Source organism: Lemur catta, chromosome 13, assembly GCF_020740605.2.
Source record: "Lemur catta isolate mLemCat1 chromosome 13, mLemCat1.pri, whole genome shotgun sequence".
NCBI classification, from domain to species: Eukaryota; Metazoa; Chordata; class Mammalia; order Primates; family Lemuridae; genus Lemur; species Lemur catta.
Genome location: NC_059140.1, coordinates 59,721,350 through 59,793,438, shown reverse-complemented (window position 1 = coordinate 59,793,438; position 72,089 = coordinate 59,721,350). Strand labels below are relative to the sequence as shown.

Below are 72,089 nucleotides of genomic sequence, written 5' to 3'. Positions count from 1 at the left end.
TCTCAAAAAAAAAAAAAAAGTCACTTAAAGCAATTTTGAAAGCAAATATGAAATTGAATAGCCAGAACTCTGCTTAATCCAAAACTATTGCTAGCCTGTGGTGAATCAGGTTGTGTCCCTCAATTTAATATAAATATTTTTTTTCTGAATTATCCTGATGAGATTTGCCTTCAATGGCTTATCAACTTTCTGATAATCCTGACCCCAGGGTCACCTGACTTCACGTTTTAGCTAAATGTAGGCAGTGTTGCCTATGGTTACGGCCCTGGGCTTTGCAGTGAGATGCCTCAGATAATTTCTGTGTCACTCCTTGCCCACTGTGTGACCTTGAACGTGTTATCAGTCTGAAACATATGAGATATGAGATTGCCATATCCGTGGGTCAAAAATGGTCAAATGTTAGCAATTTCATGTGGTTCTACCTTAATTTCTCTAAAAATTTTAGTTTCTTCTCCTGGGAAAAGAGCCAAAGTAAAAGAATCTACTTTTTGGAGTTACTATGAAAATCGAATGAGCTAATACCTGTCAAGACAGTATCATGCTTGGCACAGGAAGGGTGTCGCTGTTTTTTATCATATCCGGTAGGGGCACCAATTAGGAGTCATGACTTTTGTTGTTCCTGACTTTAGCTGAGGCTGTTGAAACAGTCATTACAGTCAGATTTTGGTGTTCCAGTATATTGTGCTATTTTTCAATACCGAAATATTCATTCGTAATGTTTGTAACATGTTAAAAATCTGAAAACTGAATTATAAGCTGTACCTAGAGAGTTAAACATGGAGTTAAAATTTCAAATCAAACAAAGGTGCCATCCTTTAGAAAGTATTCTCACTACATTCCTCTCATTTAAAATCTTTCAAAAATAACTCATTGTTGGATTTTCCATTTATTGGGTTCTTGGTGAGGTTGAGAGCTTTTCCGTATTTTAATTGATCATTTGTATTTCAACCAGAACTGCTTGGGACCCAAATCTAGCTGCAGAAGGAGGGGAGGGTAGAGGGTCTCAGGCTCTTTCAGAAACATTCTGTCATGTTACCATCTCCCTCCCTCATGGTGACAATCCTTTTGCTCCTCTCCATTCTACCCTTCCCCTCTGCACCCCACCCCTCCATCTGATTTAGGCTCCTCACAGAGTCTAACTCCTTCCCTAGAATAATTTACTTTAACCAGGATCTTCCTCAATCAACATCATAGGTGAGACTCAAGCTGAGAGGACAAAGGAAACTTGAGCCTGAACCTTGATTCTTCTCAGGTAGCACAGCATTAGAGAACAAAAGCAAAAGACAATGGTGGCCATATCTCACTTTAAAAAATGCCAGCATTAAGCAAAATAAATACAAAAATACCGGTATTGTCATTTGGCTCCACTATGCGAATTAATGGATAGCCTTAGTCCTGTGAAGTTTACATCCTAAAACCAAAGCAAAAAGTTGATTCTGGTGCCCATCCACAAGTTTTTTCTCTAACCTGGAAAAAAAGAAAATCATTGCATCACCCCTTTTTCCTCTAGAAAATTCTTCCTTGCTGGTAATAATCATTGAGTTGCATGACATGTCAGCCATGGCCCCTAACATTGATTTCATATAATATAAATAGGCTAAACAAGTGACTGATCAAGTGCTAAATTATGCAGTATAAGCTTTAAGTACTATAAATGTTCAGAGAAAGAAGGGCTTCATAGAACAGCTGGGACTCAAATTCTCTCCACTGAGTGATCCGGAAGAATGTGTCTCTTCTCTGTTCTGCTTCTATTCTTGGCTCTATTCTATGACGTCTGGCCCTTTCTCAGAAATCTTTAGAAATTCTTGTCTTAAAGCAAATTAAAATTCTCAATCTGGAATTTCAGGACTCTAGACTCTATAATTTACCCTCCCTGGATACCAGATTGTCTTCATTCCCAGTGCTGGGCTCACGGCTCTAATCCAAGCAACCCTCATTGGCTTCACCCACTTCTAACCTCCTGTTCTTACCCCTGAGCCTCCCCACTAATCTCTGCTCCTTTGGTAAATGTTAATACTGTTAATGCTGCTTCTTCTACTTCTTCTCCTTCTTCTTTTTCTCAAAATCTCCATGTTTCCATCTAACGCCATTTAACTCTGGTCACCCAATCATTCAAACCAACTTGACACAGCTAGCTATGTAACCATGTCAGGAAAATGGTGGTGTTTGGGGATTTTGTTTTGGTGTGGTGGATTGGTTGCTTCTCTCATTTATTTTCTTACACAGTTTCATTTGTGCACTCCCAACCGCCCTAGTAAATTTAAAGCTCTTCAAGAGCAGAAGCTGTGCCTTTTCTTTGCTCTGATGAACTCCTTAGTGCTCAATGCTCTGCACACAGTGGGTGCCCCAGAGTTGTGCTGACTGATGGATGTAATGAAAGCTTCAACAGCCTCGTGAACCAATGGACCACAGAGTTGTGTAATCATGCTGCTGTTTGTCTCAACCTCCACACTCTGGGCAGAAAGCCAAAGCCCACCCAAGATGCTGTAATGATCTTATAATGACACAGTATTTGTTTACAAGCCTTCTTAAGAGAAAGTCAATTTGTAGCCTCTAAAGCCTTGAAGACATATTGTCTTATTAGCCCTCCTATTGTGGCTTAGGAGTGATAGAACCCTCTACGGAAGAGGAGCAGCCACAGACGGGAATGGGTCCTGCTTTGTATGTTTCCTAGTGATATTCATGAGACAATTGAGAGTGAAACCTCTGGTTCCCCTATTCCTTGACGACTTCTTTGGTTTCCTGGGCCAGTAGTGACCATTCCATTTTTTAAACTCCTGTAGTGTCTGTTGTCTGGAGTGGATAAACTGGTCTTTGGTATTTATAACAGTGAGTAAACAATGCTGGCCAATAAAAATCACAAATGATAGCCAAGAAGTAAGTAGGAGGTTCCTATTAGTTATCCCCGGTGCACAATTCACAGATACCTTTTCTTTTTCATCTTTGCCTAAAGTCGGATGATAATCAGAAAGCAATGATACCCATTCTTGGTCAGCAATAGACCACTGAGATGAAACAAGTGCACTTCCCTTCAAGTCTGTGCTGCCAGTTCTCCTCTCTTTTCCCCTGGAAATGGATATTAGCTAGACTGAAACGTGGGAAGTCTCAGCCATTGTGTGGTCATGATATTAAGGCACTTAACTTGTTTTTTTTCCAGATCCGATAGGTTTCCATGGAAATCGCAGTTGGAAGCCAGCAACTGAGAAGTAAGAATTCTGGTTTTCCCTCAGCTTCTGGCTGCTGACAGAGAGCCAGATTTTCAAACAAGCTGAAGAATCTTGGAATCTTTGATCTGGGACATGTACCATACTCCATTAAGAAAAATCCCCATAATTCATTTGTTTTTATGACCCTCTATTAATCTTTATGACTGTCAGCTAACATTAGGTCACCTCTAAGGATCTAGGAGTTGGCCCATGGTAGTAAAGGAAACAGCCATGGCCCATGTTCAGAATACCTGGCTTCAAATCTCACAAATGTCAGCAATGGAAATGTGGGCAAGTTATCTGGGCTCTCAGAGTCTCCATTTCTTCTTATATAAAAGGTAAATTATTATTTCCAGGCTGATTAAGAGCATTAAATAAAAGAAAGTATGAGAAGCATTTAGTGTAGGGTATACCATCGGTGATCAATAAATGTCTATTGGACCTTAAAGAAGAGACAGAAATGCAGAAAACTATCTATGTGTTTCTGCCTCTGCCCTATCCCTGATTCATCAACGTCCTCACCAGGACAAGAGGCAACACTCTTCATTAATAATAGAATTATTTTATTAATAATTAGGTTGTAATCCCTGACTCCGATGAACTTCATGACATGTATTATTAGTAGTTTTCTCTTGCTGCCATAACATGTTACCACAAATCTAGTAGCTTAAAACTACATGCATGTATTACCTCATTGTTTCTGTAGGTTAGGTGTCCAGCACCTGGGTGGCTGAATTCTCTGCTCAGGGTCTCACAAGGAGAAAATCAAGGTGTCAGTGGGAGCTTCAGCTCAAATTTGGGGTTCAGGGTCTCCTAACCAGCTCACAGGTTGCTGGTAGAATTCATTTCCTTCTCCCACTTTGTACATGGCCCCCTCCATCTTCGAGCCAGCAATAGCACATCAAATCCTCATGCTTGGAATTTATCTGATTTCCATGCATAACTGTGAGAAAACTCTTCTTGTGACTTCATTGGGTCCAGACAATAATTCAGGATAATTTCCCACCTTAAGGTCAACTGATGAGTAAGTTAGTTACATCTGCAATGTCTTGCCAGGTAGCACAGCACAGTCAAGGGCAAAAGACCAAGGCATGAAGGTCGTGGGAACCAAGATTTTACCAAGCACATGATATATCACATAGAATAAAAGTGTGTGTCACTCCTCTTTACCTGTTACAAACAGGGAATTGGAAAACAGTGAAGTAACTATGGTCACCCTGCTGTCCAGGAGCAGAATCAAAATAACCCAATTTTCCTCTAAATGTTGCTGATAAACTTGTGATCTCCACACCAAGCACTCTGCATAGTACCTCCTGAGTTTTACTCTTCAAGCATATTTTCAGCCTCAGCATCAGCCACCTGCTTTCTTATTGGCCACCTTTTAATTTGATTCAACAGCAAAAAAAATAAGGTCCAGAAAATAAAAGAAAAATTGCTATTTCCTTAAATTTGATTGTGCAGCATAAAAAAAAAATCTGAAAGTATAGTTACTTTCTCTTTAGAGAAATTCACAATGGAAACAGATTGATGTGACTGAGTCCATAGCAGGTGGGCTTCCCAAACCACTCTTCATGAAAACACCTTCAGAGAACCACATGTTCTCTGGAATATTTTCCAAAAGTCACGGGGCTAATGAAAAAGGAAAGATCTGGGCCAAACATGTGAAATCAAAGAGTCTCAGTATCTTGCCTAAACCTTGCTTAAAATAAGATGACATAGACATATATGTGCTGGGAGGTTTTCTGAAGTTTGGTCACATTTAACTATTTGTGAGGAAAAGAATGGCTCCTTTTCAACTCTATGCCTCTTAAGGATGATGGGGGGAAAATCTCAGAGATGTTATGAACAATGTTATAATCAAATGGAACCTTTCCCAGAAAAGTTCACCTGATTTTGAACTACCATGTTCTCTACGTAAGTCAGGAAACAAAATCTAAATTGAAAATATGACCTACTTCAGAGAAAATGGCCCCTAAGGTCCCAGCACTGAGCCCTGAATCCCGGCGTTGAACGCTGACGCTCTACGAGTGAGCTGTGTCGTTCCTTCAGGGAAGTGGTCTGAGTCTGTAAATCTGCTTCAATTGTGGCTTCCTGTGAAGGTGCATTTTACATATCACCACTCCCAGTGCAGCCCTGTGCAAGTGGGCAGATGGCCATTGTTCATTTTTCAGCAATACTTTTAGTCTCTTGGAAAACAAGCCTCCCCACACCCCCAAGAGCATTTGCATTTTGGGTTATAATGTGGCCACTGGGAAATGCTCTTCCTCACTTTACAAATATTGCTACGGACTCAGGAACATCTGCCTCTAGAGAAAGACTCCCTTACTCAGGGTATTGCCTGTGCTTCTCCAGGGTATTGTCGGTAAACCAAGTCACCAAGGCTAGAGACTGACTTGTCTAACATCAATTCCCCATGAGAGAGAGATTTCCAATGTGAAGCAAAGCATGGATTTACAAAAGCAGCCCTAGTGATAGTTCATGAATTTGGAGATTGTATGAGTCAGGGTAGACCAACTGCTGTAATAAACAAACCTCCAAATCAGTGGCATGTGAGAAGAAAAATTCTGTCTCATTCCTGCCATAGTCCAAAGCAGGAATTCCTTGTAAAGTAGTTCTCCGGGCTGCCTCTCCTTCCACAGAGACTCAGGGACGCAGCCACATCTTGTCTTCACCATCCTCTAAATTCTCAAAGATTTTTCATTCAAATGGCAATGGAGAAAAACTGTGCACCAAGATGCCTTGGAGCACAGGAGTATCACAAGATATTTAAAAATTTTTAGGGAAATCCAGCAATACTCCACATCTGCTGGATGTTGCATAAACTACTATCTCAAGGTAGTTCCTTATTTCATCTTTAAATCATACTACGTTAATTTTGATAATGCTATATCTTTTTGAATCTGGGTGTTCAGCGACTGCTGTAATAAAAAGCAAGTACTGCACTAAAATCAGTGTGCAATAGGAAATGAAGACAGTCCAATCTGATTTCTGGGTTGAAGGAGTTATGCAGTGCCTTCTTAACTGGCATACGCATCCCATTAGTAAGCAATTGTGGTTATCTAAGAATGAAATAAAAATATCATTTGGCTTCTAATTCACATGTACTATTTTTTTTAAATCATAAGCTTATTACGACATAAATGCTTATTAAGTTGTTTGGACATAACCACTTTATAACTGGAACTGTTTGGTATTTCTTTGGCCAAGGAGTACAATGAAAATCTTACTAAGTCCCTGAGAGCACCATGAATGAACTGAGAATAAGTCATTGAGTTGAAAAATACTTAAGGACCAACCCCAGAAGTATTAAATGGTATACATAACATCCATCCACTTTCTGCTGGCCAGAATTTACTCAGATAGCTACATCTAACAGCAAGGAAGGATGGGAAATGTAGTCTAGCAGTGTGTTTAGGATAAAAAGGGAAACAATTTGATGAAAAGCTTATCATTCTGTACTGCAGAAATGAACAAGCAGAGGCACAAAACTGTCCCACAGTGTGACTTGCACTGAAAAATGATGCAGCATATACTCTCAACATCCCAGAGCATCCTCACCATCCCTTCTATTCTATAGCTCTTAGCATCTGCAAAGCACACAAAAACCTTGGCTTCATTTACTCACAACCTCATGAACTGGGCAGAGCAAGGATTGTTCTCTCTCTTCACAGATTGAGAAATAAATTGCAGACACTGGATTATTTTAGTTCACCCAGATAATGTAACAGTGACAGAAGTCAGACCCAAATCCAAGTTTTACACCACTTCAAGGGCTCTTTCTACTACAGACAATGGCCAGACCAGGGGAAGTTCATTGGATAGGTGTGGGCTTGTGTTTAAAGACAGTAATATGATCTGTCTGGCAGAGGGCTAGGATAAGGAGGAATGGAAAAGAGTACTGTCACAAACAGCCCCTGTTCTACAAGCAGAGGATGATCGTGTCCTCAATGTGGCAGTTCTTGGGACATGAGGGACCATCATGTGCGGTGTAATCTTTAGCTCCTACTATACTGGGCAAGCACACAAAAGGTACCTGGACTCCCCATCTCCCCAGCTGCTGTGGTCTGAATGTGTTCCCCAAAGTTCATGTGCTGGAAACTTAATCCCCAATGCAACAGTGTTGAGAAGTGGAACCTTTAAGAGGCAATTAGGTCGTGAGGTCTCTGCCTTTATGAATGGATTAATGCTGTTATCACAGGAGTGGGTTAGTTATCAAGGGAGTTAGTTACTAATAATAGGATGAGTTCTGCTTCCCTCTCTCTCTCTCTCTCTCACCCTTCCATCTTCGGCCATGGGATGACCCAGCAGAAGGCTCTCGCCAGATATGGCCCTTCCATCTTGGATTTCCCAGCCCCTAGAACCATGAGCTAAATAAATTTCTGTTTGCTATAAACTACTCAGTTGGTGGTGGTCTGTTACAGCAGCACAAAACAGGCTAAGACACCAGCCTTGTAACTTACACAGGCTTTATGTGTTCAACTCTCAATTGCAGTGACAATTGATTGCGGAAAGGAATGTATCAGGAGAGAGAACTGCTACTGGATCTTATCTACAGCTGAATTGCCTGATTGTTTAAGCCAATTTAACTTGAGAACTATTTTCTAACGTAATTGAGTTATCTTAAAAGTAGTCTCCCTCTTCTTTAAGCTCATAACTATTAATAGAAAGAAAGGAGACTGGTCAGGAGTGGAGAAAGCCTTTCTGGGGTTGGAATTTACCATGATTACCCACAACATGAATAATCCTTACGTAGTCCGTATAAACATTGGTCTAACAGAGGCAGCTGCTCAGAGTTTTAAATTCTTTTCTGTCCCAGTAAACAAGAGGTTAAAAACCTGTAAGCATTGAACCTAAAGAAGTTTCAAGCTATTGTTTTACTGCTCTGAATGATGGGCATGTGGAGAGAGATGGCTGAACAATTGAAGGTAGTTGAGAAGGAATTCTCTTGCATGGCCAATCTTTATGTTATTGTATTTTCTGTTTACATTTATTTTCTTCTTCAAGCTTCAGATGAAAGTCATTAGAGTCAGAGCTTTCATCACTGGGTATAAGTCAGAGGCCAACTGACTTTCTGATATGTTCTCTTTTTTCAGCAGTCAGCTAAAATATGCTGGTTTGGGGGCATGTGTAAGAGATGATTTGAGGCCAGGCTTTGGGAAGAAAACTGTGCTCTCTCGTGTTCATCAATGATTTATAGCTGCTTGAACTAGAGCTAGCTTGCCTGCAAAGCTATACTTAGCGCCAAGCCAATTGAGTCTGACAAGGCAGAATCTCAAATTATTGATGAAAGGACTAAGGGCCACATTTGAGAAGTTTATTCTTTTGGTGTGGTTTCTAGATGTGCATGTAAGTGCCTCACCCAGCACTCTTACACCCTGCAGCTTTCTCTAATCCAAAACACACGCACTCCAGCAGCTCTGTGAAGTACAGCACAAAGAACTCCCAGTTTTCTTTCCTGCTACTACAGAGAAATCTTTAATTTAGTGATTTAAAGAAATCACTAAAGAGAATTTTTGTTTTTATAAGGTACCTTCACTGAGGCTCAAGATGTGTTACTAGGAATCCATTCCACTCACTGAAGTTCCTGGAGAGTCAGGGAAACAGCATGGTTCTTGTTTCTAAATGCAGAAAAGAAAAATCTAACATTTCAGTGATTTGTTTGAACTCAACTAGCTGGGAAGAGATAGTAACAAACTAAACCACTGAGTTTTTAAGGCCTTGAAGGAGCTCCCCAGTGCATTAGGGCTTTTTCTGTCTCAACCTCATCCGACTTCACTCACTCACCCACTCCGTGTTCAGTGTGTTACTCTGCCAGGGCTGCCATAACAAAATACCACAGCCCGGGTGGCTTAAGGACCTATTTTCTCACAGTTCTGAAGGCCAGAAGTCTAAGATCAAAGTTCCTTCAGGGTTGTCGTCTGGAAAGGTCTCTCTTCCCAGCTTGCAGGTGGCCACCTTCTCACTGTGTCCTCACGTGCTCTTTCCTCTCTGCCCACAACCCTGGTGTCTTTTCCTCGCCTTATAAGGACACCAGACCTATCAGATCAGGGCTCCATACTTAACGACTTTATTTAACCTTAATTACCTTCTTAAAGGCTTTGTCTAAAATTACAGTCATGTTTGAGGTTTAGGGCTTTAACATATGAATTGGGGTGGAGAGAGGCACGATTCAGTCTTCAACACTCAGTAATCAATGATTTTGAGAATCACCATTTACTATGTGCCGGGTAAGGCGCAAAGTGTTTTATATGCCAACGCTTTACCCAACAACACAAAAGTTTGGGTGAAGAAGGACTTAGTGTAGGAAGTGGTTGGAAGATAGGCAAACCTGAGCTGTTTGACTCCAAAATACATACTCCAAACCCTCATAAAGAACTGCTTACTTTGTTAGGCTAAAACAGTAATTTTCAATTTCTTAATGTGTTTTATATTTTCTCAAATAACAGAACTTTTAAAGAGATTTTAAGATTCAAAACCACATTAATTGTCAGCAATCATTTAGATATAATCAGTATTAAATTATTACACAGTGTCACGGATTCCAATAAAAATACCCACAGTTATCACACAGTTCACCTAGAGGCCCTTCAGCCTTAGGTCGCTGTTTAAACAGAACTGTTATTGCCCTGCCCAAGAGACCGAGTTTATACATATTCCACAAAGCACTGGATCTTCTTTGATGTTGCCTTGTTCTGTACTTTGTATCTCTCACCTGGAGTAAATTGTGGCCTGCACAACATATAGCTACACAACAGGTACAACAGCTTTCATTTTAAAAGAGCCTTCATCAAAGCAATGGCCTTACCAAGCAAATACAAAAAGCACAGGTTCAACATCTGAGTTTGTTTAGTGGAGGGGAGTGACATATTTTTGTATGATTTATGTCCTTTCTCCATATATAGGCTTATATCATGGGTATGTGTGGCTATGTTCATGGTATTCATACACCATGCTGACATGTATTTTAATGTGTTCTTTACATATGACTTCTATCTATAAAACCATCTTGTCAACTCATGGAGAAGGTAAGTGGTATCTTCATTTTTTTGGCGTTCTCCTTTTACCCCCTCTCCCCATCCAAGCCATGATTTATAATTCAATGAATTCTATGAGTTTCATAGTGTTATTGAAGATTGAATAATGTCTTCTAAGGCAGCACAGCATAGTGGGCGGGTGAAGGCTTAAAGACAATATAGTCCTTCAGATTATGACTTTGAAATTATTGGGATCTGGATGGTCTTGTGCAAGTTACTTGATATCTCTAAGTTTCAGGGTTTTTATGTTTAAAAAATAGAGGAAATAATGTCCACCTGGTGGGATCATTATAGAAACTAGAGTCAGTCAATGACTGTCAGTGGGGTAGTTCTCCAAGAGTATTGATTACTGAGCAAGTGGGTGAGTGTGACAAAGCTCTCAAGAATTGGGTAGTTCTCTGTTACTGTCTCTTCCCAATTAGGCGAGTTCAAGAAAATCACTGAAAACTTTGGGATATTTCTTTTCTACAGACAGAAACAAGACCATGCTGTTTTTCTGGCTCTCCAGAACTCTTTATGAGCAGAATGGATTGCTAGTCATACATATTGAGTTCCTATGAAGGTACCTAGCACAATACCTGACCGTAATGTTCCCAATTAATGGTAGCAATTCTATTTTTGTAATCAGAGGAAGGTTATTCTTAGGTGAGAACATGTCTGGGTTTAGAGTGGGGCTCAGGAAAAAAAAAATGTTAACTGGATAAAATATTCAGAGGAAAATCAGCAAACATTCAGGGTTATTTTCATATAAAGAAATGAGAAAGCACCAAGAACCCTTGGGTAGTCAGCAACATTACTGAATCCCTGATGTGTACTAAGGCTCTGGATTAAGGAGGAAAGAAATATAAAAGAAATAAAGATCATGATGACTTTAGAACAGTTACCAAACAATATAAAACATGCCTACATGGAGCTTAGGCAGGGCATGCCAAGGGCCCACTGGCTATTTATTCAATACATATTTGTTGAGCACCTACTATGTGTTGGGGGCTGTGCTACATGGCTGAGACACAGTGGTGACAATGCACACCTGATCACTGACCTCACTGAGCCCAGAGTCTAGTGCATGATACAGAGAGATGAATAGATATTTTCAGTCTAGGGCAATACATGCTATGCTAGGGGGTAGAATAGAATGTTGCAGGAGCCTATAGGGTACACACCTAACCTACTGGGAGATGGCAGGTGTCGGGATTAGCAAAGACTTCCCAGGGGAAGTGATTTCTCAGCTGCATCTGATAAGCGAATAGTAGTTTACCCAGGTAAACAAAGATGAAAACATGTTCTAGGATGTTAGGGCAGCATGTTTGGAGGCCCAGAGATAAGGGTCCCAACTAAGGGACATTTGGGGAATTAAAAGACATTCAGTGGTTGAAATATGCCTGCACAAAAACCTGCTCATGGATGTTTATAGCAACTTTATTCACAATTGCCAAAAACTAAAAGGAACCAAGATATCCTTCAATAGGGGGATGGATAAACACATTATAGTACATCCATATTGCAGACAATTTTGAAATCTCAATTAAAAAAACAAAAGCACAAGTTCATCAACAATCCCACCGCCAAAGAACAACCACAACTGAGGTTTGAGGGTTCTTCCTTCCTATTGGTTTTATTTTATAAGTATTTTTTAAGCAAAATTGGAATCTTTGAATATAATTTTATAGCCTGTTTTTTTTTAGCTAACATTATATTATAAGCAATTTTCCCATGTCATTAGATATTCTCTGAAAATTTTTAATGTCAACATAATTTCTGTCATATGGATGGATGTACATAATGAAACCTCTACCTATTTTAGGACATTTTCATGTATTTAAATAAAACTGTAGTACAATATTCCCCCCCAAAAAATAAATAAATAAAAATAAATAAAAAAATGAGCTATGAAATCATGAATGAACATGGAGGAACCTTAAATGCATACTACTAAACAAAAGAAGCAATCTGAAAAGGCTACATATGTATGATTTCAACTATTTGACATTCTGCAAAAGCCAAAACTGTGGAAACCATAAAGAATCAGTAGTTACCAGGGGTTGGGGGAGGAGAGGGGGTGGAAGACATGAACAGGGGAGCACAGGTGGCTTTTAGGGAAGTGAATCTATTCTGTATAACATTATGGCAGTGGATGCATGTCATGATACATTTGTCAAAACACATAGAATGTACAAAAAAAGAGTGAACCTTAATGTAAACTGTGGCCTTTAATTAATAATAATGTGTCAATATTGGCCCATCAATTAAACAAATGTACCACACCGATGCAAGATGTTAATAACAGGGGAAGCTGAGGTCGGGGATGGGGGACATATGGAAACTCTCAAAATTAGTCTATTAATTAAAAAAATTCAGTGTAGCCAAATCATTGAGTACCAGGTAGGATGTGCTTGCTGGGGTGGAGGGGGTGCTCGCTGGCTGGAGAGGAGATCGGGGATGTAGGCACCAGCGGGATCATGAAGGGCCTGGGAATCATTAGAACCCATTTAAAAAGTGATGAAAACCATTATGCAGACCAGTGACACGGTCAGATATGCCTTTTTAAAGGACAACTCTGATTGCAGGGTAGGGACTTTATTAAAAGGAGGAAAGATGGGCGGCAGGGAGAGAGTCGCCGTTGCAGTCATCACTGAGAGAGGAAAGCAGCCCGTGCTAGAGTCACGGCAGGGAGGACACGGAGGAGGGATGGAGCAAAAGCTGGTTTAATCTGGATTAATTTGCCTATTGGAAGGTTGGATGCAGGAAGAGAGAAAGAGGCTTTTGAGCAGATTATAAAGACGCTTTCGTGAAACAATCCTAACAACCCTGTGCAAAGTGTGAGAGGCATGTTTGCCAGAAGCTTCTGGAGGGAAAGTGAACGCAGGAGGCTCTTCAATGGGTCCTTTGCCCTCCTGGTAGTTCCCTGCCCGCTCTGTCAGTCCAGGGGTGCCCGCTGGATGGGGGCCTTTTTAAAAGCAGTGGTGATCAGCTGAAAATTATTTTTCCAGTTTTTTTCATGAAATTTGAAATATTCTGATAGATGTCAACCAAGTGTTGAATAGATCTTACGGCATGAAAAGCTAAGAAAGAGCTCTTAGAGCTTCCTCAGGGCATTTATTTGGTCTAATGCTCCTAGCTTTGAAAAAAGTGGGCAGTGTAAGAAAATAGTAGTCACTGAATGTGAGGGAGAGAAATGAGGGACGTGTAGTTATTTATCTTTCAAAAAAATTGAATTATTGGTGTCTAATTATAAAAATAATATCTACACCAAGTAAAAAAGTAGAAAATAGGGAAAAACATAAAGAAGGCAATAAAATTATTGGTAATATCACTATCCAGAAATAAATATCTTGACACTTAGCTTTTCGGGGTTTTTTCTATGCATACATAACTTTTTAAAAAAAATTTGAGATCATAATACATCTTGTTTTTTTTTTCTTACCTAAATAATTGAGTTATTAAGTTAGATTGAATTTTAGGGTAGATATCTATTACAAAGAGACACAAAAATATAGCGGTCCCAGCAAGACATAAGCTTTCTTCCCTCCCATTGTGGAGACAGAGTGGACCTGTGTCCCAGGGCTCCCAGGCAGCTCTGCTGCTGCAGCTGTCCAGGGACCCAGGTCTATACGGTCGCATTGCTCTGCATCCCCTAGAGCATTGTTCTAGTCCACGTGGTTGAAGCAGGCCTGGCAGTACCACGTGGTTTTCAAGCCAAAGGGAGAAGGAGCCATAGAGGAAGATAAGCAGCTTCCTCCTTTAAGAATATGCCCTACTAGTTGCTCACTTCTTTTCTGCACTTGGCATTTGCCAAAACCCAACCACGTCACTACACTTAGTCATAAAGGAGGCTAAGAAAAGTTGGTCACTCATTGCACAGTCAGGTATCTTACAAAACCCCTGTGTCAAAGAGCTTATTTCTAAATGTAAGGGGAAAATGGATACTGAAGGTGATTGTCAGCCTCTGCCTGAAGCCACCCCTTTACTCATGTGTGCCTTCCTAAACACACAGAACACACTTACTCCTCCCCCAAGGGAGACAGCCTAAGCAACCACCCAGTTGCTACTCCCACTCCATGTCCAAGATGTCTGGATGACATAAAGTCTTTTCCATCAGGGCTGAAGGTGGCTGGATTTGGGGACTTACAAACAAATAGGTATGTTTTCTGGCAACTTCCCCATGCTTAATGGTTCAATAGTGGAGTTAAATTGAATAGTTGCAAGATAAATTCCCATTTGGAAAAAAGGTGAATGAGAGACAGAATCCTTATGGTCCTAAAGAATAATGAAATCTTACAGGGAAGGAATTGCCACAAGCCTGGAGAAAAGTCCTTGGCCTGTAGTCACTGGTTCTCCCCTCTGGCAGAAACTTCTTTGTCCACTGACCTCTTAGAGACTCTGCTTGTCCATTAACTTCTGTGGCCACAACTAACGTGTGGGAGAACATGCCTTCCTTGGGGACGCACAACTTTCCTTTCCTGGGGGTTGCTTTAGGAATCAGAAAATTATAGCTTTTGCAGTCCAGGTTTGTGGTTTCTTTGAACACACAATTCTTTCAAAATTCTTAGCAGTTTTCTGGACTATTTGCTTCCAGTCATTTTCATGAGCATGTAAGGATAGCCAAAGATCTTGTCTGCATAAATCTTAAGTTTCTGGACACTCATTTATTTACTCATCTCTATACTTGGACTATTTTCTCTCGAACTAAGTAGCAACTTTGAGGCCATCTGAAATACTAGGCTTGGGTGAGACAACAATATGCTTAATTCTATATTTACCATTGGATTGTCTCCCACGGTTCCATGAACAACAGGGCCTGGAGGAAGGCTCATAGACACAGTACTATCTCTTTCTGTTTTGGGTGCTGAAGCAGTTCAATTTTCCAGCTCCATGAGGCCTAAATTACTAGACTGCTAGTGAATTCCAATTGCAGTCTCAAGCACAGAGGACATCCTTATCAGAGCTGTATTTCCTTCCATCTCTGCTTGCAAGCTGACAAATTCTTGCCAAACTTCATCCCTCCCTCCTAAAAGCAGCCAGGAACAGCCAACAGAAACCGACATTCTGATTTTGTCTCTCTCTGTTTCCTCCAGAGCTCCAGGCTTGGTAAGCAGGTATCCTTGCCTTCAAAGTTATAGTGGGACCGATTTTACCAAATGTTTTGCCATAGTTTAAGAGAGGTCACCAGCTTTCCAGCCCGCACTGTTTTCTTGTTTCCTATCACACAATTGTTAAATGAGGATGATACCATTTATGTTTCCATTGCTCCTGCAGAATTCTGTTTCTGATACTGATATGTTTCATCATGATTCAGGCTAAGCTACTGTTACAAAATACCCCACAATACAATACTGCAAAATAGATTGATTTTTTATTCACAAAATAAGGAGTCAGGGACATGAAAGCAGCTCTCTGTGTGTGTTCATACAGGGACTCGGGTCTCATTGCTCCTTCACCTGCTAGGGTGCCACCCTAGATGTACGATGTCACCTGGCTCACAAGTGCCACACCTACATCCCCATCCAGGGTGAGCAGATGGGAAGTGAAGGGCAAACAGTTTCTTTCTTTTGATAGATGTGACTCTCGTCACCTCTGTTCACATCCCGATTTCAAGGCTGGGAAACTTTTACCTTGCTAAAACAAGGGGTAGGTGTCTGTTACTAAATGAAATGACTAAATAGATGAACATTAGGGGAAATTAGAGCTCTTCCACACCAATGAATGATGAGTATTCCCCAATATCCTTAAATCATTTTGCAAATAAAATTTTTATTGGCTGTAGGATACTTTATCATATCCCTCTGTCATTGGACATTGTTTCCCAATTTTGGCTGCGGTATATAATGCTTTAGTGAACATCTTTATTTAGCAGTTTTTATATTCATCTCTGGATCATTTACTTAAGAGGGGTGGTTACTTAGAATGTAAAAGTTATGTATAAACGCTTTAAAGGATTGCCTTCTAGAAAGATTGTAGTAATTTGTAATTCCATCTTCATTATGTAAATCTACTCCCTTCCCACATAATATCTAATACTTAATATTTTTATATTTGAAAACTCTTTAAAGCCCAATTTAATACACTCTTGCCTTTGTAAGTGCTTTTTACTACAAGGAATGAAATCATCCACAAATGTTTATTGAACACTTATAAAAATACCTTCTCTAAAAGACCATGGTAAATAGAATGATTTTAAGGAAATATTTGAAGGGGAGAAAACAGGCAGGCTGGAATACCTTGAACAAATTTTATGCTGTGTGTGCTTGTGTGTTTTCTAATTTAAAAAATAAATACAGTTTCATTATAAGAAACTTGGGAAAAAAACCCAGAAAAATATAAAGAAAATTAGAATCAGCTGTCATTACACCAAAATAGAAAACCACCTTTTAACATTTTATTTTATATCTACCTATTCTTCATCCTAAGTATTTGTATTTATATTTCTTAAAAATTTGTTTTTTGATATATATATCATTGCAAATCCTTTCTTCCTCACTTAAAAGCATATACATTTTCCCATGATATTAGAAATCCTCCAAAATTTAATTTTTAATGACTATATTATATGGTTATAGCATAATAGAAGCTAGCATTTATTAAACACATAAAAATAGCAGCGATTGAGTTTAATCCCTTGAAATACAATATAAGGTCAATAATATTACAGCCTCCACAGTGGCAGATTTCATTAGTGTACCTAATTTTTCACTCCTCCTTGTAATGCAGGGACCAATTTTGCTGTCCTCTCTCCAGGGGATATTTGGCAATGTCTGAAGATACAGGGATGCCACTAAATACCCTACAATCCACAGGACAGTCCCCTACAATAAAAATTGTCTGACCCAAAAGGTCAATAGTACCAGGGTAAGAAACCCTGCTATAGAACTTTGCCCTTTGCTGTGCAATTTTTTGCTTTTACTCCTTGACTTGGGGTTTGGCCAGTGTGACTTGCTTTAGACATTAGAATGAGGTGAAAATTACAATGTGTTTTCATTTTTCGCTCTTGTGGCTCCTCTATCACCATGTAAAGAACCTGCTCTGAAAGGAAGGTGAGAGACACGGAGCACTGGCGTGAGCTATGACAACTAATAATTGTCGTTTTAAGCCACTGACGTTATGGGGCAGCTTTTTATTTAGCAATAGCTAATTGACGTATTAGATGAGAAAACTAACTTATCCCCGGTCACAGAATTGGTAAGTGAAAGAGCCAGATTTCAGAGTCAGACCTGACGTTCCCAGGGCCCACTCTTAATCTCCAGACTAGACTGTCTTTCCAGCACCATCATTTTGTAACCATTCTTCCATTCTACACCTAAGATGCCTCCTGTGTTTTGCAATTGCAGATAATGCTTCAGTAAACACGTTTCTACAGAGATGTCTATCTGTCTTCTGATTCTCTAAGATAGAATTTCTCCCTGAAAGGGTTGGACTTTCTAAGGAACTTGATACATTTTTACTGCGTAATTTTTAAAAGAGATTTATATCATCCAATTAATTTTGTTAATTAACAAAAATTCCATTAATTAATTTAGTGCTTAATTAATACTTCCCATAGCCAGCATTATAATTTTTGATAAAACAGATAATGCATCAAAAATGTACTCTTAGGCATTGTTCATAAAATTTAAAATGCATGTGAAGCCCTTACAGTTGGCCGTAGGGTTTTATGCAAGATGCAACTTATCTGTGGTTTTATATTATATATCATTGGCTGCACCTATAGTCAGATGTAAGTTGGTTCTTGTATCTGGAGAAATGCAACCCACTTCTATAGCAATTCATTCTGAGGAGCCATTTTCAGGATTAAATCAGGGCCAAAAAAAAAAAAATCTACCTATCTAAACAAGAGACTGCCGAGAGGTGAAGTTAGCAGCAGTTGTGTAGCAGCAGAGGGGTTAAAGCTGGCTGGAGGGTGATGGTTTTAGAGGGCTTATGTCTCATAAAGTGTATGTCTAGCAGTGACATGTGAATAATGTGACTTTGCCACTGTGAGCCTCAGTGAAAAATACAGATAGATGCAAATGGCTCCCCAAAGCCAGCCTGTAACCCCAGTGCCAAAGGCGGGATTTCTTTGTGTTTATTTTCACTTAGCATAACCACTTCAGTTCATAGAACATCACTGTCAAACCCCTCCTCCCATGGGTGACAGTCAGCAACAGCCAACACGGCAGAGAAAGACCATGAGGGCTTCCCTAAAGGGACGGCAGAGGAGGCGGAACAGGTAGATCTGAGGCAGGAAACTGAACTGGGGTTTTATCAATTCATTTTGAACTGTGCATTTTGATGTTGCGTTTAGCAGACAGCAGGAGCGGTGCCAGCACCACCTCCCTCACCAAGCCCGCCGCGCGGAGCAGGGCCTGGGACCAGTTCAGTCCCACCCGGCCCTGCACCCAGAAGGTCCCTGCATTTGGTGTTTAAAGTTCTTAGTACTTTTATCTTTTAGTTTGTGTTTTACAACTGCAGTCTGATAGGAAAGTGGAGTGTGCTCAGGGGGCCTGGAGCGTCCCCAGCAGGCCATGCTCTCTTCTCAATCCCCCTCTACCCAGGACAGGTGCAGCCCCCACCTGAAGTGATGACCTTCCTCCTTTCCTCTTCCCTCCCCCTCCCCTTTTCTCTTCCCCCCTCCCTCCCTCCTTCCCTCCTTCCTTCCATCTCTTACTAAATATTTCTTGGACAGCCCCTAGTTATTGTTCCCTAGGCTAGGGACCATGTACGCAAACATGAATAAGACACAGTCCCCACAGCAGTGAGGGAACAAATTGGGAAATCATTTACTGCAATACAACCTTCAAGCTCTGTGCCACGGGGGCCCAGTTGAGGGACTGGCTGACTGACAGCCGTGAGAATATAGAAGCTTCATGTGGAAGGTGATGTTGAGAGTACCTCAAGGCTGAGGAGCAAATAATGAGAGAGTGGGGGAAGCTGCCCAGATCTGTATGCACAATGACAGAGGTGTGGCAGGGCGTGCATGCTTAATGAGGCAGCAGGAGGTATTCTGGTGGGCCTTTGGCGTAGTGCATAGAGGCCAGGGAACAGGGATTTCAGGAGTAAAACTTGCAAAAGGAAGTTGATGCCAATAGATGTTTTGCACTTAATCTGTTGACATCAAGAAATGACGTGAGGCTTTGGGACAAGTGTGTGACAAGACTGCAACTGTGTTTTAGAAAATTGTCCTGCCGATGCTATGATGGAGGGTCGGAAGCCTCAGCGAGGCAGGAGCTGGGTGGGAAGACCAGACCAGGGCTCGGCCACATCACCTTGCTGACACGGAATCGACTGCTGTGCCATTGGAATAGGTTTCTCAGTCGTTTTAATGACAGTATCTGCAGTCATTCGGACCAGTTGTGCAGCTGATCCGAAGCGGTTGTCAAGTCGTCTAGGTACCCAAAATGGTTATCGATCTCATGTTTTGAGCAGCCAAACAAGTTTGGAAAAATAAGCCTCAGATAGGCTCCATCAGGCCAAAGCAGGGCTAATGTTAAAAATTGGAGTTTTTATTCCAGATCCTCAGTGTATTGGCTAGAGTAGACAATTTAAAGGGAATTTCTGGTTTCAGAAAAACGTACGCATGCTGGAAATTCAGCCCCCAAAACATTACTAGTAGCTCAAGTGAGCACGGGGAGGGGGCGGGGAGGTTCAGGTGAAGGTCGCACAGCTCTGAGTGGATTAGAGCTCAATGGGAGTTTGCTGCAGAGAAATCGTCCAATTTGTGTTCTGTGCACAAAAGTGGCATAAAAGTCCTTATCAATATGGTTCCCCATAAGCTAAGCACAGAGCTCCCTCTGCTCTCATTTGACTTCTGACTAGAGGCTTGTTTGTGGGAATTGCAAAATGTATTCTTCCCACCACCGGGAGCCCCTTCAGGGTGCTAGTTAAGCCTGGGCAAGTTGTGCTTATTATTGCTGAACAGCCATAAAGGGTAGCAACTTTTCAAGTCCCAGGGAAGAGGTAGCACTTCTGTGTCTTTCAGGGTGGGCTCGATTATGCTGCAGCAAGAAACAACTCCAAAGTCAAAAAGACAAAGAGTTTATTTCTTGCCCGGGTATCTGTGGGAAGCTCCGCTCACTCTGTGCTTGCTCCAGGACCTAAGATGTTGGCAGCTGTGCTATAAGGAAAGCTACTCAGTTTGGTAGGAAAGGAAAGAGAAAGCTAGAGGCTTTTGCACCAGGAATTAAATGCCCCTGCCTAGATGGGACACATGTCACCTAGCCTGCAAGCCATGGTCTAAGACCAGTTATGTGACCATATCCAGTTCCCAGGAAGTATGGATTTGTAATCCGCCCATGTGTTGGAAAGGAGAAGAGAACTGAATATAAATGAGGACTAGCAGTTGCTGCCGTACCTTCCAGAGCAGAAGTAGGTGCCCACTGAGCTGAGCGCCTGGGGAAAGTTCCTCACTGTGTCTCGCGTGAAAAGAAACAGGCCATGGAGGGGCTGGTTCCCAAAGGCCTTGGGTGCGACAGCTCCATTTTGTGACCTGCCCCTTTCAGACCTCGCTCTTAATTTCCTCCAGAGCACACACCCTGCCCTGGGCCAAAGCAATGAGGGCAAGTTATATTACTGAAGTTCAAAGAAAGCCATTCTGCGGGAAAATATTTCTGTTGACTTCATTTTTGACTGTTAAGGAGGGTGGACAACTGCTCCCTGGTGTGACCGGGAGGATCCAGGAAAGGACTGTGATGTCCACTGTTCGTCCCCATTCCTGTAATCTACCTTCATCCTTCTCTGCTCTACCAAGTTGGCCAAATAGAACCCTCCAGCGCTTGTCGCCCTCAGGAACACCAAACTGAACACCTATCCACGCAAGAAAGCACCTTCAAAATCAGGTGAGCAATCACAGTACCTGAGTTTAACATCATAGCAAGGTAAGAGGCACAGAAGAGGGTAGGAAGGACGGTCTTGGGTTGTCTACGTGACCCCTGCCCTAGGCCCCAGCAGGGCCACGAGGGGAGAGAGGGCAAAGTAATTGTGGGACTTTGCAGGGTGTTAGCTACGCTCCCCGCAAAGAGGTTTTCTCTCTTTCTGGTCAAGTCTCTCAGGCAGGGGTCATCGCAAAGGATGAAAAAATAGTAGGAAACAGAAATAAAAGTAAAATAATAATAATAATAATAATAATAATACACAGAGCCAAAGGTATAGTTTATAAAGTAAAGGTTTATGAAAATAGACAAAGGAGGACTCCGGATGGATATATTTCTTCCCACAAACTTCCCGCAAAAATATATCAAAGACTGAAACTCCATACAGGTATTTTATAGGGTAGATACAGGCTCCTGTTGCCAAGGGCAATGGGATTTACATACTAACAGGCAGTTTGGTTTAGGGTCAAAGTCTTCTAAAAGGCTACTACAGATCCTTTAACTAACTCTATCTAGGGGGACAATGAGTAACAAAATCTTCTCAGTGGAAACTTCTAAGTTTTATGATAAGGCTATTACTTTAGCAAAAAACAGAGACATCTTGGCTCCGGTGATTATGTTCTTGGAGACAGAGAGGATCTCAGAAGTCAACATGAGCTGTGCTTTGTGTTAATTACTTTAACCGCATGGTTCCGTCTGGGCCCTGCTTGGGCATTAGCATATCTGTTTGATCAGCTCTCATCTCTGGGGGTCTTTGTGGGTCAGCTCCGGCAACCTTTTGGTCCTAGGTGAGGCTTGTCTTGTCTTTCAAAACAGGTGAGAACCATAGGCCCAGTTTACAGCTGTCTCTTTGAAGTGCAGCTGTTACTGACCAACGAGCCGCCCTCCTGAGGCCAGGCAGCTTTTGAACTAACACATTTATTTTTTCTTTAAGGCAAACCCTTATTTGACTTCTGAAATCAAATCTTGTCTCCAGAAATATAGGGGGCATTTCTATAACTCAGTATTCTTAGGCTTAACAGGACTTTGCATGGGAACTTAGTTCTTCCCTGTCACAGTGAGAGACAAAACACAGGGCAGAATTCTGCCAGCACCCAAGGGGAGAGCATTTAGACCAGGCCCAGCTTGGGAATCCCTAGCTCCACAACCGCTAACTACAACTGCCTTGGGGCTGGAATAAATTTGAAAGGCAGTGAGACCACAAGGGCTGCAGTGCTTGGGCAAGTCCTGGTGCTGCACTGGGCTCAGAGCCAGTGAACTTGGGGTGCACGTGACCTAGTGGGACACCAGCAGTGGTGACCAAGCCAGTGCCTGTGTCACCCTCTCCCAACTCCAGGCAGTGCAGCTTGGGAAGAGACTCCTTCCACTTGGGGAAAACAAAGGGAAGAGTACAGAGGACTTTGTCTTACACTTGGGTACCAGCTCAGCCACAGTAAAGTACCAAGCTGATTCCTAAAGGCCCCAGTTCCAGGCCTTAGCTCCTGGACAGCATTTCTAGACCTACCCTGGGCCAGAAGGGAAGCTGCTGCCCTGAAGGGAAAGACTCAGTCCTGGAATGATCCACCACGTGCTAACTAAAGAGCCCTTGGACCTTGAATAAACATCAGCAGTAGCCAGGCAGCAATCACCATGGGCCTACGGTGAGACCCGATACTGTGCTGGCTTTAGGTGTGGCCCAGTGCAGTCCCAGCTATGGTGGCCATGGGAGCACTCATGTCACACCTCCCCCAAGGCAGCCCAGCACAGAGAGTGAAACTCCTGTTCGGGGAAAAGTGAGGGAAGAGAGTGAGAGACTTTGCCTGGTAATCCAAGGAATTCTCCTGTATCTTAACCAAGCCCACCAAAGCGGTATCACCAGGAGTCTGCAAGAGTCACAGCATTACTGGGCTCTGTAGGCTGTACAAGAAGCATGGTGCTGGCCATTTCCTGTTCCTTGTGGGTTGACTCTTGGAGTCTGACATGCTGCAGACCTTTGTGCTCTTAGGCAGGTCCTTCTTCCTTCCTTTGTTGTTTTGAAATTTTTCTGGATTCAACGAAAGCTTAAATTCCCATCTGTTGCATTTTGGAATGAATGGGTACGATGTCAATGCTGTGGGTGATGGCCCTCAAGGGGCTAAAAAGGGAAAGCATCAACAGTTCCTTCACAAAGTAAAAAATGTGCATCTAATTTTAGCAGCATTAATAGGAACAACTATCCATGAATCATTGCATCAATAATGCCTGTATTATGACTTCCACTTATTCCTAAGACACGGGAGCAAGTGGTATAATACATACTTGTCTGTGAACCAGTTTCAATAATGCTGTTATTATATCTGTCCAAAGATGAGTAGTAATGTCTGTCACCTGCTTGAATACCTTCTGGAATTTTGGATAGCATTATATATCCATAATGTGATATTTAAATCTTTTAAAGAGTTAATTTTAAGTAAAATTGCCATTCTAACTTTGTGAGTTCATACATAATAAAGCTTGCCTATATTAAAAAAAAAAAAAAGAGGCAGTAGCAACAGCAGCGTGGTGCCGGCATCTACATCTGCTGAGGGCTTCAGGAAGCTTCCACTCACCGTGGAAGGCAAAAAGAAGTGGCATCACATGGTGAGAGAGAGAAGAGAGACGGGAGGCAGATCCAGGCTCTTTTAAACAGTCCGGTCTCCCAAGAACAAATAGGTGGAGAACTCACTCATTACCTGGAGGATGACATCACGTCCTTCTTGAGAGATCTGCCCCCAGGACCCAAACACCTCCCACTGGGCCCCACCTCCAACATTGGGGAAAAATTTCAAAATGAGATTTGGAGGGGATGAACATCCAAACTATACCACCCTGCCAATTAAATTCTACTCTCTGCCCTTTCTCAAATCCTTCACCTGCTTAACTCCTACCCAAACTTTAAGACTGTCTCAGCTGTCATCTCCTCCTGGAAGCCCCCTCTGAACTTCCTGGGATGGACATTGTACCCATATTTTGTGTCCCCAAAGTTTCAAGGGCACATAGTAGTACCCCCTTATTTGTGGTTTTGGTTACCTCCTAGTCTGACAATAGGTGAGTACAAAACAGTAGATATTGAGAGAGAGAGAGAGACCACATTCACATAACTGTTATTACAGTATATTGTTGTAATTGTTCTATTTTATTATTAACAATTGTTAATTTTTTACTGTGCCTAATTTATAAGTGGAACTTTGTCATAGGCATGTATGTGTAGGAAAGAACATAGTCTATATAGGGTTCAGTACTATCCTCAGTTTCAGGTATCCACTGGGGATCCTGGAACTCAACCCCTGTAGATAAGGGGGGACAACTGTATATTATGGTACTTTTCACATTACATGGAAATTTGCAGTTTCCTCCTCAAAGGTCCTAGAAGTCAGGAACTCTGTCATTCATCCTTTTGTTCCTATTGCTTGTCCGGCACTAATAGATGCTAAATTAATGGAGGACTACATTGCCACAAAGCATCTTGGCTCAAGATGTTGCCCACAAATGTCCTACAGAAATTTCTCATGCTCCTTTCCTTTGGAGGGAAATTTCCAATACTACAAGAGTTATTTGTGGTAAACCTGACAAAGCTGTGGCATTCTTGAGATCTGACTTTTAATCTAGAATACCTAGAATAAGCACCAGGCAGTAAGCAGGTATCTGAACCAGGAAGGCCATTTCCACCATGGAAGTTGGAAGTGTTCTAAGCATTTTTTCTTCCATCACAGTCCCTTGTTCTGATATCAACTCGTCATATGGTGAGGATGGAAGGGAGGTAAAGAGGAGAATGGAGAACCTGGGACCACTGCCAAAAAGGATCTTACACTGCAGTGGGATGACATATAAAGAGTAAAAAAGGTTCCAGCTCCCAGAAGAGTTGATCTGTCCTAATTTGAGGCATGCAGCTCTTGCTGGAAGAGTGAAACCAGTCAGAGCCCCCACCTACCTCAATTCCCACGTCACCCAACCATGCTGGAACAGCAACCATCCGCCATTGAAAATTTAATCAGTCTCCTGCTTGGCAAAGCTTCCATAAGTTATTTTATTAGCTAAGGAAGCCACCATTAAGTATTACATAAGTCAGCAATAAGCCAGTTTATTGTTCCCACCAGACCAAAAATGACACTATTTGAAAGAAAAGGGACATGAAAAAAGAGAGTTAACTCTGTTCTGCAAAACAGGACATATGTCAACTGTTGTGAAAGCCAGTGCCTTTCTTACTCCATAGTGAATGAGAGTCTTACAAACTGGACAGCTGGTAATGTGTTTCTCTTCTTCATAATGAACTTTTACTCTATGAGCCCAATGATTTATGATTGTCTTTGGGAGATGTGTGTGTGTGTGTGTGTGTGTGTGTGTGTGTGTGTGTGTGTGCATGCGCATGTGTGTCTTATTTAGCAGCTACTCACTGAAAAAGTAGTAGACTGAAGAAGACTGTCTGCAACTCCCACTGTGAAGAGAAGTTCAAGGGGATGGGACTTGGCATCCCACACCCTGGACCTCTCTCTGGGACTCTTCCTACCCATGCTCCTGTCTCCATCACCAACCCCACACTCGTTGAAGGACTTACAGGACCAGAGGCTGAGAACTGTCTACCAAAGTGGGGGAATGTGCAGCACTGGGATGTGAGCACCATGCCAGGAGGAGAGGTTGGAGTTTCCCGATGGGGAGTGTTTCACATACAAAGACTAGAATAAGGAGAAGCTGATGCTGAGACAGGCACAGTCTGGGACAGAGATTGGAGTTTGGGATCTTTGTGACAGAAACTTTAAAAAGAACTTCACTCCTGGGCGCTTTTACTTTGAAATATGACATATTGGTGGGGGAATGCTGGCCACAATAACAAATAAACCCCAAAATATCAGTGTCTCAACACAGTAGAAGTTTATTTCTCACTCACGTGGTAGGTGTCCCTGACAAGGAGATGGCTTTCCTCCACATGAAGATTTAGGGATCCAGAGTCCTTCCATCCTGTGGATCTGCTGTCCCTTAGACCCCTAAAGTCTGCTTCCAGCCTGTGTAGAAAGGGAAGAGTGCGTCTGAGCCACCTTGGCTTGGAGGTGACATTTCACTTCTGCTCACATTTCACTGGAGAGAACTTCTCATGTGGCTCCTCTACATGGGTATTAAGAAATGTAGGCCCTGCCTGGGCAACCACTTCCCAGCAACAGCCCCAGAAATGAGAAGCACACACTGTTGATAGATATTGGGTATCTGCAGCCTGAGTCAACTAGAAAAACTGTTTAAAATCCAGTTCTCATTCAGAGCTCTCAGCCTTTCAACTGACTCAGTAAAGTGGTTCAAGGGCATTCAAATGTGGGATATGTTGCCCTCGAAATCCAAACTGGTCACCCAGCATTGAGACTCCTTGTTAGGAACAGGGAATTTAGGATATGGCATCTTGTCCTATATGTTGAAACCCCAAAACTTTTCTACCTGGCACTACCAAGGATCAAGAATGGAGCCTTGACCAATCCCTGGCCAGTTGGAAATAGGAAGATATCATCTGGGATGCTTTAGGGAAAAATTTCTCTGCTCCCTAGAAAGTGATATGAAACAATAGTACTTTTCTTTCTCTGAACATTCTTATATCTGGTTTTGATGTCTGGAGCTGCTGTGACCACTTTGCTACCATCACGAGGGTGAAGCTAGCACATGAAGGAGAACTGAGCAAAAAGCATAAGAAGCAGCAGATCTGAAGCCCTAATGTATGCACTAGTAGCCTGATCTATGCTGGGTTTCTTATTATGTGAGAAAACAAGAAGGCTACTGGATGTCAGTCTAGCCACATCGTGTGACTGGTCTGACCGACTTCAAGAATAGGGCTCTACTGAAGTCCTATTTCATTTTATTCTTTATGGCATGTGTGCGTATTTATTGTTTTACTTGAATGCTCAACAACTCTATACGATAGGTTCTATGAATAAAGAAGTGGACACTACAAAAAGGTTTGGTGTCTTATCCAAAGTTATAAAATGATTATTGAAGATAGAGACTGGATCTTTCATTTCCTAGCATCAAATTCATTCATCCTTTTACTCTGACACACTTCCCTATGGCGGGATGATGTGCAAAGGCATGACACCTAAAAAGGTCACACTGCAAAAATGGCCCCTTTGGCTCAGTCCTCACCCTGACAACCCACCCAACTCTATGTAGCCCCAGCAAAAAACTGGGGTGAAAATATGAAGGGCATTTGGGTGCCACACGACAAAAGCTGGCTGTGGATGCTCACGACGGACAGAGGACACAGGTGAATTTGTCAATCATGTATGCGAGAAGCCTGTGTCATGTTCCTCTCTATCCCTTCTCTGCATGCAGCACCTCTGGGATACAAGAGGAGCAGAGAGAACAAAAAGAGTCTCCCTATGCTAACAGCTCATGCTCCTCCGGGAAGGCAAGACTAAGATTCGGGAAACAATTAGAAGGTGATCAGAGACAAGAGATGACCGAGTCTGAGTGCACAATGAAAGCACAAAGAACAATGGTTTGCAGAAGTGATAGATGACCGATGGATTTGTGGAGAGAAGGGGCTAACACAAGGTTTTGAAGGACCATGAAAATCTAGCCAGGTAAGAAGTGAGAAGACATTTCAGGTGAAAGAAACTATCAATCCTATTGTCTGCCCCAGCAGAAGTGCAGAAGAAAGCCCTGTAGTCTTACATTCGAACTCCAAACACACACACACACACACACACACACACACACATTCCAGATGTCACTTAACATTTACGAGTCTGTAAGATGGGATAATGACAGCTACTGCATGGAATAGCAATGAGGGTTAAAAGAGACGATACCTGAGATGAGCCTTACCATAACGCTCAGGACACGGGAGATTCTCAATACTTTTCAGCTAACCAACAATTCACAATTTTTAACCATGAGACATATGTTGGCATGATCTTTGAAAAGAGAACAAACTCAGCTATTTCTTTGGCATTGATACAGGCAAAGAAAAAACACACAAAAATGCTTTAATAGACTATTGGTAATTTTTGACAATTTGATCTAAAATAGTCTATGAGTCCTTTTTGGTGATGAGACAGAAATTATTTTTTATGGAAGGACTGAGACTACAGTGCTACCTTTTATAGAGCCTAATTGAATGGGCTGGAGAGGCAGTGCCTGGGGCACTGGAATTTTAAGAAAGTGGGAATGTAGAAAATATATTTACTTACCTACATCATCTACATGCTCGGAAGAAATTCATTTTTGGCCCCTGGAGTCACCTATAGGGGTCAGACTCCCAAGGGGGACTGTAGGGGAAAATAATCACCCCCATAAGTTCTTACTTGGAATGGACCCTGCTACAAATGAACAAGAGAAAAACAAACAGACGTTGATAAAGATGTATATTTCATATATACATGGGAGACACCCAAAGAAGGAATAATTTGCAAAGAAGTGGTTTTAAATTCCAGCTTACATAACGTCTTCAACAAAGAACAGTAAATTTTTAGAGAAGTGACAAGACAAAGGAAAAAAATTGACTCTCTAAATGGAAGATAAAGGCTATTTGGTAATGTTTATTAAAATAGATTCCTCTGGTATCATGTCCAGGCTGATGAGAGTCTAAAGCTATCTTCAATGGTTGATCTTTGTTCTGCTTGGTAGAGAGACAGGCAGGATACCTTTTGTCTTTGTAAATCTACATCCTGCTTCTAGGCAGATGGAGGGAGGGCAGAGAGCTTTCCTGCTAATTGCCATCGGCTCGACAATCCTTCATATGTTGGCATAGCATATTCTGATCTCCCACAGCATTTTCCTCTACCAAAAGGGAGCTGCTCAGCTATCTAGTGGGAGTCTGACGAACTTCAGGAATCCTTTTACAGAGTGGGATATACAAGTTTGGGCCAGATCTGAACTGTCCAGGACACCCAAAAGAAGGCTCAATTCTGCCACCAGCAACACCCTTCTCTGCTGTGTCATATATTAATACATCACTGTCACTCTCCTCTCTCCTGAACAAATCCTGAGCAGATATTTTTAAACATTCATTCAAAGTTGACTAAATTGATCTGCCCCATGTGGTTCAGAACCTGCATTCTGATAGAGGAAGCACACTGAACAATTCATTCCTTCCAGGGACACCAATGACCACAAAAATCTCCCTAAGTCCCCTGTAAAAACAAGATTATGTTATAAAAATTGCTTTTTTAAAAATAATTCAAGCACCATAAACATTAATATTAATAGTGCATAATACATTCAAAAGGATTTTATCGTAAAGCACAAATAAGAAAGGTTTCCTAAGCCCCCTTTGCTCATTTCCCTCTCCTTAGCCAGCTTTCGTTAATTGAAATCTGAATTCCCACAATGCTGTTGGGCCAGTAGATGTTCTTCAGATATCGCAGTTGCAGGAATTCTATGGGCCAATATCTCAGGCTTACATAGGAATTCCTAGGTTTGAAACCTCAAAGTTTCTATTTTAAAAGGAAGTCTTTCTCACAAACCCTTATCGTATCACACCAAAAATGTCCAGCTGACTTTGAGTTCCTTCCAACAATCCATTAAACACACACACCCCTGATTAAACAGCCATGCCACAAGGACGCTATCTTTACCCAAGCATCTTACATGCTGTGGGGACATTTCAATTAATTTATCTCTGTCTGTCATGCTCACTCCCTTGTTGATGGCAGGAAACAAGGTGAACAAGTTGTCAAGTCCTCTTTAAAAAATTAACTCTGAGCCTCTTGGGTTTGTTTAAGGCATTTAGGAAAACATTTTCCTCCTTTCAAACTGTGCTGCTTCTTCATCTTGTCTTCTGGGATCAGGGAGAACGGTGAGAAGACAAGTGTTCGGAGGGAATGATGGCATGTGGGATGCTAAGCCTGGTTCCCGCAGGGTTGTCTAGCCCCTAATTCTGAAAACAATCTACCTCAGAGTCCAGAAACAAGTCAGCGCGCTGGGGGGAAGTCACTCCTTCCTCTTCTAAACAGCGAGCCCCTCATTCTCCCAGCAAATGAGCTTTCCCAGCCCCAGTGGGTTCCATTTCCACAGCACACACCCCGCAGCTCTGAGCCTGGATTCATTTAGCAGCAAAAGCTGCAACCTCATTTTTCTATTGAAAAGATCAGTATTGATGGTCTTCGTTATTGAATTCAATGACAGTGTAACAACAATCTGGGAAATTTTGAGCAGAAGAAAGCGTCCGTAATCTTACCTTCCCACCACACCCGCATCTTCACGTTTGTCTGTCCCTTCTGGGATAGAAATTCGCAGATCTAGAGATTTGTATCATTCTGTGTTTTACTATTAATTGTCTTTCCAGTCCCAGCCTCTTCCTAGGAGGCTTTTCTGACCCTCTCTGGGAGCCGTAGCCCTCAAAGGGAGAATGTCAGGGTGCCTGGCCACGTAAACAGTTGCAATTGGGGCACAGGCCCTTGGAGGGTGTAGAAGGCTGAATGGTGACACCAAAAAGATATACCTATGTACCAAAGTCGAGAACCTGCCAGTGTGGCCTTATTTGAGGAAAGGGTCATTGTGGATGTAACTAAGTTAAGGATCTTGAGATGAGAACATCCTAGCTTATCAGGGTAGACATGTTAAGAAGCAAACCAGAAAAGACACAGAAGGAAGTGAAGGCTGTGTGAAGACAGAGGCGGAGATGGGAGTGAAGCAGCCACGGGGACTCCTAGAGCCGGCAGAAGCAGGAAGAGGCAAAGAAGGATTCTCCCTAGAACCTCCAGAGGGAGCACGGCCCTGCCAATGCCTTGATTTCCAACTTCTAACTCCAAAACTAGGAGAGGATATATTTCTGTTGTTTTAGGCCACCGAGTTTGTGGTTGTTGTTACAGCAACCCTAGCAAAGTAATGAGGAAGGTAACAGCTGTTCATAGTTTCAGGGGCAGGGTTGCACAGCAGCTCCTGATCTACCCCACGGGGGAGCGTGTCTGCCTGTCTGGCCCATTCTGCCCGAGATCATGGGCACCTGGGGTTTCCTCCCACACCTGGGGCTTCCTGGTGTCTCAGCAGGGGGCACCACCTGTACCCCCAGCCACCTGAGGTCGACCCACTTCTGCAGATCCTGCCAGCCAGAGCTGAATCCCTGTTTTAGAGATTTCAGCCACACACTAAAATTGTCTCCATGTTGACGGCCTGAACTGACATGGAGGCTCGTCCTCAGGTTACACTCCTATCTCATTCCCATGGGCCAGACACCCCTCACCACTCCTGTGCTGCCAGGGGCCTGATGGCAGACAAGCCTTGCCTTTTGGATTATGGGCCACCTGTGCTGGCGATTTTGTAGGAGAGAGGGAAGTGGAAGGGGCTACCCCGTCCCTGGTACACATCAGATGCCAGGGCAGGGAGGAGGTCTCTTCTCTTTGCTCTTATAATGTCTCTCTGAACCTTAGCGAAGTAGGTAAACTTGTCTAAACTCCTATCGCCTATTTCATCACTTTATTCCTCATTTAGGTATTTTCAAAAAGTCCTGTTTATTATTTGTGTTTCTCCTAGAGTTTGTATGAACTTTTCTCCTTTCATTTATTATGGTTTAAGATGTTTTCCTTCTAAATTTGAATAAACTACTTTATTCCTGACCCAGGTGTCTTCAGTGCAGCAGGACGGTTAATTTTATGTGTCAACTTAACTGGGCTAAGGGATGCCCAGATAGCCATAGCTGGTAAAATATTATTTCCAGGCGTGTCTATGAGGGTGTTTCTGGAAGAGATTAGCATTTAAAGCAGTAGCCTGAGTAAAAAAGATCACCCTCCCCAGTGTGGGCGGGCTTCATCCAATCCACTGGAGATCTAAATAGAACAAAAAAGACAGAGGAAAAGTTAATTCATCCTCTCTGCTTGTACTGGGCCATCCATTTCCTCCTGCCCTTGGACAGCAGTGCTCCTGGTTCTCAGGCCTTTGGACTCAGACCTGGACATGCACCATCAGCTCCCCCAGTTCTCAGGCATTTGAGTTTGGGCTAGAAATGCACCACTGGCTTTCCTGGGCTCCAGCGTGCAGGAGGAGGACTTCTCAGCCTTCATAATCAGGTGAGCCAATCCCTCATAATAAATCTCTTTCTAGGCCGGGCGCGGTGGCTCACGCCTGTAATCCTAGCTCTGGGAGGCCGAGGCGGGTGGATCGCTCGAGGTCAGGAGTTCGAGACCAGCCTGAGCAAGAGTGAGACCCCGTCTCTACTAAAAATAGAAAGAAATTATCTGGCCAACTAAAAATATATATACAAAAAAATTAGCCGGGCATGGTGGCTCATGCCTGTAGTCCCAGCTACTAGGGAGGCTGAGGCAGTAGGATCACTTAAGCCCAGGAGTCTGAGGTTGCTGTGAGCTAGGCTGATGCCACGGCACTCACTCTAGCCCGGGCAACAAAGTGACACTCTGTCTCAAAAAAAAAAAAAATAAAATAAAAAAAAAATAAATCTCTTTCTACATATCTCTATATTTGCTCTTGGTTCCTTTTCTCTGGAGAACCCTGACTCATACACAGAGCCTTTCCTGCCCAGAGAAGTTCAAGGACACCTGCCTCAAAGCACCAGCACCTCCACTCCTGAGGTCATGGTTGTGGCCTTTCCACTGGCTCCCACCAGAAATGCAATAATAACAAACTCGTGAGGATGCTGGTGACTTTACTGAGGATTTCAGAGTTCCAGATGTGGTTCTGTCCTCTCGACCCACCTGCCCCTCCTGCCATCACCCACATGACTGCCTGCAGCCCCTGCATACAGGCAGAGCACCTTGCTGATTGCCAGCCCTACGAACCTCCCTGGGAAAAGCTCCACTGAGCTGTCCTGCCTTCCTCTGCACTCTGGAACTTCAGGAGAGTAACATTTTTTCCATCTTGTCCCATGTTGATTAGAGAGAGGAACTTTTTCATGCTGGTCACTTTTAACTCCTAAGCCTTGAGCAAAATCACATTGTCCATTAGAAGGAAGGAACAAGTGCAAATCCTGGTAGCAGACACCAGCAGGGCCAGGACACCCTGGTGTGCGGCAGATGGTTGCATGTGTGCGTGTGTGTGTGTGTGTGTGTGTGTGTGTGTGTGTGTGTGTGTGTGTAGGGGGAACTTCCTGGGTGGGAGTGGAATGAGGGCATAAAGGAGTTCAGAAGACCTTTATTCTAATCCCAAAATAATCTCATGAAAGCACACAGCCAACACAAGCACATCATCGTTATTTGAATGTCATCCAAATATGGTTTCATTCATATTTCAATGAAAACAAACCCTAACTGCATTAGGTGAGTCCAAGGGCACATTGCTTGTGCTTTTATCATGGCATTTATTTCATTCTAGTTTGGTTATGGCTTGTTTTTTAGATATTTATTTTACTCCTGGACTCTAAATTTCTTGATATCCATTCTAGATCGAATAGTGTTCCCTACAAATTTATGTCCAACTGGAGCATGTGACTGTGATCTAATTTGGAAATAGGGCTTTTGCAGATGGTATCAAGGTAAGGTCATATTGGATTGGGCTAGGCCCTAAATCCAATGACTGGTGTCCTTGCAAGGAGAAGGAGATGGGGAGACACGGAGAATACACAGACACACAGGGAGGAAGGCCCACTGAGGAGAGAGGGAAGAAGCCATGTGACTACAGAGGCAGAGGCTGCCGTGACACAGCTGCCAGCCAAGGAAGACCCGTGGTTGCCAGCAACCAGCAAAGGCTGGAAGAAGCAAAGAAGGATTCTTCTCTAGAGTCTTCGGAGAAGGTATTGTCCTGCTGACCTTGATTTTGGACTGGTAGCTTCTGGAACTCGGAGAAAATATATTTTCCCAGTTTGTGGTAATGTGTTACCTAGGAAATTAATACAGTACCTGTCCTGGTCTCTCCCACAACACAGAGCACACTACTTGCTTACTGCGGGCCCTGCATGGCATCCAGAGAAAATGAGGATAAGCTATGTGTTTGCCCCTGGGTCTAAGGATGCAGCAAATGGGACAGGAGCACAGCAATGGTGGCTTCTACTTGTTGGATCCCTCTCCTGCCAATCCTCACAGCTCTTCAGCACAGGCAGGGTGACTCCTACTTCAAAAGGCAGGGACCTGAAGTCCCACTGATGGCCACCTGCCCCAAGTGACCAGGCCGCCGAGATCAGATTCCAGCCCTGGGGTTGGCTGATAGCCAAACCTACTATCTTTCTTCCAAATGATGTTCACATCTCACCAGGAGTTTTTGTTCCACCAACCTGAGATTGTAGAGATCACACTTTTGAGGAAATGAAGCTTCTACAGAATCCATAGGAAAAGGAAGAAAGTGGATTTTGTCCAAGAGAGTGACATCCTATGATTCCAGGGCCCTCTTAAGGGAGATTGAAGTATCTACTAACATTGTCATGAAAACTTATTGTTTCTAAAACCAACTCTGATGCCCTAGTTCATAGTTCTGGGTGCTGCTAATGGAGTAGCTTATAGCTCATTCCTTTGCCAACTGGAAGAGACACCTCCACAGGATTTCTTTACAGACATTGAAAGCCAGTAGCAATATGAATAATTCTGTAGCTTGTCTACATCTGATAATAGCAAAGAGATTGTCACTACAAATAGCTAGAGCACTGGTCAAGATGCAACAGCGACAAGCCCCTGCAAAGAAAATCAGTCAACAAAGGAGAAGGGAGTTGTGGGTAGATGATTAGGAAATAAAAAATTTTAATTACAAGAATAGAAGAGTAGAAGTATCATAAAAGTGTTATTAATCAAAAGGATAGATTTCTGGTTTATTGCTAAAATCTAACACTCACTGTGTACACATTTTTTATTGTAAAAAGTGACACAGACTAAATCATAGTAATGTGAATCAATAACTAATTAGCATTTATAAATGCAGCTACTGGGAAACATATTTCAATTTCATAGCAAGGAAAAGAGAGAATCAATTAACAAAGCCAAAAGTGAAGCAAGCATGTGCTTGGCCAGGCTAAACGTAGAACTGCAAATTGAGTCAAAACTCTGCCCCCAAAATGTGTAAGTGTAACCTGATGTCACTATCTAAAGCCAAACCAATAATTAGATGCACAGAGAAAAGATGAAGCATGAGCTGCTCAGGTTCCCACCAAAGTCACTGGGGAAATAGGTCACATCCTCTCCAGATATTTTTCTGGGCTGGCCTAATGGAGATGAATGAGACAAAAGGAACCAGGTAGAAAGGAGAGGAGTGAGCACACTCATAAGAGGGGCTGCACAGGTGGTGTGTTGGAAAGATACAAGGATGCATGTGTGTGGTGTAGTTGCACAAGTTGATTCAAGAAGACAGATGACTTCAAGTTTGGCTTGCTTTCTTTCCTTCAGATTTGGCATGTGTTAGGAAGAAGATTGAAATGAAGTACTTAAAATGAGCAAACAAGTCCGTTTGCCATCGCATCCTGTATGTGTTGGTTTCCTGACATGATTTTGTCACAACTCCGCACATTTACTTAGCTGTTGCTGAGTGTTGACAAGCTCTGGTTCCATCTAAATCAGACGCAGCGGCCGCCTCATTCCCCAAGGGCCACCAGAGAGGCTCAATGGTCCTCCCAGGCAAGAGCCAGGCATTGGGGGGAAACAGGAAAAGACAAAACAGCAGGGTTAAAAGATATAAAGAAGTGGAAAAAGGGATGAATAAGAAGAAAAATCAGAAGCAAAAATTAGCACGTGAGTGGGGAAAGCAGGGTATTGTATTCTGCATTTTAGACCCTACTACTAGCAAGGCCAAGCATGCTAGAAAAAACACCTTCTCTATAACTCCTGGCACGTCCACTTGCTACAGTTGCCTCCTTCAAGGCACAGGCCAGTTTCCATCCACTCTTCACTGAGTCCTAGATTCATTTCAACAGAGCTCTAAAAATCCCTGACCTACCAGGGTGCTAATGCACATAAATTTACAGCATAGTCAGGCTGAAGTGTTGCAGTCTTCTCTAGAGGCTCTCCCTTGGCTTTGCGGACCCCCCACCATGGCAGCCCCCCAGTTTGGCTGGTGCCACCACCTATTGCCTCACTGGATCCTGCCTGGGTTCTTCCCATTCCTAGACCTCAGATTTGAGCTCATCTTTGAGAGATTGCAAGTTAGCTGACTCTAAGTAAAAAATTGTAATGGATATTCTGTATCTACTTTTGAAGCTTTTTACCCCATTTCCACCCTGATTTCATTTTTGAGTCTTCTGTGATTCCCAAGATTGGGTTTGATAGGGTCCTCTCTGCTCTCAAAGCACGCTCTGCACACCTATGCCTGGAGCCCCCCACACCCTTACTAGGCGCTCCCCACCAGAATGGAAACTCCTGGAGGCCGTCCTCAGACTGTCATAGCATCCACAGTGCCTGACACGTGCCTAGCACATAGTTGATGCTCAACAAATAATGAACAACCAAATGGATGAATGTTGTTCACCTTTGGAAATGACAGAATCACTGTAAGAGCCAGGGTAGCTAATGATGCTTTCTGTAGAACAAGACTTTATGTCAACGGAGAGTGAGGAACTCTCTACTTGCTTATCAAAAATAATTTTCCTTAAACCAAGGCTCAGCAATTGGGCTATGCAGCACTGAAGTCGTATTTTGCACCAATCAACCTCAACTTACTGAGAGTTTTAAAATAATGTCTATTTTGGTCAATGATTGAGTTTTACTCTCATAGCTCTATTGTTCAAAATTCATAATTTCTTTTTTGCAACTTCTTCTCTCCTTTCATCTTCATCACAATCATCTAGAAACATTTACTCACAAATGGCAAGTGCCTTAAATTATGGCTTCCTGCGTCTTCCCAAGCTGCCTGTTTTCTTATCTCTCTCATGATAGTAGCCAACCTGGCAACTTAGACAGCTTCCCCACATAAATTTCCATGAGGACAAGAATCTAGACCACTATTAATCCTTCTTTACTGCATTAAGGTATAAAATGGCCAGGTGTTCCTCCAGGTCAAACAGTTGTTCTTTAGGACATTATGAACTTACACAAAGCATCGTATTTTTCTCATAATATCAACATAATATGAACTTTTCTTTTTTGAGTGAAGAAGCCTCTATTTTTCATCTGGCTACATTCTTGCATACAAATCCCTAGCAAATTATTTTTCAAATTCCAAGCTTCATTAATTTAATTGAATCTGTTCCTAATTTTTAATTAAATCTGCATTTCTCCCAGTAACCTTTGGAAAGAGATGGAAGCCACATTACCATATTGGAAAGAACAGGATGGATCATAGAGCAAGACAGACATAAAAGTACAGAATCTTGAGGCAGGTTTTCATATAAATTTATTTTTGTACCAAAAAAAAAATAACATTCAAAGGCAATGTTTTTATTGTACAGTATAAAATAACTTTTACTAAATTAAAAATTGGATTTTTTTTGCTGATAAACCACTAATAACTTTTCTATTTAAAAAAAAAACAAAATTTACAATTTGCAGCACTTGTAGAAAAAACACCTGTTCAATAATTATATAAATACTCTCGACAGATTTCAGTAGCCCATTATGTATTCTTTTTGGCAATGTCAGCTTTCTAAAGTCAATTAGCTTCTAAATTTGAAAGGCACCTGGTGGCCAACATCCTGTTTATTATTCAAGGCATCCATTTCAATTTTTCTTTTTTCTTTTTTTTTTTTGCACAGACTCGACAAGTCTGAAAAATCTTAAGTTCAAAAGAATGAAGAAATAGACTGCATTTGATATTAGAAAACAACATTTTTTTTTCCTCTTAGCTGCAAGTTTTCCCCAGGGGATTTACAAAGTGCACCAGTTAAATATGTCTGTACATTTAAAACATTAAATATGTCAACAGCGAGACTTTTTTTAAATATTTTGAATCAAATACTATAGCACAAATATAATTTACAATACTTTGCACAGAAAACATTACATCTGAAATATAACTTTAGAAATTATATAAAAATACATATATTTTCTCTCCTCATTAGAAAACGTATTTATCTGCAGGTTCCAGCATGATGTAACAATTCAAAAGAACTTACCCCTTCCGATGATCACTCATCTGCGTCAGATGACACCCTCTCCACTTAAGCTGCATAGAGGTACATTACCCAGGGGCTACACCCAGAGAATTAACCCCTCCCATAGCCCAAATGCAGGTTTGTTTGTTTTTTATAAAGGCAACCGTATTGGTTGGCTCCAATCTGGTTTAATTCTAGGAATTCATTACAAAATTTTAAAACCATTGTGTAACACACCATGAGTCCAACATCTCCCATTGGCCGTCAATATGCATGCTCTCAACAGGTCAAGAGCATGGATAATGAGTCTTGTACCATTGTGGGCCATGCCTCTTAGTAGTCTCACACACCTATATACATCTTTGTTGGCTTGTTTAAAAAACAAAGTTCCTAACATCTAGGAAATACATGGTAATGTTCCACATTACATGGGGCTCAATCGATATCTCGGACTTTAAAAGCCCCAAAGTACGTCGCATCTTGATCTGGATCCAGTAGGGATGGGTTAGATACCTCAATGCTTATTTCCTCACCAGATCGTAGCTTAAAAAATCCTCCAACGTTTATGGAATAAAAATGGAATTCAGAATTCCCTGACCAATATTTGGTGCTTCCCCCTTTCATCAGGGTTTGAGAACTCGGGATTTTGATGCTGGTTTTAGTGACATATACCATCAGCTGAAGATACTCTGTAGCTAGGTCTCCTGAAGTTTCATGATGTCGAAAGCAAATGTTGGCATACAGGTAATAAAAGCCATCTTGGTTAACTATTAGTTTTCCGTTGCTGAAAGTCATGTTGGAGATCTTGGCCCAACCCCGGTCATGGTACCAAGAGGACAGACTCACTTTATGGGAACCTGTGGAGAAGAGAGGGATGTCATTTAGAATCCACTCCTTAACTGAAAAGGACATCCTTGCAATTCCATGAGGTCAGAGAGAAAAATAGCCCAACAGTCATTATTCCAGTGGGAGAATAACTTCTTGGAATTTTCTAAAAGGGGAGAAATACATTCAGATGTATTTAGTGCTCTATATTAGGCACATGAGAGGGTACAAAGACAAAAACTCACTTTTCCTGCCCTTAAGGAAACTACAGTTCACTAGGGATAAGTATGACGTGTTCAGATAGGAAGTAAGGCCTGAGTACGAACAGGAAAGGCGCAGATGATTGCTAAGGGAATTCAAAAGAGGGAGAGATCAAGAATGGCTTTGTTGCTTGGAGCCTGAGAACTTAAGAGGAATAGGATTCAGCCTATTAGTTAGTTTCCTATTAGTTTCTGCAGCCACAAGGAAGTTCTTTGCTGTCTGTCATGCCTGCCCACAACTTAGGTCAGGTCTTGAGATCTTGAGGGGCAGAAACCAGCCCACAGACTTAGACCTGTAGTGGATCCCAAGGATCCAGCAGAACTGGCAACTGTCTGGTTAGAGTGAATCCTCCTCTAAGGGATCTTCCTAGAATAAGACACACTCACTACCTTCCCAGACTAGGCTGAGTCCTGGGAAACCCTGAACATCTACATCTTTCTCTAGTGAGCCATAGATGGAGAATGTTCTACTGTCTCTGGAGCACCACCAGCAGCCTGGGATATGATCTGGGGACCTCAAAACCAGGCTGTTCCAAGAACCAAACAGGTGTTTCTTTGAACCACTTCAAACAAAAAATTGCAGCAGGGGCCAACCCATAGTGGCACAATATATCATCAGAAGGCCAAGAATCCAATGGTTCCAATTGTCCAGGGACAATGAGATACCTCCTGAACTCCACAACCTATCCACAGCAGGGCCATCACAGGCACTACTGCCACCTGGGTCCACCACAGTAAACGTCCTTTATTTTCACTGGAAGTCTTATTTCAGGTCATCCCAGACTAAAGCATCCCCAATGTAAATACCATCTTATGGTCCCAAGTGAGTCAACATGGGACTATAAGACTCTATCCATCACATCCTCGTGAACACTAGTAAAGTAATTCCTCTAAGCTGGTAAACAGCCACCTGATCCATTGACACAGCCCACAAAATTCAGGATGCTTCTCACCTCAAGTTATCCCATGTTGCCCTCCTTCTTACCCCACTCCTGTAGTAAATCCTTTGTTCAATCAATGATTTGTCTTATAGTTATCTCTTAACAGAAAGAAGCAGAACAACTAGGGTGAATTCTACTCTCTCAGTGGGATGGATCAGCTAGTGTTAGAACAAGATATGGTCTAGGAAGGCAGGGAAGGAAGATGACATAGAGAGGGGAAAATACAGGAACCTCAACCAAATCCCATTGTTAGGTAAGTCAAGTGGAAGAAGTGTCCTTATTTCCTACTAAACATCTCTTTATATTGATCCATTACTCAGGCATTCACTGATTCATTCTGTTGATCAGTCATGCAATATCAGTGTGGTACTTTCTATGGCCATTCACTCTACCCATAATTAAGAATTACATCAAGCAAGTGTACCCTCATGGCACTTAGCACTAATCGTGGAGAAAACAAGAAATGGGCACATCAAATATAATTTCACTTCTGCATGCTGCACAGCACATGGTTGACATTCAGTTACAAGCAATTGCCAAGTGAAAGCTGCAGAAATTCATGGCAATCAGTTGAGCTCAGCTCAGTGAGGAGACAGTGGAGCCAGAGAACAGCAAGGACTTGGGTCAAATTTGATCAGGCTGAGAAAAGGGAGATTATTGTCAGTGAGGGAAACTGAGCAAAGAATGGAGTGCACATAGCACCTACAGGAGAAGGGGAGGAAAGCCAAAGAGTGTGAAGAGAGGACACATAAATAGACAATACTAGAAGAAAAGATGAGGAAAGTATGCTGGGACCAGGTTGGACGGCCTCACATGGCAACGTGAGTCTCCATCACTACTGAGGCATGCTGACGACCTCTGACCCCAACCTCCCCAGCCTCCCCACCCCCACACTAGGGTCCCTGCTATTAGGTGCCAGAGAAGAGGGCTCTGCAAATATTTAGCCAGAGCATCCCCTAAAGAAACCCATACATTCTGACCTCACAAAATACTTCCACGTGCATTTTATTCAAGAGGGTTTGAAAAGGCACAAGGTAACAGTCCATATAAAGCAGTTTCTGATTTCTTACATGTAAATGAGACTAAAACAGAGCCCCAAAATGAATATGCAAAATTAAAGCAAACTGACTCTGAAATAGCCAGTACTGGCCAAAACTGGGTGATAAACAGACTCCGGGGCTTGTTGGCCCAGCCAGAGCAGCAAATTCTGTTTTCTTAAACAGAAGCATACACTAACTCATTTCACTCAGACACAAACTCAATAACTGTCAGAAAATAACCAGGAGTTTTGCCTTGTTTTTTTGGCAATGATTTGATGCTAGGTGCCTGCAGAGAGAGTTTTATAACTAAAACATGCTTGCTATTGCCAAATAGACTTTGGCACACAGGCTAATGCAATATTTATCATATGCTATTTAAAGTGAGCTGAAAAGATAAATCTATGGTACATTCACAACACACAGCAGCGGTATCAGTATTAATGTGATTGCCTTTGTTAACGTGCAAAATAGTTTTCTACTCAGACAAAATTAGCATAGCTCCACCCTAAGGCACATAGACACAGAGAGAGAAAATTTGTTTATAAAGCAAGTATCTAGGACAGGATAGGTTGTTTGGAAAATCCTCTAAAAGCCAAAGAGTTGCTTTCTCACTTTCTGTGTCTTTAGTTAGGAAAAATCCTTCATGGCCCACACTATCATAAAGGCTTCAAAATCATTTATTGTAAGTTGGACTTTTTTTTAAGCTCAAAAAAAAAAACTTGCCTTAAATTATTTGCAGAAAAAAAGTGGAGTATGTATAATTATTTAATTATACTCAATAACAACAAGTCACATTCACTGAGTGCTTACTATATGTCATCCTCCACGTGAGAATGTCAGTACATTACTTGATTTAATCTTCATAGTTACTCCCTGGAGTAGATAGATACTGTCACCATCCCTGTTTTAGACACGATGCAGCTGAGGCACAAATAACTCCAGTAATTTGTACAAAGTCACAGAGCCAGTGAGTGGTACAGTGGGACCTCAATCCCAGGCAGCCAGATTTTAGAGCCCCTCTTATTAGACTAGATATTACACTAATCTGCTTTTTACAGGAAAAGAGCAACATGAGAGCTTTGAATTTATTTCCCTCTGACAAAGACAACTGCCCACAAGTACCCTGTGGCCTGTTTCTGTGATAATGGATAGCGTAAAAAGCATGGACTTGGGAACCAACTAGGGTGGAATCCAGCTTCTATTCCTGCCACCCCTGTGACCTTGAACAAATGACAAACCATATACCATTTAATTTCCCTGTCTGCAAAATCTGAATGCTACTCCCTACCTTGCAGGGTTGTAGTAAGGATTAGGGATAAGGAACATAGAGGAAAATGCCTGATGCACAGTAGTTGCTCAATAAGTGGCATAATAATAATAATAATAATAATGTTCAATGATCACGCTATCATAATGTTCTTTGGAATCTTTTTGGTCCTCCTCTAGGGCGAGGTGAGGGAACCTGTGGGGTTACGTGATGGACTAGCTGGGACATTAAGGCAGCCGTAGGCACCGAGCCCTGGGTTTCCTCATTTTGAGAAGATAAGCAGAGCTCTAGTCCATTGAACTAAATGTTGACCCAGAGAAAATGATCAACACCTGGAGAAGGGGAAGGGGTCTCATTTTCTAGAGGCTACTGTCTCTTAAAGATTTTATAGGGGATCTTTGAAAGGTCCCCTACCTGGAGCTCTGCAGGAGATGGCTGAGCATGCCACTACCTGGTGAATTCATTCACTCAGAGCTGCGTCAACCTCAGCTTGGGGAAACACAGATGAGCGTAACAGGGGATTGTCCTTCCAAGTTATGAGCTCTCAGCTGGCAGCCATTTAGAATACACACCCATTCTGATGATCTGAAGATGAATAGAATGGGGATGCCCATTCTGGCATTTTTGAGAATCACTGTTTTCAGGATGTGGATCATCAACTGAGCACTAATGACTTTTTTTTTTTTTTGGTTTAGAAATCTGGGCTCTCAGGCCTGGGCAGGGTGGCTCACACCTGCAATGCCACCCCTTTGGGAGGCTGAGGCAAAAGGATTACTTGAGGCCAGGAGTTTGAGACCAGCCTGAGCAACAAGCCAGAACCTGTCTCTATAAAAAGTAAGAAATAATAATAATAATAAAAAGAAACTAGAAGAGCTCTCAGAAATTTAGTAGCAGGCTAAAAATACATTTGAGTATGTAAATGGGCTGATAAATGACACCTAAAATATTTTTCAAGATGGATGCAAATGGAACTTACCTGATGGGATGTCAGTGGCATTAATGGTGAGATGTGCAAAAGGTTGAGTTTCCGGCTTGCCCCTCTTGGCCAGATCTAACCATGAGCCGTCCACCATAGCTGAAGATGAAAGAAACCATATTAGCCCAAACAGTAGTGACCCTGTGGGATTTCAAATATTCATAGAGATCTGCACTGACCTTTCTCTGCTCTGATATGTTGTGATCCAACAATATGTTGTAATTCCTGAAATAGAAAGGAAAAAGAATCTTATTTATAAACTCATTCTTTCCTTACAGCAGTAAGAATTCAAGTCTGTTAGACATGCAATAAATTAACCATCTTTTCCTTCAAAAGATGCCATAAGTGCACAGGCAGTGAAATTCCTACGTGCTCTAGGTAGCTATGAAGGGAAGTTCATCCCAAAGAATTGGATGTTGATGTGCTTAAAAATTAGACCACACACACCATCAAACAAAATACTCTGGACAATAAAAGGAAATAAATGACAATGTAAATTATAAAACATGGAATAATTAGACATAATTAAAAATCTGTAGCAGGTACACAAATGGAGATGAAGTTAACTAGGAAAATAACAATTACACAGAATATATGACCCTCTTAAATCTTCTGGGAGGCCCTTGTTATGTCTGTTTCATTAGTGAATTCCTGTTATAACACTAAAGCTCAGCTCAAAGGAAAGAGAATGATGCCTAGCTCCCAGTGGTTAATTTTTTATTTTAAAGTCACAGTGCATTTAAAGTATTATATGGACGTCTAAAAGCCTTTAGAGAACCAATAATTAACTTAAAATATTGCCACAAATAGAGGTTTAGAAGCACAAGCCAGAAAAAGAAAGAACTTGAGTACATGAAGAGTGTAGGCAATTGCATATCTCAATTTGAGCTCTGAGAATAAAGGCTCAAGTAGGTAACCACATGCCCACCTGAATCCAGACATTAGCCAACGTTAAATGTCACATCTTAGAACACAAGGTGGAAGGGGTGAAAGCTCAGGCTTTCACCTGGGTTCAAATCCCTGCATAAACTGAGGATATCAACAATACCTCTAGCACAGGATGGTTATGAAGATGAAAGGAAATAATGCACGTAGGCACTCTGCAGAGGGCTGGGTGAATTCCAATCTAGATACCAATCTAGATGGAAGCTCTGGAGAGAATCCTAATTTCTCTGTTACCAGGACAACCATTCATTGTATCCATTTCCCCCACCCACCCCATAATGTTTAAAGATAGGCTATATAGCTTAAGTTCTTTGAGTATTTGGAGAAGAGGGCTTTGAAATAGATTAGATACACAGAGAGAGAGAAAAAGAGAAAGATAGAGGCAATAACATAACATCACCCAGGGTTCTGGAGATAAGATAACACTTATTCTCCTCTCTGCCTTCAGGATCTCCCAGAGAGATGAGAAACTATTCTATTTTTAAGGACCCTTGGAGGAGACAGCACAGCTGTCTTCAGTTACCTATTCTAAAGTCCTAAAGTCACAGCACAGCTGACTTTTAGAAAGAAATCTTAGGGACCCATCCCAGGCCACCTCTGCCCTTGCCTAGGCCCGGGGCACTGAGCTGCACGGCTCTGGAGCCACCATTTGCAGGGAGGGTATTCTGGGCAAACGGTGGCCCCTTTTGATTTGGGTGGCCTGTGCTAACCTGGATCCTCTTCCCAACTCCTGCTGACCTCCAGCCTCCCAAGTTTTTCTCAAGACCTTCAGATTCTCAATGGTGCCCAGTTTCTGGAATTTCCTGATTTTGTCTTTCCTGCACTCACAAAAGATTTATATATACAATGTATCTTTGTACATTGTACATAACTTTATATATTTATATATACAATGTATCTTTATACATTGTATAACTTTACATCTGTGTATATACAGCTATATATACACACATACACCATGTATCTTTATACATTGTGTATATCTTTACATACTTATATATAACAATGTATCTTTACCTGAGTACTGGCTCTCAAAGATTGGAAGAAGAACCTTGGTGATAGAGTCATTCAGAGATTTAAAGCTACCCCTCATGTTCCCTCTAGCTCTGATCTGCCTTGCCATCAAAGGAGAGGAGGAGGAGGGAAGGAGGAAGCAGAGCTAAGTATGGCATATACCTAAAAATGCCTGTGTCATGATTTTCTACACAGACACACTTATTATCGAGAAAGACAAGGAAAATGCCTTTGTCCTAGTCAATGGTTCTCAAACTTGAGAATGCATCACCACCTCCTGGAGGGCATGTTAAACCACAGACTACTGGGACCAGCCTCAGTTTGTCATCCAACAGATTTGGAGCGGGGGCCTGAGAATCTGAATTTCTAACAGGTGAGCTGGTGCTGCTGGCCTGGGGCCTCATTTGACAATGACAATCCCTTTCACATCCCAAAAGACTCACAGATGGGCAAACTGGAGGTTTTCTTGAAGACCGAGACCCAGGCCAAAGAAGCAGCAGACTCGAGCCACTGATTAAATGGGCAGGAAAAGTTCATTCTCTTCCACCTGGGAACGACCTTTCCTTGCCCATTTAATCAGTACCTTCTAGGTCAGAGCTGCCACAGACCCATTTTGTTACAAGAAAATTCAATGATCAGCACCTCTCAGAAGCACTTTCAAAGTCTGCTTAAAACAAAACAAACAAGGCTTCAAGACCCCAGATGAACTAAAACTCCAGGTAGAAAGCCAGGAGGTAATGCTCCTCTCATGTTATAACTGTTGGGTTTCCAACAATTGCAATTCCCCTCAGAATCCCTGCAGGGAAGTTGCAGTGTGAAAGGGGGCATATCATGTGTCTACAGCCTCAGGTTACAAAAAAAAAAAAGGATTCCCAATATCTGTATCTCCACCCCAACTTTTTTTTTCTTTTTAAATAGGGACAGGGTCTCACTAAAGCGTGCCACTGCCAGGCTAGAGCACAGTGGCATGATCATAGCTCCTCCAACTGCAACCTCCAACTCCAGGCTCAAGCAATCCTCCTACCTCAGCCTACTGAGCAGCTGTGACTATAGGCATGCATCACCACACCTGCCTAATATTTTATTTTTTCTAGATGGGAGTCTCTCTATGTTGCCTAGGCTGGTCTCAAACTCCTGGCCTCAAGTGATCCTCCCACTTCAGCTTCCCAAAGTGCTAGGATGACAAGCATGAGCCACCGCACCCAGCCCACCTCTGACTTTCTGAGCTCTAGGATCATTGTTTATGTGCATAGATATTCATCGTAAACACAACGTCCTTCTAAAACTACACTTTTAGGGTATCTCCCAGCCCTGAGACTATAAGTAAACTTTTGTAGGCAGAACCTGATGCATTCCATTGGGGAACCTGGCTGCACTTTAGAGCCACCCAGGAAGCTTTGAAGGTACCTTACACCCTGGCCCCAAGACCAGCCAGGCTAACTAAGCCAATTAGTCTGATCTTGGTAGTTTTTAAAGATGCTCCCAGGTGAGTCTAATATGGAACAGGCATCGTGAAACATTGTTACTAATTGAGTGTTCCCATGAATAGCTGTTTGGTAACATACCTATTTAGTCAAAGGTTCATTAAATTCTCACAACTTCCATACATATTCTGTATATTGAAAATTAAATAACCTCTTATATTTAGAGACAACAAAATACTTCACTTCTTTGATTTTTGTTAGAATCAGAGGCTGGGTGACTGTTAGGTAGACAGTGAGTGACTCTGCCACTCCTGGGGACAAAGGCAGGTGCCCGCAGCAATTGTCACATGGGGGGGGGCAGAAGGGAATAGCCCACCAATCTGCCAAGCAAAACTTAGCGCACCAACTGCAAAAGGATGCAGAGGATTCCCTAGCCAGGAGCCAAGCAGCACAGGCACAATAGGGTCTGGAAGGGGACCTAGAACAACTAAGGCTTATTATCACGTCATTAGCTTAAATCTACATTGCGGTTCACCCGCCCATATGGGCTTTCAGAGAGGCTCATGGGAGATCCAGATGTGTAGTAAGACTCAGGTTATATGACTCTGAACTATCCATCAAAGTGACATGGTGACATCTGAACCATGAGGAGGGCCCAATCCAGACACTGTAAAATAAGTCCCCAGACCATAACCAAGGCCCTTTGTTTCGACAGGGGGTCCATTCATTGTCTGTGGCGAACGTATCTTGCTCTGTGAACCTATATCCTGCTCTGGCTCTGTACACCTGCCTTGTCCTTCTTCAACAAACTTTGTTCCATGCTTGCCTTGCTTTTGGTGTGTCTGGTCATTCTTCGGCCAAGAGCACACCAAGAACAGAGAACAGACTATGATCCAACATCACTAACCTCATTTTTCAGACTGAGAAATGGAGGCAAAGAGAGAATAAGAATTCACCTAATAAAGCTGGGACTTAAACCTCTGCCTTCTAGAGGTATATGTCTGTAGCGCTTTGCAAGACATCGTCATCAAATATACTCCAGAAAGCTGGGACAAAATACCAATGGCCTGCCCCGTAACCTGAGACCCTCCCTGCAGCAGGAACGCTGAAAAGGGGGTACACCTTCACTGGGCCTCCGGCTCCTGGTGACCTGAGGATCTGACAGAAAGGAGCCCCCACACCAGCAAACATGGCCTCAGAATTTCCAGGGCCTTCAGAAAACAACTGGCTCAGAACTGGCCAAGCCCTTTTGGCTGGTGAACCCCCAAAACCAAGGCCTGCAGGCCCTACAGATAAGGGGCGTTGGATCTCCAAACATGACCCTATCAAGTTCACCCCACGGAGCAGGAGCCACTCCCTTTCATCATTTCCTCAAAGGTCAGATGCCATTAGTATCCCAAGCATGGATTTTTCTTGAATGCCCCCTAATAGTTTTCATTTTCAGGATTATACGAACCCTTCTGAAGATGAAGCCAAACTTCACCACAACTGACAATTCCATTTATTTTCTAAGTTTTGAGTTTACTTTTATTTTTATCCACATTAGTCCTCTACATCTGTCAGATTCATTAGAGTGCTTTTAGGTTTCTAGAGTTCTTTTACTAAATCTTATCATTCAGACATTGCTTCTGGTTTCTTTGAATTCAGAAAGTTCTGATAATCTAATTTTGGGGAAACACTACAAAAGAACATCCTAACTCCTTTCTTCTGAACAAATTATTCAGATGAAAGAGATCTTTAAAAAAAAAATAAGTATGCGTTTTATCTTATTTTAAGCCAGCTGTAAATTAATAAAAACCAGTTAGTGAAATGTCTGAATAAACATCCAATGCAATCCTATGTTACCTACACTATCAGGATGCCCGCAGATTTGCATGAAGAAGTGCAGATAGCTTTGACACACCCCCAGCAAACAGCCTGGAGCAGAAGTCAGGAACGGTTTCCAGGGAGGAAGCTGTGCAAAGAGCACTCCCTGAGCTCTTCTCTTGGCTAAGAGCCATTGGGACCTTTCCTAAAGAGAACACAATGGCCCACTCCCCAGGAAGATGTGTGATCTGTCTTCTCAGAATGCATCGTACTCATCATCTGTTAGGACAGCTAGGATCATTACCTGCAATAAGTTACTGAGAAAATTCACATGAATGAATAAACTCATTAATTTATTTATGGTCACGCTGTAACAAGTGGGCCTTTTAGCAAATTGATGCATTTTTAGATAAGGATAATTTGGGCCTAAATTATGATAGTTCATTTAACCCTTCAAAACAAGACAAAAAAGGAAAACCGAACTACAGGTAGGCAACCAAAGAAATTGCTGCCAATTCGAGGATAAAAGAAACCCTCTGACATACTGCCACCTAGTGGATGCTGTCTGACATTGCCAAGCCTGGAACACTACGGCAGCCAGCCTTTTGTAGATTTGAAACCCCAACAAAACAATGAAGATGAGGAAATTACACAATGTTTCTTTTCATCTTCTCATTGTGGTATCTTTCTATTTAGACTGCATTAGCTTTTCATCTTTGCTGTCAGAATGCATTTGAACAGACAGGAAAACAACCAATATGCTTTGTTTTAATCTCAACTTTTACTTAACTCACAGAAAAATGTCAGCATTACACAATTTCTCCTCCAGGAAACAAAATACACAAAAGATCGATGTGATTGTGTAACTGTGGTCTCCAGTACTGCCTCTCTTCAACTTCTCCTGAACTCGACATCCAAGAAATGCAATTACCAGTCACACTATAGGGAAAACGTAAGAGAGTGCAGAACTTGTCTGCAGTCAGTTGGAACTGAGCTTCCTTCAGACACTTGAACATCTTTTCAAATGTTCTAGAATCTTTTGCCAAACATAGGGAGGGGGGAGACATCCCATAGTTGGCTCAATCTTGATAAGTTGGGGCCACTTAGGAGAGAGTGTACTGTATAAGCATAAATACAAACACTTAGGAATACTTTCAACATCTTTGAAAAGTTACGGGAATTTTACTTCAGGTAATTTAAACATTCACAGCAAACACTAATCCTCCCTTTGCAAACTGGGCTGAATAACAGCCCCAAACAAGACTTTGATAAACATTCCAATGCAGGAGTGAATGTTATTAAATTGGTCTTAAGTTTGTTTGACTGCAGTGTTTTTTCATCTTATAAAATAACATAAACAGATTTAAGCTTCAACTGAGGACATTCCCGGTGACAAAGATACCCTGAAAACATCAAGTTGCTGGAATCTGGGTTTATCAGACTGAAAATCCCACCTGTGTATTGTGATGTGAATCGTATGGTCCATGTAGTATCTGTCAATCAGAGCATGGAAGGAGGGATTTGTACAGCCAGGTGCTCGGGAAATCACTGGCACCAGCTCGTGGCTGGGGTCTCAGGTGGCTGGCTGCCTCCCTATGCAACACCAGCAAGCAGCTGCAGAGACATCTGGCTGGTTGAACAAGGATTTAACACCCCGTTTGCCAGATATAATACTGGGTTCATACACTTGTTAACATATGTAATGCATTCATTTTAACATCTTAATGATACCCTTCATGTAATTCTTCTCCAACCTAGTTACAAGAATAGTGCATTCATCAGCCCAGTTAGCACATGAATGCCACACATGGGTTATTTCTGAAAATGAATAGCCAGTTTCCAATTCCTGCAGAGCAGTCCAGCAGACTTCCACCTTGTAAATAGCTCAGAAATCCATCCCCTCCTCTCCAGGCAGCCTAGGTACCACTGCCTTCCTTCAAGTTTTCATCATTTCTCATTAGCATTATAATAATTATAATTATTCCTCCCTACCTCTTCTAGTCTTCTGCCCTCATCAAACTGCTCCATTGCTGCTAGAGTTAGTAACATAAAGTACATAGAGGCGCCTGCCCCTTTTCCTCTTAAAATCTTCCAGGGGCTAACTGCAGACTTCAGAAACAAGTCCATCTTCCTTACCAAGGCTTATAAGGCCCTGCATGAGTGGGCCTATATGATCTCATGATGTAATAAAAAATATAAAATTGGTCTTCATCCCAAGTTCCTGGCACAGAGCTTCTAAAACCCTTGGAATTTCCTGACTGACAGGCGTGATGGAAGCATCCTTTGTTATTCATAATAAGCCCCTTCCAACCTTACCAGAGTTTATGCTAATGACGTGACTCTTGGAGAATGGGGGTCAGTTGCCAGAGGAACCAACCACGTGCTTAGAGAATTGTAACTTTGGGCGCCCCCTCCCCCATCCCACCTCCACCTCCGTCCTGAATGTGGAGAGGGGCTGGATGTTGTCCCCGATCACCAATGGCCAATGATTTAATCAGCATGGCTGTGTAATGAAGCCTCTATAAAAACCCTAAACAACGGGATTCAGAGCACTTCCAAGCTGAGGAACACATCAAGGCGTGAGAGGGTGGTGTGCCCTGAGAGGGACTGCTCCACCGGCCTCCCCCTGCCCACACCTGGCCTTGTGCATCTCCTAATAGTAAGAAAAGTGTTCTACTGAGTTCTACGAGCCTTTCAACATTATTGAACTTGAGGAGGCGGGTGGTGGGAACCCCCAACTTGCAGCTCGTTTGTCAGAAGTACAGGTAACAACCTGAGACTTGCGACTAGCATCTGAAGTGGGACAGTCTTATAAGACTGAGCCCTCAACCTGTGAAGTCTGTGCTAACTCACAGTAGCTAGTGGCACAATTGAATTGTAGAACACTCAGTTGGCATCCAAAGAGTTGGAGAACTGCTTAATGCGAGGAAAACCTGCACACATCTGGTGTCAGTAGTTTTCATTTAGCCTGGTTACCACTCCAGGCTCTCCTGCTACTCCTCCCCTGTACCCCCAAACCCCACCACCCCTAAGGACACTCTGGGACAGCACAGATTCCAGTCACATGGAACTACTGAGGGTTCTACCTGCCAGAATCCAACCCTCCTGTTCATGCAGACTTTTTTGCACACACTGCGCCATCAGAAAGATGCCTTAGTGTTTGATCAGTATCTCATCTTTAATTGCAAAGCCTTGATTTCCATGGCATTTTTGGTTTACAGGGCACAGAAAGAGTAGCCATCAGGTGTTGTGCAGCAACTAAAGAGACAGGATTCAGAATGGCTGTCTCCACCTCTCACTACCTCCCTCTCCTAAAGCTCACACTGACCTCCTAATCCCAGGGTGGACACTTTATATGAGCCTGGATGGAGCAGGTGACCCCCAGGTCCCTATTAAGAGTCAGTGGTGACAGCTCAAAAACACCCCAAAGCAAAGAACTGTTAAGTGGGATCCACTGAGCGGTGTGTTGCCTAAATATATATTATTAAAGATCACAGGGGGGCCTGTCCTTCTCAGCCCAGGTTCCTCAAAGCAGAGCCCTGCAAGGCACCAGAAGAGGAGAGGACAGCAGCACCGGGGAAGGCAGCCCCTCACCATTCCCAAGGTGGGTGGGACGGGAGGTGGGTGAGGGTCCCGCGGCCCAGCAAGTAGATGGGAGGGGAGAAGGTAGATGGGGTATGGACCCCACTATTCCTGAAGGTAAAAGCCATCTCTGACTTGGACTTGTAACTTTACATTTTGATCCTCATAATTCTTTATTTTTTATATAAAACTAGAGACCAAAAAATTCTCCCAAAGCCAAAGTCTTGTCTGCAACGATTCTACACACCCCACACCACCACCCCACTCTTAACCTCCTACCTCTTCACCTCCTAACGGAGTCAGCCGCCACCGTCCCATCCCACCTATGGAAATCCTCAGTAAAGAACTTTACCAAGATGTGGGTTAGCCTCCCCCCACCCCAAGCACCGCCACTGGCAGAACATTTCTTCAAAAGAAGTCAGCTGATTGGAAAAGACACATCTTTGCAGCCAGCTAATGGACTCTACCCGCCAAAGGGCTACAGAATAGCGTGCCCTTGTTTTCACAAAGCAGAGTGATGCTTTTCCTGGCAGTGTGATGGGTATGCTGGGAATAGAAAATTAGTTTTTATTGTTTAACCTTCATGGTTTAAATGAGGAAGCTTCTGCTACAGTTAAAGGTCCCCTTGGGTTTTCATAAAGTAGCCTTATGACAGCAATATTAGTCTTCATAAAGAGCCCAATTTTAAAGTGTCTAACACTACGCTACTCGTTAAAAAAGTTTAATCTAAGGGTTTGGCAGAGTAACTGCAGTGTGGCATCTTGGGCTAACTGTGCTATTTACCATGTCTGTTTTCCTCTGCCGCTTGAAAAAGAATAATGCCACCTTGCATTGGCAGTGCTTTCTACATTTACAAAGCCTCGTCTCCTCTGCTAAGGATGAGCCCCAAAAGGGAACAGAGAGGTACCAGGCCAGCTGCTGTAGACAAATGAGTCCAGGAAAGGAAAGGGCCAAGGCTGCCAGTGAATAAGGACCCCAGCCCAAGGTCCCTAATGTCTTTATGTTCCAAAGAGGGAAGAAGCCCCCCTCTTGAAAAAGCAAGAGAGCACCAGGCTTGTGAGCAACCTCCAGCCACTTCTGAACCTTCTGACTTGATACTGTGGCTAGCTTCTGGCCATATGAAACAACCAGCCACCTGAAGTCACTAAGGGCAGGGATAGGCGCAGATCACCCGCTTATTCCTTGAACTTGTTCTTTACACTGTTGTGGAGCACCAGCTTTATGCCGGCCATGGGGCTGGAAAGTAAACACCACGCAGTCCCCGTCCTTGGAAAGCTCCCGTCTGAGCGAGCCCAACCCCAGGCCCGTGTGGTTAGTGCTGTTACAAGAAGCCCTGGGTATGCCCGGGAGGGATCCTAACCGCACAAGCAGACGCAGACCTCAGTGGGGCCTCCTTCAGCAACTAAGGCCTGAGTTGAATTTTGAAAGACAATTAGAAAACTGACTACACAAAGAAAGGCCTAGAATGGCATCTAAAGGGCTACGCACAAAGGCTCTCATCCATTCCTCCAACCACTCAATGAAGTTTATTGCTGGCTGCTAGGGGTCAGATCCTGTGTTGCTAAGGATACCGTGTTCACAGGACAGACATCCTCATGGCCCTCGTGTGCTTACTGACCACAGCAGAGAGGCAGCGAGGAGAGAGGGTGCAGCCAGGTTGGGGATGTTCCAGCACTGCAGTACGGTGGGGCCAGGGAGTACGAGTCGAGGTGGGGCTGATGACATGGAGCACTCAGGGGATGGGCCTGGAGAGGCGGGGGTGGGGACAGGCTTTCCAGAATACAGAGGACTCTGCATTGCACGTTCAGCAGCGCACACTTCATCCTGACGACTGCAGGGATCCACTGAAGGATATTTCAAGGAGAAAAGCAAGTGACATGTTCAGATATGCATTTTGGAAGTCACTCGGCTTTGGAGAGGATGGGCCAGAGGCAGGAGACCACAGACAGGGAGAGCAGTTGCAATGACCCAGGCAAGCAATGATGGTGGCCTAAATTAATGTGACCACCGTGGTGAACAGAGTAGAAAGAATATTTGAAGGTTTTGTACGGAGGTCGAATTCACAGGATGGGGTAAGGTGAGGGGTTATTGAGTAAAAGTAAATGACCAGCTTTTGGCTTCTGGTTTGGGATGGTGGAGATGATGGCACTGACATTCACCGTGAAAGAGCAGAGCAAAGGAGAAGCAGCTGTGGGCACTGAGTTCTGAGTTCACTCAAACTTTCTGATAAATACAAGCCTTAAGGGTGTAATTATTATTTTTCCTACTGCCACTATCACCACCATCACCACCACCACTACCCAGTGTTCTGGAAAGGTGAAGGTTGGGGCCTGGGGTAGCACCCTCGTGATGAGGAGACTAAGTGAGAACGGAACTCTTACAGACTCCGAACTTCAAAAAGGTCAAGCAAACATTAGTTGTCTGGTCATTTCAAATACAGACGGTTTCTACAATTTCCAAGACCCACCTTTTCCACACCACACAGGCTTGACCTGACTTTTCAAATATAGTCACTTCATTCACAAACGGCTTCCTGTCCACCAGTGGCTCTCATCTCTCCCCAGGATGCTTTGAAGAAGACAGAGGGTCCACTCCGGAACTACCAAATCAGAATCTCCAGTGATGGATCCGGGAGCCTTTTCTTTTCTCTTCTTTAAATGAGAGCCCCAAGTTTGCCTTAAGATCCAGCAGGTTTGGGAAACGCTGCTCTAGGGCACATCCTCCTCTCCAGCGACACACGCTGTACCTCTCCTAGGATACACCAGTCCTGGTAGAACAATCCTATCTATTCCTTCTCCTCATGCTCCCCAACCAAGGCCCCTCAGTTCCTTCCACTTCTGGAATCTTAGCCCAAGATCTCAGGCCACATAATGAATGCTCTTTTTTCAGACACATCCTCCTAGCTCTCTGTTTCTTTAAAGATGTCTTCCATCCTGCGGGAATTGTAGCACAAAGATAAGCCTACCTCAGACATCAGCACTAATGGTATTACCAAACTCTCTCTTGCAAACCCTCCCACCTCCTACCTTCTTCCCTGGGTCTCCCCTGAGACTGAGTACACAACCAGTAGCTCATTGTTGGGCAAAAGACAGTAGATGGCCTTGGTTTTGTAGGAAAACTCTGTGGGTCTTACTTCAGCTTTCCCATAAAGACAGCTTTTATAAATGCTAAATGTGATTGGGGTTGAATTGCAGTTCCCAAAACTGTTATGGCAAACAGAGATGAAATCCTATTGGAAAACCACTACATGACTAACATCTTGACTTGGGAACATCAGTGCCCCAAAACCCAAGATTCCTTGTGGGTTTATGAGAAACTTTCCTGGGACATATGCTCTTGTATACAAAGACAATGAATGGGGTTTAATTACCCCCGCCCTTTTTTTAAACTAAAAAGCAAATGAGAAATAATGGCTGTATAACTACTTCAATGATTACAATTTCACAAGTAGTTACAATCTACTTAAATTTTAATTGATTTCTTATTTAGTTTAAAAATGAGAATAGGCTTTTTATAGTAACAGAGACTGGAATTCTAAGGGATCGACTTTACATATGGAGAAAACACAATCACTTAATTGCTTACCTTTCTGATTTTTAATTAATATCCTGCATCTACAAAATCTAGCAAACACTGTGCAAGTGACAATCAAGGTTTATTCAATGACCACAGTTGCATATGTCTAAACTGACCTTTGAAACTTCCTCAGAAAGATGAATGACTTAAATCTACTTTTAAATTTCTTTCTCTTTTTTTTGCAATCTAAATAATCTTAAAGTATTTTAACCTTTACAAAATACAATCTTGACTATTAAGATTTTTTTATAGGCTTGCATATTCTCAGAGTTAACTCTTGCTCATATAGTGAGTCCACTTTCCTACCTAAATAGGGTTTAGTGAATACCCCAGACTGCTCATTGTCCCCTAGTATCCATCCTCTCCTTTTTCCCTATTAGTTATAGGCCACCCCTTTCTTCGAGTTTTGTGGGTAAATGGCCTCTCAGCTGGAGACTACGCTGTCCAGCCCGCCTCGCAACAAGATGTGATATTATGAGTAACTTCCAGCCAATATGATGCTACTAGAAGTGACATCTCAACTCCCAGGTACGGACTTCACCTTTTCCTTTACCCTTCCCCTGTCTAGAAATGACAACAATAGAGAAGCCAACTTGGACACAGAGATGAAAGGTACACATTGAGGATGGAGGAGTGTCCCTACTAGCCCTGGGCAACTCACCTCTGGATTATTACGTGAGAGAGAAAAACCTTCTTATTTAGTTCAATGCATTTATGAGTTACCCAGCTCAGACTATACCAACAGTGCCTACTGCGCTGAGGATCAAAGCATTGCAAATCTCTGGGCACACTGTCCTTAATACTGGAGGATATTGTGCAATTTACATTATGAGTTCTGAAGGAGATGAAGCCAAGTATGTACTGATCCTTAAGGAATAAAAAAGAATTTCAGGTAAGAATGAATTGTTTGATAATTATGGCTCTCTGGTCTTCCTCCCCATGTTCCAGTAAGTCTTTAGAGCTGCGGTCCCCAGCCCCAGGCTGCAGCCCACTGCCTGTTAGGAACCAGCTGGCACATTACTGCCTGAGCCCTGAGCTCCACCTCCTACCTCTTGGAAAAATGAAACCGGTCCCTGGTGCCAAAAAGGTTGGGGACCGCCGCTTTAGATGCTCAGAGGTTTGCACTCCAGGAAATGGTTTGTCAAGGATATGCCAACAAGATAACTTACTGGTAGTCATTACAGTATCATCATTGGCTTTTCATATTCTGGAGTGAAATTAGAGAGTTTTATAAAATTAAACTTACAGAGAGAGCCAGAATCACGTTTTTAGCTCACATTATAAGCCAGCCTCTACATAGTTAACAGGCTATGGAAAGGCAAAGAAACCTGAAGGAAATGTGACCAAAGTGGGAAGTTTAGCTGGAGACAACTTCTACCAAAAATCAACCTATATTATTATTGTATTATTATTAACATATTGAAGCATTATTGCTTCATGTTATAATATTCATAATTACCAATTGTAGCACCGGTAAGACATCAGATCAATGAGAGCCAGGTTTATAAGGTTCTGAATGGCTTTATGAGTTAGTTGGTTGATGTCCCATTTTTATTCAAAAATATTAGTTCACAGAGTTCAATGTCATTAATCATTTATTTGTTCTTTTATTCATCGATTTCTGAGATAAAATTAGGTGTGATATATTCAAATGTGCACCAAATAGCTATAGTCTTTGTCCCGATGGACTTTGTAGCTTCACTGCATGACCTCTTAATATTTTTGACTGTGCACCTCTATTAGGGACACAATTTTAATGCTTTCAAAAGTACATATTTATTTATTTAAATAAAATCACTCCTGTAGGTTATGTACATTGCAAAATATTTACTGAAACACAGCTTTTAAAAGCTAATATTAAAAAAATAAACACACCGATAAGTTCCCATGCTTTCTTCTCATATCCTAGGGGATCATCTTGAAAGCAGTGAACATCCCATTTTGGAGAACAAACTGATTTCTGTAATTTGTATATTGATCTCTCTCCTGCATATCATTCTTTCAAATACCATTGCAAGTAAATTTCAGCAAATTTTACAAACAGGTACACAATATGAAATCAACAACCTGGCACTCTAAAGGCAAATGGAGTTATAGCTTGAGTACTCAGAATGTACAGTTAGTGTGTAAACAGGTGGCTTTCTACTAAGACTGCCCAGGAGGTCTGAGGGCTAAGTGTCCTCCCTGCCATGTGGGGCAGTTCTCATTAGGGTCTGAGCTCACTATTCCTTCTCTACCCCCCTGGCTGGCAGAAACCAGGGAGGCTGCCAAAACTGGAAACAAGAATCGCTTTATAAATCAGACACCATATTTGTACTAGCGTTTTCTTTATTGTCGTAGACTGTTATGATAGACTTTATAAATTGTGGTTGGTAGAGTTGGATCACTGAGAGGCTTTCAGAGTTCTGTGCTAAGGGTGGGGGGGAAGCCAAGCGAACCCAGCCACAAACAAAAAAGGGGAAAAAAACAGCATTACATGTCTGACCAAAGACAGGCTGGGTAAACACCAGTTTTTGCACACATATAATGTGATATTATGCTTATGTCTGGTATCTGTTACCACTGGATGGGTTGATCTCTCAATAATGATTGCAACCACACATGTAATTTTGTTTTACGGGTTAACTCAGTATCTATATTAGAACTAGAACTATGATATAAACCTACTTATGAATGCCTAATGCATCTACCCTATTTTCAGCATTGGCAAGAGAAATGAGAAATCTGATTATTTTGGCAAGATGTGTAGAATGTCACATTAACCAATAATCCTCATCAAAGGATACACATTTGGCAAATCCTTATTTGACTAGGGTAAGAAAAGCATAAATCCTTGGGTATAGGAGAAGATATGGCAATACGCCTAGCACAGTATGTGTGCTTAGGGGACATTGGTTGATTCTAATGACAAGATATGTCTAGGGCTCGTCTCCTGCCTAAAGATCTTGTCTAGGGGGAAGAAAGGACATCTTTTACCTCCAAACACACATTGGTATATTATAACAGCTCCTTATTCTTAAAAAAAGGATTACTTATATGTAATATTACCCATGCGAAAAGGTTAAGATCCTATAGTACAATAAAAGTAAATGTAAAATTTATGAAATAAAGTTCTACTCATCCTGTGAGTCATAAAAATCTAGTAGTATAATTAAGACTACTTGCCTTTATTAAGAGTAGTTAATTATTCTTGCCTGCCCACAAATCTTTCTTCTTCCGGCTTGCCAGATACTGAATTTCTCATCATTAGTATTACTCATGTGGCATGAGGCACTATGTCTCCAAAAGGCTCTTACAATAATGAAAACTATGAGTAGAATCTTTCATTCATGTTTTCTAATTATTGTTTGAAATGTCGACAGCTAGTGATTATTACTTATTAATTTTTATGAATTGATTTATTTTATTTTGCCTACAGCTTTTCACTTTTTCTTTTGAATGTTCCTAAGTGTACAGTCATATCACATGCAAATTCCACCTTCTTTTCTCTATATGTATTTTCTTATGTCATTCTGTTGTGTAATCACATTAGCTAACATCTTCAGAACAACAATATGGGTACAGTTTGTTTTGTTCCTGACCTTAAGAAACCTTTTTCATTAGCAGCTAACTTTCAGTTTGAAACATTTTTAGTAACATCAAGAATCCTTCTGATTTTGTTTTCTAATGGATTTTAAACAAGAGAAATAGATACAAAATTCTGTCAGTCACTTTTCAGGATCTATGAGATGATAATATGTTTTTCTCCTTTGATCTGTTGGGATTGAACCATTCTTGCATGCGCATAAATCAATGTTAATGGTATCTGTTCTTAATATTATTTATTTTCAAAACAATCTTGGCTAATATTGCATACATATTGTTCCGCAAGAACCTCAAAGAATAATCTTTAAGAATCAGGACACCAGTGAAATTAAAAGTTGGTCTCTTAATTTTAAAGAGACACAATACAGGCCAATCTAAACAGAAAATTAGGACACAATCATTTGCCTAACTAGAATTACCTTAACAAGGGATTCAGTTTTGAACTAATAGATTACCTCTAGTATATGTAAATTATTGTTTATAGACAGATTACTCAGTATTTGAGAGAGAAGCTTCACAAATGGGGTAAAAAGCAGAGTAATGAAAATGAAATACAAAACAGAACAATGAAAATGAATAGATTAGCAGAATTGCTATTGCTACAGATCAAAAATTATAATATAAGATAAAAAGACCAGTGAATTTAAACTCACATTTTAAAATATGTACCTACTGCATAAAGATAAGCACCTATACACTAATTATAACAAGAAAGTAATTTTCATAAGCAATGTGCTTTCTTATAGATGTTAAAGTAATATGTACTTCATTGACTTGATGCGCATTTTTTTACATTTTAGTTTTTTTTTTTTTTTTTGAGACAGAGTCTCACTTTGTTGCCCGGGCTAGAGCGAGTGTCGTGGCGTCAGCCTAGCTCACAGCAACCTCAAACTCCTGGGCTTAAGCGATCCTCCTGCCTCAACCTCCCGAGTAGCTGGGACTACAGGCATGCGCCACCGTGCCTGGCTAATTTTTTCTATATATATTTTTAGTTGTCCAGATAACTTTTATTTCTATTTTTAGTAGAGACAGGGTCTCGCTCAGGCTGGTCTCGAACTCCTGACCTCGAGTGATCCACCCGCCTCGGCCTCCCAGAGGGCTACATTTTAGTATTTTTGAAATTAAGATGCAACTCAGAATCTATGATAATGATATTTAATTTTTTAGTCAACTTCTTTTTCCTTAGTGATACATGAAACAATAAAGTAGGCTTAAAATTGGTGGTATCTTAGATTTGATAAAATACAGCAAATCTCAACATTAAGTGTGTTATAGATACTTACCTTTATTAGTTGGTCTTATAAAACAGCTCCATCTCCCTACCTCCACCTCTGATGCAGCCTCTTTTTAAAAAAATGCTATCACTATATGTGGATTTTTAAAAATTAAACTAAATTTAATTTAGATTTAAGGGCTTTGAGAACTTCAGAATTTGCTCTGGAATGAGCAAATAGAGGTTGGGAGGTATAGGTGTGTGCATGAATCCATGCAGTGTGCATGCAGGTATGCAGTGCACACAGGTGTTTTGCACTGGAGTCACTGTTTGGGGTCTATCCAGTTTTTGGTGGAGTCAGTAAATAAAATAATTCCAAGGCTGCACAATTGTCAGTTGCCTTTGTTCAGGAAAGTAAAACAGGCAGTTATTACGGTGTTTTTCGATTGGAGTTGTCAGTATAAAAGGAGTTGTTGGTATTCTCTGCCTCTAGTCCTCTCTTGTCACCCAGCTCTCCCAGAAAATGAGAAAACGGACACAGAATCTCCACCTCACCCAGGACATCACTTTCTGCTCTGCTTAATCACGTCCTCACCACAGGTGACAACAAAGAAACAGTTACAATTGCTTCTCAAGAGAGTTCCAGATCAACAGATGTGGAAATAGGAGGTTCCACCATTACAAAACCAAATGTAAAGGAAATAACTCCCATAAAGTCCTATGAACTGAGGGGAAGGTTTTTAGGTCAGGGGATTCAAACTAGCAAACTGATTCATAGACCATCCACAAGCCACCTTTGTCCTCCTTTTAAGTGTTAATTTAAATCCATCCTCTTAAAAAGAAAAAAGAAAAGGAAGAAAAGAATATTTGCATGAACATCTCAGGTCCCCATAATCAGCCACTACCACCTTCAAAAGAATTCTGCTAATCTCTTTAAAACATTCCCTTTAGCTCTTTTACAAATTATTAAAATAAAAAGAACAGAGTCAACAGCACTTAGCCAGTTTTAATTTTCAGTATTGGTAGAGTCAGTGAGGGCCCTTGACTTATCAACCTCAGTGTGGACTTACCTTTTGCACAGCTCCTTGAAAGGCCTGTTTAATTTTCCTACACGAGTCAGGTATTAATTTTGTGTCTTGACTCTCCAGAGTTGTGTCTTGCAAATCTGCATTTTCATGGAGTCTCAAAATTCTATAAATGCAGTGAGTGCCATCTTCTGATATTCTATTAGGATCCATCTGAGGGGGGAAAAAGTAAGGATGTTAGAGTGGTTATCATTAGTCATTCTGCTATTTTAAAAAATATGACTTAAGAACAAATAATTCATTCACTCAAGTTTTTATGTCCCCGACAATTAATAGGTAATACAATTACCCTCAAATTGGTGAAAACATTGACTTTTTCCTTTTTATAGGGTGTAAGTGCAATTAACATGCATAGATTTTGTAGTGGTGAAGTCAGGGCTTTTAGGGTATTCATCACCCAAACAATGGATCTTGTACTCATTAGTAATTTCTTCTAATTCATTTTCATGAGTAGCTGACTATCATCCACAACACAAGGCACAGTCAGTCAGTTCAGTTGTGGGTTAACAACAAAAGTATACACATGTGATGTGTGGGAGAAATTCTCAAAATTGTCTCACAACGTGAAAGTCCTCACAGAGGGGAGGGACATCAAGGAAGTCACCTGTGGTCCCTGTAGGTAGAGAAGGTGTTTTGTATTTAAGTCATTTGCAACATACTAGATGGGATTATAGAAGCCCCCTTGGATATTCAAATCATGAAGCCTACATAAATCAGGTGAAATTAGCATCATCTTTAACCACCACGTTTGCCTGGCCTTTTCCCCTAATCAGTGTATATTTTAATCAGCCAAAGAAGGGAGAGAGAAATTCATCTCTTAGCTCCAAACAAAACCTGAAGCCAGAAGCATGATTTCTCTTTTTGTTGAACCTCTAATCAATGTTTCTCAGCCTAGAGTGGTACAACTATCAGGGGTGTCTGGGAATGTGTGCAGGTGATACTTGGTGGCACATTGAGATGGGCAGGCTGCATGGGCAGGTCATACAGATATGTACTGGGGATGTTAAGATTTTTGTAAGGTAAGGTATTGTCCCAACTAAAATGTCTCCATCAAGGTATTAGCTGATTGCCTGATTAGAACATGTGTCCAGTATAAGCATTTCCTTAATCACTACTCTTTAAATTGTCCACCTGCTCCTCCCGGGGCTCTGACACGCCTTTGTAGTGGTTTCAGATGCCAAATAAAGGGTAGTGATAATTAGCTATCAATTGTTTTAATAATAATAGTTTAACTTGTCCTTGTTTTTCAAATATTCAAGGTACTTCATGTTCATTTGCTTATTAGTAGGTACAAACTAGATGGGAAAAAAAGGAAAACTGCGTAAGTTTACAATAACCAAAATTCAATCCAAATTAATACCAAGTCTGTCTTTCCTTGCTCTAATTATCTTTTAAAAAGTAATCAGAAAGATGTGCCAGTTCATTAACCAACCATCAGAAATAAACTGGAAAGTAGCCTATCTACATCTGAAATTCTCAAAAATGGAATGATAGCCTTTTTAACCAATGTGCCGCCACTGATACAAATTTTGTATTCTAGTCTGGCAAATGTAAGAATTATCAATAATCATGGGAGAGGTACCACCATGAAGCAAAAGTATTTGGAATCCATAGTTATGTTTCATATTTTCTTTAGAATAACTAGTACAAGTCAGAATATGTGAGTTTTTATCTAAGAAAACTTTCGATCGCACAGTTTTTTTTTTTTTTTTTTAAAAAAAGCCTCACTTACGCCAATAAGTTTCCCACAAGACCAGAAAAGCCTCGGCAACTGATAGGAAGGGTCATTGCGTTCAGGCCTCAGGAAAGAAGAAATGCAGAGGCCTCAGTTGGCTCACCACCAGAAAACTGCTGAGCTAAAGGAACAATGTGGCCTGAGTGGGGAAATGCCTGGGGACCCTAAAATTGGTTAAGCTTGAGTTCCAACAACAAGCTAAGAGCCTTCTAACAAAAGCAGCAGTCCCCCCTGCTCCTGGTACTCAAAGTGTAGTCTGACCAGAGCATCGCGGGCTCTCTGGGAGCTTGTTAGAAATTTGGAATCTCTGCCTAGCACTCTGCATTTTAACCAGATCCCAGGTGGTTCTTATACACATTAAAGTTTGAGAAGTCCTGCTTTAAAATGTCAACTATACAAATATAGATTTTCTGCTATTAAAATTACTCCAAATTTCCCCGGACACCAATTTTAAAATTTTCTCACAAGTAACACCAATTAGTAGAAACTACTGCAACAGTTAATAATGGTTAATGATTTGATGCAAATAACTACAATGCAAAGATTTTATTCCTTTTCTCTTAAAAAATGCCCATGACCAGATCCCATGCCCACCACCCCCCTACACTCTCCCACCCCCAACCAGCCAGTTTCATCAACATCCCTAAGGGTAGGGTCTACTTGTAGACTCTTTCCCAAGCACTTCAAATGCAAATGAACAGTTGAGAACCACTGTTTTGGAAGGCAAAAGCTAAAGTATGCATAAAACTTCATCAGTTGTTTTTCCCAGAAGAAATCAAGAATGCATGGCATAATTAGTTTTAATATACTCATTAATTTTCTTTACTTAAGGATCATCCACATCAGAAATTTATTTTTGGCCAGGCGCGGTGGCTCTTGCCTGTAATCCTAGCACTCTGGGAGGCCGAGGCTGAAGGATCGCTTGAGCTCGGGAGTTCTAGACCAGCATGAGCAAGAGCAAGACGCCATCTCTACTAAAAAAATAGAAAAAATTAGCCTGGCAACTAAAAATAGAAACAAGAAATTAGCCTGGCGTGGTGGCTCATGCCTGTAGTCCCAGCTACTACAGAGGCTGAGGCAGGAGGATATCTTAAGCCCAAGTAGTTTGAGGTTGCTATGAGCTAGGCTGATGCCACGGCACTCTAGCCCGGGCAACAGAGCACGACTCTGTCTCAAAAAAAAAAAAAAAAAGTTTATTTTTAACCTATAATCAAATATCTTTCTCATTATTGCAGTTCTCATTTCCTGAAAATGGAGACCAGGAGAAAAGGAAGGAACAGAGGTTTGCAGGTACAGGGTCAACCACACACACAGGAAAATGAGGACCTCTGCTGCTATGGCCTCTCTGCTGAAGAAACTGCAGGGCAGGGAGCCAGATTGGTGCTGGACACTCAACAAATGCTCATCAAGTGACTGAACGATTGTATGTTCTCCCCCAACAACCTATCTCCTGGTACACAGCAGTCTGGTAGGAGGCTTTGAATGACTGAAATGTTACACTATTTTAGCTACTATTTTGATACTTTACATATTAAAAATTAGAAACGGACATATTTGTAGTGCTGCAAATCATTTGAAAAGCCTTTCCAATAAGTTACACGTGCCAGGCTCTGGGCTAGATGCTACAAGTAAAGTGGTGAGCAAAGCAGGCAGTGCCTTCATGGCACATACATTCGACTGAGGAACACAGAAATTCACAAAAAAATCACAGTAAACTGAGTTATAAAGTGGATTCACTGTACCTAGACATGTCTGAAAACATTAAATAAATCTTGAATATCTGATTTTAAGTGGACATTTAAAACACATTTATCAGATGAGATAAACTCAGTCTTTTTTTTTTTTTTCTTAAACTTCCTTGAAACTTAATCATTTGTAGGGTTAAATGAGGCAGGATGCTTGACATTTGTGCTACTTCGTTATCTGTTTTTTCAAACAGGCAGCCTGCACACCTCGACATCTGATTTTCAGTAGTGACTACTGTCGTGGGTGACAGCCAGGGAGGTTGGTTGGTGCATACTGGAGAATTAAGAGAAGAACTTAAAAGAGCAAAAGAGCTTGAGTTTTCTGAAAAGCTTATCTTACAGCCAAACTCTAAACTTTGAATATGGTTAAACCAATGTTAAAAACACACTCACAAATTTTACAAACAACTTTTTGAAAGGGTTTCCTTTTTCTTTGTAAACCGAAGCATGAATACTATGTGGTAAATATATAGCACAAGCCACATGCTATTTTCTCTTTGGCAGGATGGTGGAGAAAAAGCCAATCTACACTGGATCTAGTACATATACTTTAAAAAAAAAAATCTAGGCACAGGCAATCTGCAAACATTCAGGAGGCTGATTCATTTTTAACAGTTCAAACATGAGTTAAAAAGGGAAGAAAATTTTAAATAGTCACTATAATTTTTACACTATTCTGGGCATTCTTCTAAATACATTTAAAACTGAGTTACACTGCTTTTTCTTGAGGATTTACATACCATCTTTGCCCCCCCTTAAACAAAAACAATAAAACTGGCTCCTTTTTATTATTATTTTTTTACTGTAAACTACAAACATGTTACCTACCACTACATTATTTCATTCTCCTTCAAGTGCATTCAGAAACCCCAAGTAGTTGATCCATAACTTTAGTGGAAATCAAACAACTACCATTTCTTATTTGGTACCAAGTTCTAATCCAAAGGAGCTGACATAAGTGAAAATGTTAAATCAGTGGCAGGTCAAGTTGAGTCTACTCTCTTAGCTAGACCTTTGAAAGAAGGCCTCTAACACATATCAAAGTAGAAAGAATTGCAGAGTGAATTCCCACACCGGCTTTAACTATTATCAATGTTTGGCAAATCTTGTTTCATCTACAAGCAACCACTTCCCTATGCCCCTCACTCACCACCAATTATTTTGAAACAAACTCCAGACATCATAGCATTTTATTTGTAATGATTTTACAATGTATCTCTAAATGATTAGGGCTCTGTTAGGTAACAAAGGATACAATACCTAGTAAAATGCAACCAGATCTAGCGGTTATTCATAGGAACTCATTGCTCCTGATATTACTTGTTTACTGAAGAAGATGCCCTTTTAAAAATGTAGTAAAAAATTGAGTTCAAAATAATGGCTACAATATCTTGCATAAGTCTTAGGAAAATCCAGTTGTCATGGTATTCAGGAAAACTGTACCCAAAATCTGATGACATGAAATTCTCCAAATGAAAAATTTCCAGTGAGGCTTGCTAATATATATTTTTACTTTGGAAAAAGGTTTTGAGTGTTTCACTATTATCCATGTGACATCAAGACTGCTAAATGATGACAGGTGCTCATCAGAATGATGATGGTGCTCATCAGAAGGTCAGACCTCTCGGCTCACCGGACCATGGAAAATTTCTTTGGGAAAGCTGTATAACTGTAACAAGAACCCAGAAGGTTACACTCTCCTACACAGCTATGCCACCAATTTCCATGGCTCCTGACAGGCTAAGCGGTTCATGATTCCTAGAACTCCTTCATTCCCTACTGCTCTTTCAATGCTGAACACTCACTTCACTATTACCACAACGAAAATGTCACATCCATACGGTGTTAGGAAAGATGAACAGTGGAGAACTGCTGCATCTTGGGTCCCTTTTCTGAATGCTGCTCTCTGGTTTCACAAAGAATTTTAACAATCTTTGGTTGGTGGCCCCTCTGTTACCTGGCACCACGCACACAGTAGGTGGACATTGCTGAATAAATGTTTCTTAACTCATATTTCATAGCATTTAAGATGCAGGCACTCAATGCACAAACATTAAATGGATTTTTAACAAAATGCTGGATGGGAAAATAGATAAACCATTCGTTTTTTACAACTTACTCTAATGAAAGAAAAACTTTTAGTCACTTTTATATATGTTTATGTAATCTATGTTGCAAGTAAACAACACAAAAGATGTCTTTTTAGAAAAAAAAATCTCTGAATGGGTAAAGATTATTTTTAAATGCAAATTTTATGAAGTATTGCTCACAGCATTTCTACTTTCTAGTCAATAAGCATACTAGTTCTATAGAATGCAAACTAGTGGATAATGAATACTTAACAACAAGCCTATGATTAAAAGTAATAGAGTTCAAGAATCTGGCACATGGCAAAAACCCATACGATCCAAGCAATGCCATGTTTTGATGCATCCAGTTTGGTTTAGTAATCACCTTTGAATCTGAAAACGAATGAAGTCCAAACCCAACTTTTTTTTCCCATAAAAAAATGCACAGTCAGCCCCCCACTTCCTCTGAGAAAGAGTTCACAGCACCAGACAAGAATATTTGAATGAATCCAACCAACTGCACTGCAATTTCCAAGAAAACACAAGAGCATAACCACCAGAAAGCATAATATTACAAATTTACCCCTTCCTTTCTACTATCTCCCTGCAGTTCCGAGCCGTCGTGCAAAAAACCTCTTCATCTTTTCCGAAGGTTGGTTTTTTGCTAGATCGTAGTGAGCCTGTGCCATCATCGGACACACCTTGCTCCCTTCCTCCGCCCACCTCCCTGGAAGGCACGTGGGGCAGTCCCTGTTCCTTCACCCCGCGCGAGCCGGGCCCCACAGGACAAAGCAGAAGCAGCAGTAACAGATCCCCTGTCCTGAGACCCGGCGCCTCCGGTCGCGCTGTGTCATTCAGCCCATTGGGCGACCTAGGCATCCGCGCCGCGTGCGACCTTCCGCTGTGCGCGCCGCCCCCAGCACCGTGGCCCAGAGCACACCTGCAAGGAAGCCAGGCCCGGAGACCAACATCAGCAAGCGGTGGGCGGGAAGGGAACGAAAGGGTCGATGCCCAAGTGCAGGCGGCGCTCATTTTTTTTTCCTACAGGAGAATAAGTTCGTTCTGAACTTTAAGTGGGAAAGGGCAGTGGGGACAAAGTGTGAAGGGGCGAGGGGCCAGTGCTGTTTCCGGGCGGGGGAGACCAAACCCATGCTCTGGCCGGGGGAGCGCAGCCCCAGCGCGCGGCAGGGCAGGGGTGCCTGCGCCGAGAAGGGGCGAGCGCGCCAGGCTGTCCCCGAGCCCGAAGTTTCCTCCCTTGGAGTCACTTTCTCCCGAGAGTCTGCAAGATCTGAAGAGCCGAGCACCGCGGCCAGACTCGGTTTCCTACAGGGGCGGGAGGCGCGAGATGGGCGGGGAGGCGGCCACTCACCTGCGCTCTGAAGTAGAGGAACAGGGCGACGCTGCACACCACCTGGCCCAGCCCCAGCCCCAGCAGGGCCACGAACATGGAGCGGGAGGCGGCGGGCGGCGGGGGCGGGGCGGGCGGCGCGGCCGGCGGGGCGTGCAGGGGGCCCTCGTGCGGGGCTCCGGGGCCGCCGCCGCCCATGTCGTCGGAGCCGCGCAGGTACCTGGTGTAGTCTCGGCTGGCGCGGCGCATGGCGCTCGGCCCGCTGCTCGGGCGCTGTCCCCCCTCGCGCTGCCTCCCCGTCTGGGCCGCCTGCGGCCAGCTCCACAGGCTGCGGCGGGGCAGGCGCGGGGCCAGGCGGGGCCTCGACGCGGGGCGCGGACTCGGAGCCCGGCGGTGGCTCCTGGGGCGCGCGGGCGAGCGGGCAGGGCGCCCGGCTGCCCCAACTCTTATAAAGCGCGTGGAGAGGGCGGCCCTGGGAGCCAATCAGCCCCGGGCGAGGCTGCCTCTTCCACTCCCACCTCTGGGTCCCCTTCCTTCCTTTCGCCCTCCCGCCCTGGCTCTGTCATCGGAGGGCCTCCTCCCCATCAGGGCCCTCAGCGGGGGGAGGCTGTGCGTTGTCCCATCGGTTCCAGACTCCAGTGGCCCACCCTCAGCTGCTTTCCGGAGGTCCAAGGGATGCGCTAGGGAAGATCAGATGCGCCTGTTGGTAAAGGATAAGGGTTGGATCGGGGCAGTTCACGTCCCTGAGCCTCAGTTTCCTCCCTAGGATTTAGAAAGTTGGATTTGATGATCTCGGAAGATGCTTTCTACCTGCACCGTTCCCCCTCCCGCCCCCAAAAAATATTCAGCAAGGAACATCCTCAGGGATCTTGAGGGTTTGGCCTCTGTCTTGGTTCCAAATATAGCTTCCCAAAGTATTTTGAAAGATTTAGACAATTCCAGAACCCCCTTCCCAGATCCCTTTCTGCAGCTTCAAAATGGCTTTGAGTGAAGCAGGTCTTGAACTTGAACGTGGCAGCAGAGAGCCTATAGACACCAGCTCTGACTTTGTGAAAAATAACAGTGCAGAGGAAAGGGTGAAGGGGTATGCAGCCAGAAGCAGCCAACCCAGGAGGGCTCACCCAACGGTCAGGAAAGAGACATGTTACACAAAACTGATGATAAAGTGTTAGCTTCCTTGCTAAAGAAACCGTTCTAGAGCTTTTTAAAAACCCCTATTCAGAACTGTGGCCCTTGGTGAGAAAACGAAAATATTATCATTGCTCACAAGTTATGATACATCTTCAGAAGGAAAGAGGGGAGGCGCTGGCCAATTAAAACACCCATAAATCTTAGGATGTTTCCACTTTTCTATTAATATAGTCAGCCCACAACATCCATGGATTCCACATCCTTGGATTCAGCCAACCACGGATCAAAAATACTTGGGGGGAAAAATGGATAGTTGTGTCTGTACTGAGCATGTATAGACATTTTTTTCCTTGTCATTGCCTAAACAATATACTACAACAATTATTTACATAGCATTTACATTGTATTAGGTATCATAAATAATCTAGAGATGATTTAAAATATACGTGAGGATGGCGTATGTTATATGCAAATACTATGCCATTTTATATAAGGGATTTGAGCATCTGTGGATTTTGGTATCTGCGAGGAGGGGGGTTGGTGGTGTCCTGGAACCAATTCTCCATGAGTACCAAGGGATGACTGTACTTTTTTGTTTTGTATCTTCTTTCTGCCTAATTCTCTAATGAGCCCTTCTATAGGCAAGACTTCTCACAAATGACACATCTCTGAGTTATTAAAGCTTGTGTTCTAAATTGAACACTTAGACCTCAGTACATGTTGAAGAAGAATGACTAGGTTGAATTACAAAAAGCACCCATACAAAGGAAATGATTTGTTCAAATGCAGAAATGCCTTTAGCATTTGTATATGTATGAATATCTAGTTTGATAGGGAAAAGGAAAAAAAAAACAATCTTCAAATTCTAACATAGAAACAAGTAATTTAATCTACTCCTGCAGTCTCCAACCCTTGGGTGGTGGACCATACAGGTCTGTGGGCTGTTAGACACCAAGCCCCAGAGCAGAAGGGGAGCGGCAGGCCAGCCAGGGAAGCTTCCTCTGTGTTTATAGCCGCTCCCCATCGCTGGCATCACCGCCTGAGCTCCGCCTCCTGTCAGATCAGCAGCAGCATTAGATTCTGCATTTTGGTGAGTTGCATAATTATTCCATCATATATTACAATGTAATGATAATAGAAATAAAGTATACAATAAATGCAATGCGCTTGAATCATCCTGAAACCATCCCCGACTCCCTGTCCATGGAAAAATTGTCTTCCATGAAACTGGTCCCTGGTGTCAAAAAGGTTGGGCCCCCTGTTCTACTCTGTGCAGTCCCTGGCCTCTTCCTACTTTTGTTTGTTCATTAACTTTGGGAAGTAAGCTTGATTTCTTCCTCCTCCTCCTCTTCCTCCTCCTCCTTCCTCTTATTTCTCATTCAGGAAGCAATCCTACATTTCTTTCTTCTTATAAATCTTTATTAGGATCAAAGATTTTTCAAATGTGTTATTAACAAATAACCCACAGTGACTTTACTATAGTCCCTTTCGTTCTTTTTAATGAATTCTTTATACAACAATAATTTATACATGGTTTCTATTCCTTAACATCTGGATCCTGAGATTATAGGAAAGTCCCTCAAATCTCTGAATCATGTTCAGGTATGCTTGACCCAGGTATATGGGACCATACATTACATTCCTACACAGCTCTTCATATGACATTCCTATTGCTTGGCAACTGTTTTCCACTAGGACTCTCACGATGCCATCCCACTGTACTGGGAACTCCACTGACGGTCCACTTGCTGCTCCTTTAAAGGTAACGTATCTTTCTTGCCCATGTATCTATTTATTCATTTGTCACATTCCACTCCCCAGTTAATACCTCATATATGCAAGGAATTTTTCTGTTTTATTCAGCTCTATAACTTCAACATGTCCTAGAATGTGGCCTGGTACAGTAGGTGCACAGTAAATACTTGCTGAATAAAAAGTGACTGAAGGAATCTCCAAAACCTATGCCACTCTCCAAGTCCAAGCCACACTATTCTCACCTGAATTAATCCCATCTGCTGACTGATTCCACTACCTCCAGTCTTGCTTGCCCCTGAACAGTTCTGTACACACTGATCAGGGTTTTTTTTTTAAAAAAAGCAAAAATATATATCATTTCCATACTCACTATCCTTTAATAGTTTCTAATTGCTGTTGTTATAAGGTCTAAACTCTGGAGAAGAAAAACTTCAGATGGTCCTTCACAAGCTGGCTCAAGACTCCTTTACTATGTCACCTTCAAATGCTACCCTTAGCTGGAGTGCACTTCTGTCTCCCACACCTGGGTAAATCTCCTACTTGCCCTTCCTCTCTCAGCTCGAATGTCACTTCTCCAGAAGTCTTTCTCTGTTCCCCCAACCCAGGGTGGCTCCCTCTGTTTTATGTTCCCTTGACACCCCTAATTTTTCCTATTACACAATACTCATGCATTTCTTCACTCACTGTACAGATACATCAGTGAGAACCCACTATATACAAGCACCCAGCTGGGTCCTAGGAACTTGTTGATCAAGATAGAGCATGGGGCTTATACTTTCACAGGAAAAAAATAATTGAACAAATCATCACACAAATAAT

General features: G+C 42.2%; 1 protein-coding gene across 1 annotated transcript; it reads right to left on the bottom strand.

The window, feature by feature from the left end:
* Positions 1-37,233: 37,233 nt before the first annotated feature.
* TNFSF11 (TNF superfamily member 11) lies at positions 37,234-68,807 on the bottom strand. Its single transcript, XM_045566748.1, has 5 exons — positions 68,406-68,807; positions 61,473-61,640; positions 43,437-43,482; positions 43,258-43,356; positions 37,234-38,805 (listed from the first exon to the last, which is right to left on the bottom strand). Exons 1-5 carry the CDS (start codon positions 68,631-68,633, stop codon positions 38,384-38,386), a joined length of 963 nt encoding a protein of 320 aa, XP_045422704.1. The 5' UTR covers positions 68,634-68,807; the 3' UTR covers positions 37,234-38,383.
* Positions 68,808-72,089: the final 3,282 nt, after the last annotated feature.

Excerpts from the sequence above, each read along its gene's own strand:
- TNFSF11 (XM_045566748.1), bottom strand. The coding sequence starts at position 68,633 with ATGCGCCGCGCCAGCCGAGACTACACCAGGTACCTGCGCGGCTCCGAC. Across the intron at positions 43,483-61,472 it reads TTCAAGGAGCTGTGCAAAAG|GAATTACAACATATTGTTGG; the intron begins GTAAGTCCACAC and ends TTTCTATTTCAG. Across the intron at positions 43,357-43,436 it reads ACATATCAGAGCAGAGAAAG|CTATGGTGGACGGCTCATGG; the intron begins GTCAGTGCAGAT and ends TTTCATCTTCAG.